This window comes from Typopeltis vanoorti, chromosome 2, assembly GCF_054136105.1.
Source record: "Typopeltis vanoorti isolate ZY-2024b chromosome 2, IOZ_Tvanoo_1.0, whole genome shotgun sequence".
Taxonomy (NCBI): Eukaryota; Metazoa; Arthropoda; class Arachnida; order Uropygi; family Thelyphonidae; genus Typopeltis; species Typopeltis vanoorti.
Window position 1 is genome coordinate 122,304,511 of NC_143550.1, and position 72,089 is coordinate 122,376,599.

General features: G+C 36.3%; 1 protein-coding gene across 1 annotated transcript; it reads right to left on the reverse strand.

Annotated features, from left to right (window-relative positions):
• Nucleotides 1–2,896: 2,896 nt before the first annotated feature.
• LOC150109398 (uncharacterized) lies at nucleotides 2,897–31,018 on the reverse strand. Its single transcript, XM_090402306.1, has 4 exons — nucleotides 30,907–31,018; nucleotides 13,335–13,512; nucleotides 8,078–8,232; nucleotides 2,897–3,700 (listed from the first exon to the last, which is right to left on the reverse strand). Exons 1-4 carry the CDS (start codon nucleotides 31,016–31,018, stop codon nucleotides 3,228–3,230), a joined length of 918 nt encoding a protein of 305 aa, XP_090258432.1. The 3' UTR covers nucleotides 2,897–3,227.
• Between the last annotated feature and the right edge of the window lie 41,071 nt (nucleotides 31,019–72,089).

The window sequence follows — 72,089 nt, forward strand, 5'->3', positions numbered from 1 at the left end:
GCCACAATCGAGATCCGAAAAGAAATCGAATCTTTTCTCTCTTCCGATTGCAAGCAGATATTGTTACTCCATTGATGGTATATAGATAACACCATCTTTTATAGATCGCAGTCCATGCAATTAAGCTTATGTGTCGCGGCTGATTACTCTGACATAAGTACACAATCTCTCTCTCTCTCTCTCTCTCCCCGCCTCAAGCCACTTTGATGTATGTCAGGTTGCGTTAATAAACTGAATACAGTAACTGTTAACTTGACAAGTTCTTTGTTTTAGAAGCGGTCTGATTTGGGGCATATACAGCACGCTTATCTTGGAACCATACTTAACAGAGGTTCACTCGAGATAATAAAAAAGGATTTAGCTTCATTTTCTGCACTTGACTGCCATGTGTTATCTTAAGTGGTGCTTCGAAAGAGGAAATTCTTACTTTATCTAGTACTTCACATCAGGCAAACAGCAAAATTGTCGCCCCCCCTCCCCTTTAGATGAATAGCGTGATTTAATTTATAAAAGAAACTTAAACAAAGAATTACGTAACTGGAACATAATCAATGCCATTAAGGAAAGTGGATTTCTCTATCAGAAGTAAGTATCGGATATAAAACACCAACAGTCCCTAGAGTAAATAAAAAGTACTCAGATATCAGAACCATTCACAGAATAAATATCACCAAAACACAATGGTGACGTCAGAGAATACAAATTATTTTTGTAGAGGCTTTAAAAGACGCTCCACAATTATGCTCCACGATAGTTTGTCACACACAGGAGGCGAGCAGCTGATTGCTTCATTTTTATTCTTCATAATGGCTCTCGACTTCCGATACAGGGATATTTGTAATGACAGTAAAGGGTGGAAAATAATAGTCACTTTTATTGATTTCTAGACTGGTCACACGTCAAAATAAATTACTTTTGGCACAGACATGGTTCGAAGATAACGAAAACAATAGAAGGAGGAGAATTTCTGAAGGAGCACAAAGGAGCTTGAAAGATGTTAATGCGTGGGCTTGAAACATTAGTTTTCTATCTTTACGCTGGTCCCAATTTCATGTTTAATAATGATCTCTCTCTCTGCCTTCCTGCATTATCATATATCACGTGATAAATATCATATGACAATTTCGAATGATAACTTCATAAAATGAAAATTTAGTGACAGTTCTCGTGGTTCCATTTTCCAGAACTGCTGCGACAAATTGTTTCGTTGTGTTAAACAATATTCGAAAATATGGTGTGTTCTCGGATTATCTCTTACATTTCGAATTTTTATTATATCAGGATAGTATTTAATTTTAACATTCATGTAAGTTTGTATTACCAAAACATTATTATATTACGTAATAATTTCTAAAATCAGAGATAAATGATTATGGATCACAAATGTATTTTATTAATTATTGAAGTTATTTAGAGATAGCTCTAGTGAAATTCTCATTGCCATTATTCAAAAAATATTTTAAATAAATACACAGTAAAGTTCGTTTTCCTTCTGCATGAAAAATTCTTCATTAAAGCGCTTATTATTAAAAGTGTAATATCGTCTGCAATAAGTTTTAAAATCGTTTGCCAGAGTAGCTCTTGTATGCTTCACGTTTATCAGTAATTAACTCATCGCGCATGTCCGGAAATAATAAAGATTTTAATGTTATTTGGCTTATCAATTGACAATTAAAAAAAATAGCTTTTTGTTCTCGTTAATCTTTTGGTAAAACTCAATGAATCAAAAAAAAACAAAACACGTAAATAAAAATAATGATAATACTTGTTTCCTGTAAATTTTCGAAACAACTACATATTAAATCTGCTTAATTGATATTCGTATTTTAAATACGTTTGGTGACAATGTCATTTATATTATACACCCTCTGTCCAAAAAGAAACCGACTTTTCGAAAATAGAAGAAACTAGTAGCGCCGCCTGTTGTATCTTTTTGTTGTCGAAAGCGGCAACCTTTATTAGTGTTGTGTCAACTGTTTATGACATTTCTTTGATTAGAAGCCGAATTATAGTGCTAAGAGTGACAATGCGTTTTGACGAAGGGTCGGAAAATGAGTTTCAAACAGAGAGCTGCGATTGACTTTTGTGTTAAACTTGGTAAAAGTTTTACCGAAACTCATCAAATGCTTCGAAAAACATACGGTGATGAATGCTTATCCCGTGCTCAAGTTTACGAGTAGTTTAAGCGATTTCAAAGTGGGCGTGAGACGCTTGAGGACGACGAAAAGCCGGCACTCCAAAAACTAGACTGAGCGAAGTTAACATCCAAAAAGTGCCTGATTTCATCAAAGAAAACCCGAAATCGTCGGAGGGATTGCTTGAAGATGAATTGGGGATTCCAAAATCAACTTTGCACAACATTTTGACCGAGAGTTTGGGCCTTCGTAAATTGAATTCGCGATTTGTTCCCCACAAGTTGACAGACGACCAAAAAATGTATCGAACTGAAAGTGCAAGGACCTCATTAAAACCGCTCGTAAGGACTCAAACTTCCTTGAAACGATCGTTACTGGTGACGAAACGTAGTGTTTTGAGTATGAGCCCGAAACAAAGCGCCAGAGTGCTGAGTGGAGAACACCAGAAGAGGGACATCCGAAAAAAGTCGCTTGGAGAAGTCAAAAGCAAAGACAACGTCGATTTGTTTCTACGATTCCAAGGGCATTATCCACAAAGGATTCGTTCCTCCTGGCCAAACGGTCAATGGTGAGTTTTATCTCGAAGTTTTGAAGCGAGAATTCGTCGCTTACGGCATGAATATCGTGACGACCGACCGTTCGTCAAAACACACTGTCATTATAACTCGGCTTCTAATGAAACAAATGTCATAAACAGTTGACACAACACTAATGAAGGTTACCGCTTTCGACAACAAAAAGATACAACAAGTGTCGCCACTAGTTTCTTCTATTTTCGAAAAGTTCGGTTTCTTTTTGGACAGAGGGTGTAGAATTGATTACGTGAATCGTTTTCGATAATGACATTAGGAATGAAGACATCTTATCAAAAATTGCAGAAATGCTTTAAATAAGATATCATAGCTAATTGGCTGTCCTGGTGATGATGCAGTGAAAAAAACACTTATTTTATTTATTTGATTTTACAGTCCCTATCACATTCTTGTCTTCTGAATTCACCCTCACGAAATGTTAAATCATTTAGCTCATTCGGGTGTTGACCGATTCGTCCAGTCATCGCTTTATAGACCATGCTAGTAACTGAGATCTCCACTAGAGGGCAGTAGACTGTAAATTATGGTCGCTTATCTGCACTACCAGTGATTTGATGTCCTCTGCACTCTTCACCTTTCTCGGCATTCCCATTTCAGACAGGTAGGACGTACTGTACGGACTCCCCACGAACACTGAATTTTGTCGAGGTCGCATCCGTTGCATATTATACGGCGGAAGGGCATTAAAGTTCAGCCGCTGAAGTTCTCGATCGAGCAACGTTGCAGCTAAGGGTTCGCTAACCGAGATTTTGGACGTTTTTGGCAAGACGGAATTAAAAGTCTGGCTGCGATACTGAGGCTGGTAGGGCTCCAACATCCGTATTTTACCCCATTTGTTGAAGAATAGCAGGATGACGGCAACCCACACAGCTAAAACAATAACCACGATCACCACCTCTTCTTCTCGGACGGTAATGGAGGGTCTTTCCTCTTCCAGCAGTGTGGGAACAGCCTGCCGGGAACTGTCATTGTCTGGAAATTAAAAAAAAAAATTTAATGGATTAGATTTTCTTAACATTGAGAAGTACAGCTAACTTGTGAAATACGAGATGTTTCAAAGAGAATGACCCGATTTCAAATAATTATATTTAATAATGAAAATGTGGTACAGTTACAAAATAAATTACCAAGTACGAAGTAAGGCCTGAACTTTAACTCACTTGTATGAAACTCTGGGCCAAGGCCGTTCACATGGTACAAGTCGCATTCATTTGTGGTTTGTGGTTGCAGAGATGTACAATTTTCAAATCGGGACATTCTGTTTGAAACACCCTGTACTGTTCGACATACCTTTTCCTCGAAGACAAACGATTACAAACAGTTCAACATTTATTTTAAATTCTTTGCAGTCACCGTAATTTGAAAATGCAATTTTATCCAAATAAAAGCCATCTTGAAAAGGGTTCGACGGTAGTGTTAGCAACAAGAGAGCGACAATGTCGTTTTCGAGAAAAGAAGAAAAACGTAGGTGATGCAAATATTATTATAATGGTGATATTAGTGATAATGACGTACAATAAGAAGTCGTAGAATCCAGAGCGATGACCGTAAGATAATCCACCAAAAATGAAAGCAATTTAAAAACAAGCTGAAAAAATGTGACTGAAGAATAAGAATATAAAATGAAAACAATGGTTACTTCGATCTGTTAAATGTAAACACACTCCTCAAATATCCATGAGTTTATCGAGTGTGTTCTAACTGCAATTTTCCATACTACGGGCAGACTGAGAAATCTATTGAACAGCGCATCAAAGAGCATGCTAGAGACATAGAGCACCATAGAGAAATAAGGCCGCAGCTCTATCATGCACATATTTTCTCGAAACGTGCTAAACGAGGTCAAACACGGTACTGCGGTACTGAATTAGAAACTTTTATTTACCGAGTTGAACTCCCTTAGCCATAATGACAACACATATGGGGCATAAGTTTGGCATAAGTTCCACAAGATGTTGGATTGCATCTACGTCTACAACATACCAGGAGTTCACCAGACAGTTCTTTAACTAGCTAAGATTAGACGGAAGAGGACTTTGCCCTCTGATCTGTTTTTCTAACGTGTACCATACGTTCTCAAGAGGATTCAGATTCAGGCTTTGTGGTGCCAGGGAAGACAGTGGAAGTCGCTGTCATGCTAGGTGAACCACTGCTCAACAATTCTTGCTGGATGAACAGTAGCATTGTCGTCCATGAAACAACCGTCACCTGCTGGATAACAGTCTTCCAGTGTCCAGTCACGATGTTCCTGACACCACTGTAAACGAACTTTCCGGTTCTTCGTAGAAAGCAGTGGCTTCCGTATAGGCATGCGACTGCCATTACTGATCCTCTTCAATTCTCTGCGCATAGTTTGGAGAGATATGGGTCGGGACCAGCCTTCATTAAATGCTTCGGTCAACTGCTGCACAGAGGAAGTTCTTTTTGTCCGTACAAGCCTTCTCGAGACGACGGTGGCTCCAGCCGGACAGACACCCACAACAAGCTCTTTATCGAACTCTGAAAAAAATCCTTTGTTTTCCCTATAGTGATCAACACTATTGACGATTAATGACCAGCAGCATTAAATAGTTGCCTAGAATAGGTGGTGACGCAAGTGACTAAATATTTTGCATATACGCTGCGTAAGTGATGTTTACGTATATCTGCATAAAGGTTTCTAATTCACTGGACTGTATTATGAGCTAATTCGCATTATCGATGAAAGGACATCGGGTTCTATGGAATGATTCCAAGATCTTAAACCTCGGTTATGAAAAGATACAAAGAACAATCTGGAAATCTTTAGAGGTGTTATTGAACCAAATACACTTGTATAGAAATGCTGGCGTTTATCTAATTGAATGTTTCCAACGTGCGCAAGAATGCACCTGCTCAGAAATAATTTTAATTACTAGAATCTTACATAATATTCCATATTTGTTATTGCCGTGCTATTTTTTTTTTTTTTGAGTTTGAAAGTTTGCTTGATATTTTTTACACCTCAAGAAATTCTATGAAAATGAAACTAGCAATATTCTTAAAAAAAATTGTCAAAACTCTTATATCAAAGTGTCACGAAGTTACCGTTGCCACCCTCTCCATATAAGGTATGGCGATAAAAAAAAATACTGAACTTTACTCCATAACATATATCGCTATCAAAAGGCAACGTTTACATTCTATATTGTATATGGACAAAGATAGGGAGGAGGAGGAGGAGAACAACGATAACTTCCTAACACTTGATGTAAGAGTTTTGACAATATTTTTTTAAGAATATTGCTAGTTTCATTTTCATAGAATTTCTTGAGGTGTAAAAAATATCAAGCAAACTTACAAACTCAAAAAAAAAAAAATAAGGTTCTTATCCACCATTGGTGATTTTCTTGTAGCGTTATTTGTAGGAGCATGGCAAGATCAATGCTCCAATTTGCATCTTGCAACTGAAACTGAGAATTGAAACGACCATCATCAGCAAAACGATGATGGAATTGGAACTTTTTTTTTCACCTGCCGTTCTCTGCTGGCTGTTTTAATGGATGGCTTTCTGTCTTCTCCGTGTTAATTCAGAAGAGAATTAAAGCGTTCTTAAGTATTTCTGAATTAACACGGAAGAGATAGAAAAATAAGAAGAGATAAAAAAGAGAGAAGCAAAAAAAAAATGTCCACCCAATCATAAAAGGCAAAAGCAGGACCAAAGACAGGAGTTTGCTAAAAAAATAAAAATAATAAAAAAATCGTAAACCCATATCGAATTAAACTGGAAATGCGAAAAGCGATAGCTTCGGTTTATGTAAAGAGTTTTGGCAGATATCGAGAGGTGGGCGACGTGGGAAAGAAGAACGTTTTACATGGAGGAGGACTTCCGCTTCCGAATTTTTAAGGAGGCCACAACAGTTGTCCGCTGTATACAAAACCTTAACAGGAACCAAGGACTAATCTTTCCCGTGATCTAAAAGCCCTTATCAGATCCTTCAACTCGCCAAAACTGAATTATAGTGCCAACTATAGAACGTTCCTAAATAACAACAAGTGAGATTATCCACGCTCTATGCATGTATTGTACCGCTCTGTTCTTTGTTTAATATAATTGGAATCGGTTGATTATAGTTTGTAACAGTTTTTTACTTTTTAGTGCCTTACATCAGTTATGTACCCTGCAGATGCCAACAGCCTTAGTTGGTATATAATAAACAACTATGTTATACCAACTAGTTTAACAACATAGTTGTTTATTATATGCATTTGATCAATATAATCCCATTAAAAGTCTTTCCAAAGTTTGAAATTTGTTTCAATAAATATATAAACAGCAATCATTCAGTTTTAGCAGTCATCAGTTACCTTACTAGTTGTAGTCAATCTGTTAATTACATGTTAATACTATTGTATTTGCTTTAATTTAAATTAATTCATTTCTATATTGATTTCAATGATTTTTGAGTATCTTATTTGAGTGCTGCCATCTATCGATCAATCGTAAGAAAAAAAGTATAAATTTAGTTGACTTGCAAGAAGTTGTAATCCTATTGCTGCACTGTAGTGACATCCTGTCCGGGCACGGATGATAAATAACAGGTAAAAACTTCAACAACTTTTCTCACTTTCTTGCTGTCAGAGAAGCTAAGATTGTAAATCAAAGACGACAGAGATCTTCTAAAAAAATCTTCTAAAAAATCTTCTAAAAAAAAAAGACTTTCGCTCTCCCGAGGGCAGTTCGGCTCTCGAGAAGTTGCCGTTCGCCAGTGTTGAAGTTTCGGATAGCATTCCGAAGAAAAGGAAAACATAGTCTGTTGACTGATAGAAGAGCTAGAATAGATCTAAATTACAAGAGCAAGCATCAGGACGTCAGCGTGGTTCTATTGCTTTTCTATTTCTTTTTTTTTTTTTTTTGTGGACCTTATCTTATTCCCTAGAGTCATGTTTTCGTGTGCATTTTCTACAGACTTTGATTAATATTTGACGTCCATTTCACTTTTCATGCCTTAAAAGAAAATTCAAATTGTTCGAAATAAAACTACAGAAAACTTTCTGTTTTCTGAACCGCCCTCCAACGTCAAAATTCACATAATAATATTGCAAACAAATATGGAAAATGATATTTTTATGAAACCGACACATTTTCGTTCGAAATAACAAGAATTAAGTGCTGGACATCACCATGGTAACCAATGCAATGGTTACTATGGTGATATCCACTAGTAATGTAATAAATTTTATTTGCATTACCATTGTTGAATGGCGCTGATAAAAAATTTTACTTAATATTTTTCTGAAACATAACACATTTTTAAGTATCATGTATACTAAACGATTCTTGTGCAGCCAACAGTGCAAGAAATAGAGCTGTTTCTTTTAAATACTTACGGACATCTGGCGATACAAAATAGATCGTTCTGCTAGTGTTGCCCAGCCCGTCGTCAGAAACTGCCACTAAGTGGAGTCTGTATTCGGTGCTAGGTAGTAAATGGTCCACTCTTACAGAACGCGCCTCCGGGGGAATGTCATGGACTATGCGGTATCTTAAATGGAGAGTGGAAAAAAATGAATAAAAATGTGTTTGTTTTATTAAGGAAAAAAGATAATGCAGTTAATAAAAAATAAAGAAATAATAATACAAAACAAAGTCGTTTTTATTTTGTATTGATGCAGAAAAAAATCCTTATCTACAGAGGAAATGTTTCTTTTCATTTCTGTATATACGTATCGTTTTTTTTTTTAATTAATCTCGTTATTCTTCTCTGCCTGACTCCATTAATTAAGTAAATGTGAGGGTTTTTGTTTTCTCAGAGTTTTAAAGAACAAAGCAAAGCTCTCTCTTACAATCATAATTTGATATAACCACTTTAAAAAGTTTCGCCATTCACCCTTTTTGCAAATTAATTAATTATTGCTTCGTCTCTTTATCTCTGTTTTCCACTAGTTCTATTTTAAACTCGCCCCTTCTCATTCCTTTTACATATTTAGCTGACTTTTCCTTTCTTTTTGGATTTTTTTATTATTTATACTCTCTCTCTCTCTCTCTCTCTCTCTCTCTCTCTCTCTCTCTCTCTCTCTCTCTCTCTCTCTCTCTCTCTCTGTCTGTCTGTCTTTTACTTCGCATTATTTCCTTTTCTTTCTTATCTTTCTCCATCCTCTTTTATTTTTCTTTTAAAGCATGAGCAGTTCAATCCGAGAAATGCTTGCCCTCTCAAAGCTGTCTGTATTGCTGTATTGTACGTTTTATACGGATATTGACTCACCACTCGTAATTTCTCATTCTTCAGCTTTGCTTCAGCCACTAAACGACTTGGTTGGCGCTGTCTGATGAAATTTACTTCCTTTGACGAGATGCTGGCTGTTACGAGAGATCCTTTATGCAGAAAGGGGAAAAAGAAAACCTTTTCAGAAGGGCAATGTCAAAGCACTCAGAAAAGAGATAGCCCAATGATGGGAAAAGTCAGACAAGAGCAGCAAATTTAATTTAGTGATATATGATACTGAAATTGAGTATCATATACAGGATACAGGGTTTATTTGCCGTGCAAAGGAGATAAACCAGCCGGCGGATACGCAGTTAACACCGACAGCACCTTAACTTTCAGCAAAGTATATTTTATGTAAAACTGCGTCTTGTTCGCTGCCTCGTTAATAATAATTAATAATAATAATAATAATTATTATTATTATTATTAATTATTATTAACGAGGCATAATTAATAATAATAATAATTATTATTATTATTATTATTAATTATTATTAACGAGGCAGCGAACAAGACGCAGTTTTACATAAAATATACTTTGCTGAAAGTTAAGGTGCTGTCGGTGTTAACTGCGTATCCGCCGGCTGGTTTATCTCCTTTGCACGGCAAATAAACCCTGTATCCTGTATATGATACTCAATTTCAGTTGGAAAAAGTCTTTAAAATGGTTTTCGATCAAAGATTGAATTGGAACTGAAGGACGCCTTCGTTCGTGTAACTGGGCTACGAAGAAATATTCGGTTTCGCTTGGTTGAGAGCGCAAAATATCTTTCATATCTGCATGTGTGTGTTATCTGGCTGGTTTATCCTATTTTAGGAGAGAAAAAAAAACAAGTTTTCCTTGAGGGGGAAGAAACACTAGTAGCACTTGTGCATGATACCAGCTAACTCATCTTCAAAACTTTCTTTGCATTTCAAGACGGGATTTGAACCCACGCTTATTTAAACGTATTGTTCCGTCAACTGCGCTCACAGCTGACTCACAACTCTCTCTCTCTCTGTTCTGTATATAACTGTTCAAATATCTTCGATAATAAAACTTTGCCATTACCAATATATGTTTAATTGTGCAAATAGTAACAAATTCGCGTCAATCAGCGAGATAAGGGAAATATCTCACTGATTATCCAAAAAGGAAGAATCTTCCCACTCATCATCATCATCATCATATCTCTCCAGAACATTACATCGCCTTTTTCTTCGGCATATTCATTAAACAGGCGTATTAACGATGAAATAATAACTGCTCTGGATCTAAATACCCAGGCCCACCCAAAGTAAAAGCACGCATTTACTTCACTTTTAAGCCTCTTTTTACTACAACATGCTTGCTTAGCGACTTCTTAAAAGCTTCGTAGATTCTTTGTTGTATTTTTTTTCCTGAAGAAACACAAGAGGATTCTTAATTCTTTAAGACTTTACACAGCCCAAGTTTTGTTTATTGTTTCGAGCCTTTTGCGTCGGTATCAATAATAAATGACGCCGCTTTCGCTTCGAGTAAAGTGGCTTGATAAAACTGCAAGCGAAGGAGGAGACCAATTTAGATGTTTTTTCCGCGCTCTCTTTACAGTTTCCAACTTATAAGCCAGGTCGCTTTAAGAATCAAACCTCTTTCTCTTCGTTCATTAACCAACCCATCGTCTGAAACAGCCGTCAAGGTAGCGGACATTAAAATTCTTAAGTGGTTCTCATGAGCACAGGAGAACCTTTCGCAAAATTATCAAAACTTTTCGACTCTTTGCAACCCACGCATGAATGTTTTCAGAGACTGCACGTATCGAAATCAGCGAACTCATTTTTTTGGGGGGGGGGGAATGCGTTAACAAATGACTTATCACATCTCCGTAAGGATCCCGTCATTTAGGCGAATGTTCCATGTGAAGACTTGTATTTACTGTAGAGTGAGCAGTTTATTTCCTCCTCCTGGCATCGGTCCAGATGTCATGTGAGTTATGGTTAGTTCTCCCCCCTCCCCCCCCCTCCCCGAGTCAGTTTGGTGGTTGGCGAGCTGCCAGAATCCTACCTCAATGCGTGCATTCGGTCGAAATGTTGCTTTAAAAGAGTCGATATCAGCACCTCTTCATTGGGGCACCAGAGGTGCACTTTTTCTTTTGAACCAACCCGTGTTCGCACAATAGAGAGTGAATATTTTTTTCTTCACACGATACCATATCTCTTTTGGTTTTTTATACACGAGGTAGGCAACAAAAGACTATAGATGCATTACGTGCACCATTATTACGAAACTGTAGTTAATCTTTGCCAAAATATTGTCCCATTTATTTATTCTTTTGTTTATAATGTCAAGTGAAGTATTATTACTATTGTATCCTGTATATGACACCCAATTTCAGTTGGAAAAAGTCCTTAAAATGGTTTTCGATCAAAGATTGATTTCCTACCTACTATTGAAAAAGTCGAATTTATGTAACCACAGTGGACCAAATTTAAATAGAAAGATTTGGCCAAATGCCAAATACTGTTTCTTCCTTTGTCGTATTTGCATAATCTTCTTTGATGATTCATTTCTTCATATATAGGTTTGATTTTATGGCTGATACTGGAACGAGACTTCTCTTTGATAATTAGCTGAACAAGCAACTAAACTTGTATGACTTTATGGGTAAAGCTGAAAACAGATATGGAAAATATGGATTAATTCTGTTTACGATTAAATATTTATTCATAATATTCTCGAAACTTTTCTTTATTATTAAAATTAATATAGCTGAACTTGTGATGGTAAAAATCATGTTCACACGTCATTATCAACCACAAACTTTAGCCATACAATTAGCTAAATCACAAATTCTAGATAAAGCAATCTGAACAGCTTCAGACTTTTATTTAAGGGGAAAAACAAACTAAATGCCATACAAGAATAAAATTTCCACTATTCGACTTTCAGTAACATCAAAGAACCACGAAAAAACTCAAACCCACAGCCTGTTGAGTGGATATCAGGTACACTACCTACTTGTCCAATCAGGCGAATATAACACCAAAATAAGAATAGCATTACAAGACAGGGCTCGCTAAAAGGCCAATGCAATCATCACAAGTGAATGTTTAGGAAAGCTGTGACCTCTTCTTTGGGATAGTGAAACCGGATAGCGCTTACTTCTAATAGGATGTGGGCTAGCATCAGAAGTCAGCGAGAAACATACTCTTCAGACTATCCCTAATATATTCAGTCGTGTACGGATTTTTAATTTCTCAATACTTAAACATTAGGTGAAGTGGAAGGTTTCCCCAGTACTAAAACAAATTTTAGACAAACTGGCTTCCTCTGCACCAAAGACAGTCCATTATGTCACAGCACATTCATCGCATAACACTTTGTCATTCAGCGTAAATTCTGCAACTTTTAAAGAGATGGGGATATGACAAGTGGACAGAAAGCAGTGTCAAACACCACTGTCTCTATCTTGTATAACCAGCTTGAACTTTTTCGTTAGATGCAGCCAATACCACTGTTTCTGGGGGGAAGTCCTTAAGAACTCTCCATGTGTGAATTCAGTAGTTTTCATGCAAAACTTCCTCTGGAAATCCTGCTGAATTGTAGTTAGATTCTGTGAACATGAACTCGAATACACCAACCCCTTCCAAGGCTGTGTCAAGATTTGTCTCTAGTGATCATTATTAGACTTCCATCTCACTTCCACACATGCCACAAAAATATTTTTGAATTTCTGCTTAAAAAAAATTGCTGCTCGAAATTGCAAAGATTTTTTACTACGTATTCCCCTTAATATATATAAAAAATCTTCCACATAAATCTCTTTTCAAAATTTGGCTTAGGTTACTGCAGTATTTTCTTGTGATTTCTTAAGCTTAGATCTTGACTATGCGTAGATTACATCGCAAATTCACAAAGTGAGACGAATCTAATTTGACCTCATCCTTACTTTCTTCTTGTGTCTATAACGATATACTGAGTTCATTTCAAAAGTCAGAAATATTTTTGAGAGAATAGTCATTAACTAATAATACGAAAACCTGGTAAGAGGGTTCATATTAGGGTGTAAGTTATACCTAAACCGTAAGCGTCTTCTGATTTTTCACAGGAATCATCTCAAGTGAGGTTTACGTCTGTAGTGATGTCTTCATGGTTTCATTAAGCTTTTTAATACGTCCAGTAAGGTCTGTGTTCTTGTTGTTTTCTATATTTGTGTGGATTTTATTATTTTTTATGCGAATCCAATCCAGGAAATAAACCTACAGCGCATTATTACCGCGAGTGGCTACGTATCTATGTTATGATACAAAGATCCTACCTTAGAAATGAAACAACTCTTAATTGATCAGAACATAATATTCTATAGTAGTGACATCTGTAGGATGATTTTTTTTTAAAAAAAAATAGAGGAAGAATTTACCTTGCATTAACAGGACGGTAGGTAAGCTCGAAGCGTCTGAGGACGGTTGTGACGTTCCCACCACAGAAAGGCAAATCAAATCTCCAGGCTACTCGGACGGCTGGTGGCGACCAGGAAATGAGGACGATTGAAATGTTATAAGGAGAAGGAAGCGGTTGGCAAGTGGCTAGAACTGTACCTAAGGACAAAATAAGGTGATTATTATAATAATAATAAAAAAACCGACAAACGATTATCAATCTGTGAACAACAATTGCATGAGAATTTAGGCTTAAATGCCATCTGCTCATATTCCACATGACATTGAGAATGGAAGCAGACGCCTGCTCGAAACAGCATCATATGATAGCATCAGAAGCCTGTCGAAATTTAATTAGAATCTTGTCCTCTCTGACAGCCAGTTACTCCAAGTAATTAATTTTGTTGAACGACGGCTGATCTTGACAGGATTAACTGACAGCGAGTGTGTCTTGTTCGCAGTGGTTGTTGAGTGACAAATGCAGGAATGACACACACACGCGCGCGCGCGCGAAAATCTGATGATAGCCAAACGCTCAATGTCTGTTCTCGCTGAGTGACATCAAATAATCAAAGTCTCCATCTCAAGCCAATATCTTCCATCGACCTTGAAACTCTTCAACTGGAACAAAAACCTATCACTGTATGTGTCCACATAAGACTCGTCACCGCAAATTACACCATTTTGAACACAACGAAGATGAAACTTTGTTTGTTTGCTTGGTTTCAATAATTTTAGAAGCGTCTCAAATCTTTCTTTGCTCATTGTATTCCGAAACAGGTACATACTTGGTCCGCGCGGTTAGCCTAGTGGCTTTGCGCTTCGCAACCATATGCCTGAAGAAGGAGTGTCCTAGGTTCGATTCCCGTCGACGCGTGAGGAGTTTAAGGATCTTCCTCAGTCATAACCAAGTTAGCCGGTCTTGGGCGTGGGCTTTTTCCGTCAGTTTATCAGCGGTTTGTCATCCCCCAAGCAGGCAAACCGGCCCCGTGAGCGCACAGGATACAGCCATAGGATTTAGTACGGCAAGGAAGGCAACGGGAAACCACCATGCTCATAATCATCTCCCTAGTATGGTAGCATATAGCTTCCCCCCCCCCGGCCGTATGGCAGAAGGGAATAGATAGATAGTACATACTTTCGGATCCCATAATAAGTAACGTGGTATGCCATAACTAGAACAGAAATACGTATTACAAGTATGCTATAACCACATCATTGAGCTGTTCGGTCTGTTTCCTTCACTGAAGAACCGAAAAGAGAATTAAATACTCCAGATTCAGAAATATGCCGTTTCAATTCATGTGTGAAAGATGAAATACAATTACATTCGGATTCTCTTTATAGCAAGACATTGCAACAGTTAAGTACTACGCTTTGTTTATATGATTATGAGGTTTGAAGAATTACGAATACAGTGGTTAATTAGTATGACAAGTATATGTAAAGGACCATCGTCTTCTTCTTGCTTTAAGCTTCAACTTGTTGATGACACTGTTAAAGTGAGTAGGAATATAACGGCATTTCAAAGAAAACCTAAAAAATATTTACTAAAGTAAAGAGCCAAAAGGCTTCAGTTCTGCGATGCAAAAATTATAAAATTCAAGTGGATATTAGATCCAGCATTATTTCAAAGCCGAATGTAGAAACTACGAAAGTTTCGTAAAAATAAGTCGACCAGAGAGCTTACGGGAATACACCCGCCGGCATATATGAGTCTCCCTTGCGCGGATCACCTTAGAAAACATGAACGCCAAGACATACTGTATATTCGCTTTCTAATTTGGTCCATTTTTGATAAGGTTTCGCTGGCCTGACAGCTATTTCGAACTGGTTGGTTCTCTTCGGAGATCAGGTAGAAACCTGAATAGAGCACTTGATTTTTATAATTTTTGCATTGCCGAACTGAAGCCATTTGATTCTTTACTTCATTAAATGCTTTCACGCACCGACCGAGAGTTCGATTACGAAAAATACACCTTTCCGACGTTTCAAGTCCCTTAGCATTGAAAGAGGATTTTTTTTTCTCTCTTAAGGTTTCTGCCTGGTCTCTGAAGAGAACCAACCAGTTCGAAATAGCTGTCAGGCCAGCGAAACCTTATCAAAAATGGACCAAATTAGAAAGCGAATATATGTCTTGGCGTTCATGTTTTCTAAGGTGATCCGCGCAAGGGAGACTCATATATGCCGGCGGGTGTATTCCCGTAAGCTCTCTGGTCGACTTATTTTTACGAAACTTTCGTAGTTTCTACATTCGGCTTTGAAATAATGCTCGATCTATTATCCACTTGATTTTTATAACGTAAAAAATATTTCACTCGCCTCAGTAGCGTAGGGCCCTTCTTTGGCTATTATCACGTTTATCTTCCTTTTAGGCAAGCTGTCTACCAGCTTAATAATACGAGTCGGATATTTTGGACCATTCCTCGTTCAAACCTTACCTAACCAGTCCTCGTCAGATTGCCCAGTTGTATGTTTTTTGTACGCTTTAACTTTTTGATCAGACACGCCATCCGCCCAAAGTCTCATTTAATGTCTGCCCTTTTTTCCCCCAAGAACTTTACCTTCTTTTATTGTTTTTAGAAGTCTTATTCCATCCTTTCAATGTGTCCAAGGTATTTTAATTTTCTTTTGTCAATATCCTTAAGGAGCCTTAACGTTCTACTGATCATTTCTAGCACCCATCCATTTGTCTGCCTTTCAGTACATAATATCCTCAACAGCCTTCTGTAACACCACATCGCAAAAGCAGTTTCCTATCAGACTTCTTTAGGTTCCAAATCTCACAGCCATAAGTCGCTGGTGAAAAACAACTGCATCCAAAATCCTCAACTTTCTTTCCATGGAGACAGATTCATCTGTCCCGATTTTAGGCAAGTTTCTGAATATTGTTTTAGCCATTCCTAATCTTCCTCTGACGTCTTCTGAACAGGCAATTCTTCATACTAATAATGAATCCCATGTGCTTGAACTTTCTGAATTGTTCAATTCTTTCTCAATAAAGGTAAACTTGTTTCTCAGGAGCTTCTCTGTCTCTGTTTCCTTTGAGAACCATAATCTTTGTTTGCTAGGATTGAGCTGAAGTTCTCTGTTCCTACTGATTTCATTAACTTTTCAAGACTTTGTCCTAGTTCTTTCTTGTCATATAAAGGAGCACTGTATTATCGGCATGCCTCAGATTACTGATCAATCTGCCACCTATCCTAATTCCTGTCTTATGCTCATCCAATGCATGATGTCTTCAGAATAGATACTAAACTAGTGAGGAGAAAGTATCCTTGCCTAACTCCCTTTCTAACCTGAATCCAATCAGTTAATTCCACACCTGTTCTCACTACGACTTCTTGCTCCCTGAACAAGGTAGCTATCAGCCTGATAGTGTGTTGAGTGTTGAAGAAAACCTACTCTCTTCATTACTTTCCACAATTTCACATTCTGAATACAGTCAAAAGCTTTGAAGTAGTCTAAATTTTTTATACTTTTCTATGATCTGTCTAAGACAAAGGATCTGATCTCCGGTACACCTTAACTTTCCTAAACCTGCTTGTTCCTCAGGCATCTCTTCCTGAACTTTAGTTTTAATCCTATTTAGAATAGTTCTATAGTTCTTGCAATCCTTCACACCTCCCTTCTTATGGGATGAAAACCAATTTCTTCCAATCTCTAGGCCATTTCAATCTATGGAACACTCTTATTCCTCCATCCCCTGTGGCCTTAATTAACTCTGCTGGGATTCCATCTGCACCAGGGGCCTTATTGCTGTTAAGCTGCTTAACTGCTCTTTCAACCTCATGCCTAAGTGAGGAGGTTCCGATTTTCCTGGTGAGAAAGCTCCTCCGATCTCTTATCCTCTCAGCTGTACAGTTCCTCACAGTATTCTTGCCATCTGTTTTTGATTTCCAGTTTTCTACTAGTACCGCTCCATTCCTATCTTTGACTATATTCAATTTGAGCTTAAACTTGTGCTTTAGGTCACACGTATGCACATATTTGTGCATACATGGTAGCATAAGGTGTTCTCCAACTATTAACATGCCCATTCGATTAGAACTTTGAACTTTTGGGAAAAACACGGTTCATTTTAGTGTTTGTTTTTTCTTCTCAATTTATTTAAACTTTATTTTTAGCAATAGTTGTCATCGGAAGCAAAGTCAGACATACAGCGTGGGTGATTCAGCATATCTAAGTCGAACTTTTGTTCACTGAATTTTGAATAGAGAATAATGAATCTGGTCAGCTTTTATAAAACGTTTTATGAAACTCCTATGATGTATGCCTTCATTATACTTGCTTAGTCTACCGAATGCATAGCATCTCCACTCTCAGGAGACACTATACACTCGGTATAGCGTCAGAGATGTTTGGAATTGTCTTTAGTGGTAACCGATTTTCATTATCTGCGGGATTACCATCCTGCTTATTGCAGAGTTTGAAATAGTTCCACGTTTGTTCTCTAGAGGCAGGGTTCCAGGATTACTAAACTTCTAGACTACCTATTGTACTTAATACAGTACATATATAAAAACTTCCAGTGGGTGGAATTCACATAAAAAATTCTGTTACTTATGTCTTCGTAACTCTACTAAATCTGCCGTAACTTTTTAAAACTGCAACGACTGGCATCGCTCTGTAGTATTGCTCTACAATACTACAGAGCACCTCCTTGATATTATGGAGGAGTTCTCAAATACTACAACTCTAACGAAGACAAGATAAAATCTCTTAATTAGAGAATGAAGAAAAAGGAGGATCTAAAGGTGGTGTACAACATTCTATAAATGTTCGATTTTTGAGAGCTTTTCTATCAGATTAGAAGGATCATTAATGACAGTGTAAGTATGACATGGTGATTCCTCTGCAATTTAGCTAAACATTAAGAGAACTGGTAAAGATTCATGACATTTGTTTGCTCCTGGATTATGAAACTCCTAATCTACCACTATAGTAACGCACTGTATGTTTAAAAACCTTCCTCTAGTGGGTGGAATTCACAGACAATCTTCTGTTGAGTATTTATTCGTGACTATTAAATCTGCCGCTTTGGGAAAGTGATGTTGATAAGGGATATGCATTAAGTCAACAAGTCGGAATTTTAGTTCATTTGAATGCTATATTATTATTTACAAATATGCAAGGTCATTTCTCGCATGGAATAATTGTTTCACCTCACACATAGACCTTTTAAATACACTTCCTGAATTCAATCCTGTTTCAAAACGCATTAGTCAAACTTCTCTTAAGATTTTCTTATTTGCAATATCGATTGGATGATCTAAACACTTTATTGAGATTTCATAATGATCCCTCATCACAAAAATTAAATTCACTATCAAAAAACGAAAGGAGTAATACGCTACTTGATGTATAAATGGTCTCGGGGGAGGCAGCACATCACTTGATGTTAACATACTTCCTTCTCATGCAGGTCAATATCTTCGTGCTAGCTCGTTCCCCATCAGCGACAAAATTCGACATTATTATCACGCTAAAAATAGGGGCTGTTTGTATTTTAGGAAAAGATAAAGATAAAAAGGAGTTTGACTGCAACTAGTTCATTCTTAGCAGATACTCAAACAGAGCTATTTATAGGTGACCATATACCTGCTAGGCGCATCGCGGATTGAAGATACAAGAACTCTACTTCTTAACCATACTGAGGTGTGCTTTTAAAACGCGTACAACACAAAACGTGGACACGACTCTCTTGTAAATTCAGAAACTTCAAAGTATTTTAGATCTCATAAAGACAGCATTCCTTCAAGAAATAACTAAGCGCTTATAAAAGATATTATTTTGTGGCTTATAGTCTAATAGCTTATATAGGTTAGAACGAGGAAAGCTACTCCCCCCCCTATGGTCCATCAATAAGAATTAGAATAAAACTATTCGGACTTACTGTTCGATATTCTCATTGTGGATGAACAAGCGTTTCCTTTGATTTTCCTAAACGAAGCAATTTTATTACGAACGCATTTGAACAAATGAGTTTAATGAATTACATCAAATATTCATTAAATTCTTGGTTAACGCATTTAATGCGATGGCGTGTGATAATTCTTTGCAATCTCTGCAATTCATTTTCAAAATTTCGCACGCGATATATTTCTTCATTTCTTAAGAACAACGGATATCGCAAACTAATAGAAATTGCAGAAACCTCATTAAAGGTCTATTCAACTACTTCATCTTAATATTGATTCTAATTGAAAGAATGTTTCCCTTGTAGGCACATTAATAAAACAGATGCTGATGTGCGTATTGTGTGCAACAGAGAAATGTCGAACTTCTTTTCCATTTTGCAGGGGCTGTTTCAGTATCTTTCACAATCATCTTGTAGTGCAAGAATTTACTTTGAGAAAAGTGGGTCATTAATTAACATAGAAACTGAGGTTGGCAGGAAGCCAACTAATGGATTAATCCTATATTGAACTAAACAATGTACAACCTCTCTCTATCACATACACGTGAGTGAGCATGGCATTTCAAACATGAGTGTTGTATGGTAATTGTTAATCCAGACGTTCAATTGTTTGCTTAGAAAACGTTTTTTTTTTTCTTTTTTTGCAAAATATAAATTTAAGCCTTTGGAATACGATAAGAAGAAATTACAATAAGAAGACTAAGAAAAATGACACGAATTTTCAGTGTGTGTGTGGGTACACTGTAGCAATCCATTTTTCGATATTTTACTTTTCTTACGAGAGGCAAACTTCTTAAGTAAAATAAATGTACCGTCGATAATCCGTCAGTTTTGGCATTGACAACATTAAAGAAATCCATACAAATGGGTAGAAAGAATTGGATTCTCGCCAAACTGACTACTCACGCCACGCCAACTTATTGGTACTTTTACTCAGGCAATTTCATATAGGCATACCTGGCAAACGCTAATCTTGATTTATGTCTCTTGCTTTCCTTCCGTTATTCTTTGAGTTATTTTTTTATCTTATTTTTTTACTGGCACGTCCTTTGCAAGTTCTTATACACTCTTGAAATAAATGATAGTTTAATATAGGGCAAGCGTTTTCATGCTAAAAACAAGAGAATTTGGAGATAAAATAAACAAACAGTATCTGAAGACCCCTTTACAATAAGCCAAGAATTTTTGAAGAGTCAAGTTTTTAACTTACTGTATCATGTTAAGTGACCATCTTGAAAAACGTGAATTTAAAATTTTATGGAGAAAACAATAAAGAATTTACCAAAAGTTTCTTGGACTAATTCTGAAGAACTTCATATTATTTATGTCTTTCGGAAGAATTATGAACGAAGGTAAAATGAAAATCAACTTCAATAATTCAGCGAGGAGAAGGTCAGTAAACACTCACTGCATCCATCTTCAGATAAGTAAATATTTACGGAGGTGAGAAACGTTTTAAGATAAATTTCAGGCATTCCCTTCTCGCTGGTTATATTCTGCGTGTTTGTGAGTAATAAATAACAAGGGCCAGCAGGAAATATGCAAATATTATACGATATTCTCGTCCTCTGCGAGGAAGAACTCTTTAAAACTTTTAGATGAAGAATGGTTCTCTAAGACTTGAAAATTATTTAAAGCTCACAAAGATGTTGGAGTCCGTGGAGGTGGGCACGTACCGGAAGAAAAAGGAGCCAATTTATTTGCAACATTCCATTTCTTCTGATTTTTATTATCTTTTCCTTTCCAGCTATTTTATCTTCGGTGGTAAAACGATGTATTTTCATTTTTAGATATCTTTAGGAACCTTCAGTCATTTCTTTATCATGGCTCAGTCTTCTATGATATTTAAATTCAATGCGGGTTTTGTATTTTACCCTTTTGGATAAAAGCGACGGTTTCCATTGATCCCTTCTCCTCTTTGTAGATGGTTATGTATTGTGTAAGAGGTGGAAATGTTATGTATGACACACACACACACACACACACACACACACACACACACTAGAAGAGCAAAATCCTCTTCTGGGTTGCGTTCGCAGTGGCGGATTTTTACGGTGTGACAAGGAGATCTCCGAGGCGATCCTATTTCCATGGTGTAGCAGCAAACGTTATTGGTTTTCGTAGAGTGTTTTTTGCTGTCAGAACAAGGTTCGCTGGTATTTTCCGGAGATCACAAATATTTTCCTAAAACTATACTCTGGCACGTTTTATTAAAGTCAGGTGAATTGGAACAGTTTCTATCGTACGGTTAGCAAACAAATAGCCGAGTTGGGAGATTAAACATGTAATTGTATCCTGTAGGGAAATTTAAAATGTTGTTGGAAGGTCGCAAAGGACTCCTGTGAAGGTTTTTCATCCCAATGGTCGTTTGGTAATGAAGTTAAATGGGCGATAGTATTGCGTTTCTCAAGACCTTTGTGAATTGCTTCCTTCTCATCAGCAAAGTCGATTAATGAGGTTACTTTCTGTCGCTCTCTGGGTTTGTTTACAGGAAGCCTCATCGACTGTGTGCATACCTAATTAGGGTTTTTTGTCTTTTGTTTTTCCGGTAACAATATTTAATTTTCGTTCTGTGGCTTTCTTGCATCATCCCATTTTCTTTTTTTTTCTTGTGTGAATATAAAGTTTTTTTTTTCTCTTTGTTTACCACTAAAAGTTGACCTTACTTGGTATTGGGATGCTTCAGTAGCTTACTTTGAGAAAGACAGACAGCGAGAGAGAAAGAGAGAGAGATTGTCTTCCTGTTTTTTAACCGCCGTGCGATGAACTCGCTTTGATCTCCGTCACTGCACGTTCTTTCTAACCACTACACTCGGCTGCTTACATCCCAGGCTTCTTCATCACTCAGCGATAAGGAAACACATCGGTGCATGTTTCCTGTTTTTCCATTTCTTTCATGCGTTTGATGCTCAAATTCCTCCAAGCATCGAACATGTTTTTTTTTATTTCATTTTTAGAGGCTTCACGAAGATCGGCATGTCGGTAATTGAATTGATCGCTTGTCTTCGTCGATTTGAATAGTCTTTCCGCAGTGACTTCGAACTAAAGACTCTGTGCATTCATCTTACACCTGATTTTTTTTTTTTTATCTCCGCTTAGTTGGTTATACTTAAGTAGCACTTTATGCTATTCAAAGCGCTAAACAAGGTCAAATAATTCTGTGGACAATAAATCAAGTTGGACAATCGCCGACTGAAAGTACAAATTGTGATTTTCGGGGACACATTAATTAAACTATAACATGCACTTCTTTTCTGTCCATTGTCAAGCAACTCATTGGTTGTTTTTTTTTCTGTTTCACTTATCTATTGCCCAAACCATTAGGTTATCCACTGAATATTTATAAATCGCATTAGATCTCGAGAACAGTTAGGAGCTGAATCTGAAACGTAACTCAATTTATTCTTTTCTCATATGTTGAATATTTTAATTCTTATCGCAGGATTTCGATCCTTGTTTCTGTCTTGAAATACAAATTTCCTAAAATCTTCTGTTTATATTTACACTCTTGTACCGATCACGAAGGTGACATTGAGAAATTTAATGCGTGCCTGTGAACGCAGTCTAGAACACACACGCACGCTCGCATACATGTCCACTCTTTCTCTCGTGTTGTTCCAGCTGTTCTTCTTAGTACATACAAGAAATACAAGCAACCGGCGGCTGCACTATCTTACATTAGTGCGACCTTGACTTGTACGAATGTTGGCAAGCAAAACAAGTGATGATGGTGCTGTCGTGCTTGTTTGTTTCTCTAGATGAAATATAAGTCTTTTCCTTCTTCTTAATAGTTTCAAAAACAAACAAAATATCCACAGTTTCATTCATCATAGACAGAATGCAAGTAAATTGTTTGGGTATTTCCACATTTAGGATTTTGGGCGATAAAAAGTGTCTCCAGTTGAGATATTAAATATGACAATGTTGTTAAGAGACGAACTTCGCGTTGCTATAAACAGTTACTACACACTATTTCAAGGGATGTCATTTTATATGACGCTGCGTTATTAACGGTTCTGTTAAATTGTTCTCTCTGCACAATACTGTACTTGAGTTTCTTGTTCATGATGAGAAATTTTATTACTAATTACTAATGGTGTGAAGCACAATTTCAGCAACAAGAAAATGATGTTTCGTAACGATGAGGGCTGAAATCAAGTTAAAATAATCGATTTGTATCTTCTCTTTTCACTTTGCATTTAATTCAATTAAGTCAATGGGCATAATTGGGTAGGAAATGCAACTCATGTCGAGAGTCAACGTCCCCTTCGTGTATGTATTGGCTGCTTTCACAAAAAGGGCTTTGAACTCTGAGTATTACCCCTACAAAACGTATACTAGTGGTCGAAAGTGCCTACTAGACCCACTGATAGATGACCTTCATCGTCCTGGGAAATACTACCACCTGGTTTGTTGGAAGTCTGAAGGAGTCAATGCCATGTTTGGTCTCAAGACCAGGCGTTCCGGTTTCTGTCGCTGGGCTCTTTTGCGTGCAGTATGAGTACCGTCAAGGACGTACCAAACACACTTAAATACAAAAAATTTCATCAATTTCGAGGGTAATCAGTATACTCAGTAGTGTTGCAGACACGCCTGCCAGATAGTGTACAGAATAAAGTCTGTAAGTAACGAGTCAGGAGGCTTCCGTTCAACTAGTCCATAATCCCGCAGCCACATACTCTGCCAGGTCATGCCTAGAGCGAGTCCGAGTAAGTAGTAGGAGGCGCCGTCGAAAGGACAGTGCCTCCTAAAGAACGAGAGGACAGCCTTGGAAGCTGAGAATGAAGGCCGCTAAGAAGGGTGTAAGGGCTAGATTTTTCTCTCAGAGGGTGGTGCGTGATTGGAATGGATTGCCATTCGATGTTGTGAGTGCAAGCAGTGTGAATGAATTCAGGAATAAGTATCATAGGTGGTGTGTGTGTGTGTGTGTGTGTGTGTGTGTGTGTGTGTGTGTGTGTGTGTGTGTGTGTGTGTGTGTGTGTGTGTGTGTGTGTGTGTGTGTGTGTGTGTGTGTGTGTGGTATGTGGCCTCTCTCGATGAGACTCTGACTTCCTGGAGGTCCCTCTTAGTAATAATAATAATAATAATAATAATAATGAAACATTCTGACTTCATAGAGGCAAACAGCAGAAACCTTGCCTATTGTGCAAACAGAAGCCGTGCCATCTGGTCCTTTCTAAGGACATTGGACGCAACTTCTGAGCATCTTATGTTTTGTGTGGTTTTTCGGACAAAAGACATCAGAAATATACAAAACAACTTGTCCCTAAAGAGTGCTCTGGTCCTGATGGCATCTCTCCAATTGTATTCAACACATTTTTTTGTTCCAGAGCTGACGCTGTGCTGTATCTTCTCTACAATCTTTTATACTAGGCCTGCACGTATCCTAACGCGTGGAAGCAATCATATATCCATTCTATTCCAAATATGGGCGATTAGAAGTTGACCGGCAAACTACCGACTAATCCACTCCAAAATAATGGAGAAACTCAAGTCAACTTTTCGGCTACGTAAAGGTTCACCGCTTAAGCAGCGACCAACAGTCAAGGATTCCGCTAGTCAAGGTTCGCGGCTGATTCCTTAGCCTATGTCATTAACTATGGAAAGATATTTTAATCGCGCGTGGCATCGAGACCTGCAACGCAAATTGTCATCCTTTGGTCTACCAGCCGCCTTCTGCCAATGGGTGTTTCTCTGGGCGTTCAAGGCGTGTAATGATGTAAGGTTTCGTCTCTCTTGGAGCTTCGCCCCCAATGTAGATGTGCCTCATTGGGCTCTGGTCTAACAACAATCTCTTTTGCCTATGAAGTGTTTTAAACGGTTCTGAAAATAGTACTGGAAGGCAAGCCGTACCACCTGTCGATCTTCCAACATTCTAGTAATCTAAGATCCTGATACAAGTATCAATCGCCTTCCCTATTTATATGTTTATATTAAACATGGTATATTTTATTTATTTGATCTAATTTCTCAAGAACATCACGTGGTTCCGGAAGTTCGTTATGAGCAAACGATCCAAACATAGCATGTTGAAACATTCCACGAAGCTGGACATTGTCTTTTTTTTTTTGCTACATTATTTCGTATTATTTGAGTTGCACGTTAGCAGTTAGAATTGAAGGACGTACAGGAAGGTGATGTAATGTTAAATCTGGTGTCAGACAAGGATGTACATTATCCCCTCTGTTATTCATTATCTATATGGATCACATTATGAAGGGAAGTGGTATTAAACCTGATATCAAAATTGGAGATGTTAATCTCAGCTCTTTGCTTCATGCGGATGATGTTATACTTCTAAATAAATCCACTACAAGTCTGCAAGATTCCCTGACTAAAGTGAATAACTGTTGTAATAGATATGGTATGAAGGTCAGTATTAAAAAGACAAAGACAATGAAAATAGACAGAATCATTGAAAATGTCAACTGTGCTGTGAATGGAGAAACTGTGGAACAAGTAAAACATTTCAGCTACTTAGGCACGATTTTTAGTGAAGATGGTAAATTAAATATAGAAATAGACAACAGAATCAGCAAAGCTGGTATGGTGGGAAGTCAACTGAATAAATTCATATGGAATAAGAGAGAAATTAAGCCAAAACACTAAATTAGCTGTATACAAGACAGTATTCAAGTCAATTTTAACTTATGGATCTGAGAGCTGGATCAGAAGTAAAACACTTGGCCAAAGACTAGAGACTGCAGATATGAGATTCCTGATAAAAATCAGGGGCATGAACAGATAGCATCAATGCCAATAACTGGACATTGTCAGCATCCAGGAATGCGTCAGCAGGGCTAATCTTAGGTGGTACGGTCACTTAAGCAGAAGGGGAGAGGAAAGATTAGCAAAACAAGTGTTCTCTGCCAGGTTGGCAGGAAAAAGATCCAGAGGAAGACCAAGATATAGGTGGATTGATACATTACAAAGTGCCTTAGACGATAGAAATATAAGATCTGATAATGTTGGAGTCTTGACAGGTGAGAGAATGATTTGGAAGAAAATTGTTGATGGGAAGTTAGTAATGATGCAATTGCTCATGTAGTACTATTATAGCCTGTACACCCCTTGAGGGTATATATAAGGAATTTGATGATGATGATGATGACGATGATGACAAAATATGCTTTTCATATTGCTTTATCATGAAACTTTTCAAAAGAAGGTCAGTTCATAGTCTCCAATAAAACATGTATCACATAATTTGAGCGTAAATGTCGCATGAAAAGCATGGGCGCTTGTAGAATCACATTTGTTTGATTCTCCGAGCACATTTTTTGATTCTACGAAAGGTGATAAACCTACAATATATAAGTACCATTGGTGGGCTAAGGATTTTTTGTACTTTTATACATTTATGTATTTTTGTATTTTAATTTACTTTTACATAATCCGGAAACCCTGTTCCATTACCAAACGTGAGATTAGCCACTTCAGACCTCCAAACATCCATGCAAACCGCGGAATTCGAACCCCCTGCTTGTTATGCCGACTAGGCCTTAAAAGAACATTGAAGTTTTAGTAGAAAGGGGGATGGTAAATCCCTTTATGTTTTTATAGCTGGGTACGAAACTCGGATCGAAATCCATAGAGTTTCATGCCGAAAAAACTATCGCCGAGCCCAAGTGTAAATGATCACTTGGGTAGTACAACACTAGGGAAACCCCATGCAAAGGTGGAGCAAGATCCGTCACTAACTTTAATATTCTCTCATAATGTAAAACCCAGCTCCTAATAGATGTATATATTGTTTTTATTGTTTTTACATTATGAGAAGAGGTCACTACCCAGACCGGTTTCAACCTTTTTTGAGGTCTCATCAGTGAGTAGGTAGACCTGGAAGATAACAAGGTTTAAGTGAAAAAGAACTTACATACCTCTGCTATCGAATTGCCGAAGTGGTGTACTCCTATATTTATTGTTAATTACTAATTTAATAAGCCGAAAGGCTATTTTACCGGCGAATATGTTAATAGAAAGGGGGATGGTAAATCCCTTTATGTTTTTAGAGCCGGGTACGAAACTCGGATCGAAATCCATCGAAATCCATAGAGTTTCATGCCAAAAAAAACTATCGGCGAGCCCAAGTGTAAATGATCACTTGGGTAGTACATCAACCAGTGGTGTTGTACTACCCAAGTTTTAAGTTTAATGTAAGCAAATTGTGAAAAAATATTATCCTGGGGATATAATGAAATCAAATTACTTGTGTAATAAAGAAAAATATATTTTATTAATATGAAATTACATCTTTCGACAATCCGTAAAAGTGTCTTTGTACCAAAACGTTAAAATATTTAAAAGAATAACTGCAACCCATGAAATCTTCTACAGAATAAAAGAAAAGCAAAGTGTCAAAAATACTTTGTTAACTGGGTGAGCACAAGCACCGATTCTGTGTACTTTAAATGGTCTTGGGAGGCTCGGTTCTCTTCTGCTGAATTTAAACTTACCTCCATACTCGATCCCCAAGTCAGTGTGCTATTTAAACGCATTCAAATTAGAATAAGCTAAGTCTGAAAGATCGGATTCCAAGAAAAAACAAGGAAGGAAGACGAAAAGAAAAAAAAATTGTTGTTTTCGCAAAAGACAATATACTTTGTCATTAAGTCCTACGTTTCTAAAAATATCAGAAGACAGAGAAATTTAAACATGACATGCTTTCGTCGACCATGCTCGCTACCAACAAGAAAACAGCTTGCGTGGCAAGCACTCCCAATTTGTGACATGTTTCTAAGGAAGTACTCAGCGATTTCTTTCTCGAAATATCTTTTAACGCAACTAATAAAACTGTCTCTGGCCTCACTTCTTTCAAACCCATTCTAAATGAGAATTGAGTGAAATTCGGGGTTCAAAGACAGCCAATGAAAATTGTTCCGTAAAAATGAAAAACCAAATTGCCATGGAACTGCATCGTGATAGGAACTTGTCGCCTAGGATATTTAGAACGACGCGATTATTACAGTCTACAAAAATGTTTAGTATTGCACCAGAAGATACATCCTAAAACTAACAACTTTCCACTTCACATAAGGTCAAGTGCATTGCGTGCATTTGTAAAATCCAAAATTGGGAGATTTAAAAAAAAAAGTAAAAAAGTGACTGTAAATAAGAAATTGATGAACTACTGGTGAAATATTCCATGCTATCGAAAATTTCCCAACAGAATACTTCAGTTCGGAATTCAAGCATTCAAATACTTCGTCAATTCTGAATGGATCTCCCATGCCACTAATAGACATTCTTATTCTACAAGATGCTTTTTCTTTCCTCTCAAGTCTGGGGGAGGACACAGCACTACGGTAACTGTTACTGGACATTAAGATTTGTGGTAACAGATTCGTCAACTCACCGGATTTCATCTCATTCATGAAATCCGGTGAGTTGACCTACGTGGACTACAGATCGAGAACATTCCATCTTCATGGACGATATCCTGACCTTACTCTTCTAAACAGCATTTGTGCTGTTCTTGATTTCCCACTGGTAGGACTTTTTGGCTTTAAAATATTTGATATCAAAGACCTGAAGCGGCTTGAAAATATTTCACGGTTCATCTTTTGAGCAGGGTTTTCGAACTAGAGAATGATAAAAAAAATATTTAACCCTCCGATGGTACTAATGTACTATAAAGATACATACATAATGACTCCAGACAACCAGAATATCTTTATGTTTGTTTCATTTTTGTTTACCTTTTTTCTCATCTATGATACTGTTTACATTTTCTTTATTCCATCACTTTGCTTTCTTACATTATTCTCTGTATTCTCTCAAGGTACATGCCTAGTTACTAGAAGTTTTGTTACACTTTTTTTAGGATTGCCTCTTTAGTTTCTTGAGTCCATAAGGAGGTTTTTCTTTACGCCAAACCATACACCATCTGCCTTTCTGGCTGGATCAATCAATGATTTTCTTCAGATTTTTCTTTGGTTCTTGTTTTCATATTCTTTCATTGTTTTTTCTCCAATTAAATTTGTTTATGTGAATATTTCATCTCTGAAAGCTGCTCGATTTTGATTCTTATCAAAACTTTCATATATATATATATATATATATATATATATATATATATATATCGTTTGGATAGAATCTTTTCATTTGTATTCTACTCAAAATTAAACGGTGATCATTTCCTATTCATATCACGTGTATACCCTTTTAACATCAACCTGTGTGAAGATATAGTTATCAACAAGAACGTAGTCGATAAGATTTATCTCGATGTAATTTTATGAACATATTTATGTACGAAAATGGTGTTAATAATAACCAATTCATGCTGCGAGTTTTGCTGGTTTCTGCAATGTTTACGAAGACATTTTGTAAGTGTCCTTATCCAATGATTTACAATTCTCCTCTTTCTCCTCATCTGATAGCCCTTTTATTTTTGGATCAACACACAAATGTCTCATCGTCCAATTTCTCATTTTTAATTTCCCACATATCGCTACTTGCAACTGTCTTTCAATAAGTTTATCTTCGTGTTTTGTGTTGAATGCGATATAATTATCAAATTCTATATATGTGTACAGTCTGCGTGATAAGCTTATGAAGTGACCGTATATTTCTGGAAATGTTTTCTGAACACAGGCACTTTCCCGAGCAGTACATAAATCCAATCTAGATCTTCAGGTGTTCTGATACTTTTTTTGAAACAGTATATGCTAAGTTTTATATTGGGAAAATTTCTTTGAAATATCACAAAGTAAACAAGGATGATTCTGAACAAATTTTGATTACACGTCCTTGATCGAATATAGGATTTTGATGAGTGGAGAGAAAGTCTAATGGAGACAGTAAAATCAAGAAACATGCATTGATTCGACCAAGTCAGAGTGAAAGGTATAACTCTTTGAAATGAAGAGTGCGTCCTACTCACAGTAAACCACAAAATATCATCGGAAGTGCACTGGTGAAACGCTAAAAGCATTCTAAGATCAGATTTTTTTCTCTCTTTTCATTCTTACTATAATGCAAGTTTTATAGAATCGAAAAAGCGAAGTATGGTACCGAGACTGCAGATGTACGGTTAGTTGAAACCTATTGATGTTCGCTGACAAGCGATCTCACTTGAAAGAATATAACGGAAAGGCTTATGTCAGAACTGTAATTTTTCGAAGGGAAAAAAGAATTTGAACCTACTGACAAAATTGATTTTGCGAGATATTCGTTGAACAGTTTTAAACGCACCCCACCTTTGTTTGTTCATCTTTGGATATTTACGCTAAAAAATCAAGCAAAAGAAGTGTTCCTATTTAAAGCAAGTTTTGTGGAGGTTATCAATCATTCGATGCAGTTACGTTTCTATGGTTACCAAGACATCACAACCAGTGCGGCTGAACTCCGTCTTCTTTCCAGATGCACTCTTGCACAAATAAAGATTACCCCCGAGATATTTCATCGCATTGTGAAACTTGGATTTGATTCTCAATCCTTGATCTTTAGGTGTGTGATCAACTACATTGTCTGGTGTGAGACCATTGCCATGCAAAAATAAATAAAATTACAATTTTATTATAATTTTAAATTAAAAAATAATATATATATATATAAGTTTGGTGTTCTCTGATATGACTATAGAAAATGCGGCTGCAACATCTGCAGAGAAAAATAAACACGTGACTTACTAGTATCTGTAAAGATCTTAAACACTAAAGAAACATAAAACCCATCACACGTTTCAGTATTCAACACAGCATCCAAACGCGTAACAAATAAACCAAGCTGAAAATATGTCATTTTAAAGTTTCGAAGTCAGAAAGAAATACATCGCATTTCCTATTTAAGTACCAAAGTGAAAAACAATGTCTGCACATACTTAAGGATTTACAGTTTTATCTGTTTCTAGGAACCAGAAAGATCGATCTGCCACGTGGTTCATTTTGTACTCTACAAAAGCATAGCGAAAATCCTCCGCCAATCTTTAAGAAGTGTTCCTATTTAAGCAAGTTTTGTGGAAGTTATCAATCATTCGATGCAGTTACGTTTCTATGGTTACCAAGACATCACAACCAGTGCGGCTGAACTCCGTCTTCTTTTCAGTTTTTTTTTTTTTTTTTTTTTTCTTTCTTGCACATTATTTGTGCGTACATCTGTCAGGGTGTTTCCAAGGTAACGTACCGTCACCGATCATGTTTGTCTGTAGCTCTGATTGTCCCAGCTGTTAGATACTGATCGCGGTAGCCGAAGTTGTTAGCGATAGGGATGTTGGGGACGGAACGGTCGATAGACGTGGAGGCTAGATAATCGGATCAAGCGCTGGAAGGTCATCGAGTAGTTCATTTTTGACAGCAGAAATGTTTGGTTTGCGGTCATCTGCAGCTAGTCCGTCTGTAATAATCACACAAACTGTGCTTCTTAATAGTTCGGGTTCATTGTCATAATTTTATATCCTTCATTCGTTTCCATTCAAGTTGAAGAATACTGCCAACAAAAAATATTCTGTATCCTTGGCCCGAAAAATATTCGGGTCAAGGTTAATTAAACTAGGATTTTAAACGACCAGTTATGTTCCTAAAAGGTTTATAAGGATCTGACGCAATGAATGGCATATAGAGTGATAAATGAATTCAGTGAAATTTCGTATTCAGATTTTTATAGGGAATGGTTGGTGAGAGAGGGGGAAGAAGGATTGCATTAAATTGCTGAAAATGTTACTTTTGTAAAATGCTCGAGTTTGAATTTTTTTTTTTTTTTACATTGCGAGCTGCGATAGTTTTTTACAATTAGTTTTTGGACTTAAAACTAACTAGTTGCTATTGAGCAATCGGAGCTTTTTTTCTGATGTGTATTTTTATCCTAATTGTTGGCATACGAGAAAATAAGCAAATAAGCGCTACGCCAAAAATATTAATATGCTTTTTTTTTTGCATAAGAACAAAGCTCGAGATTAGAATAAACTTTAGACTTCCCTCTTCTTCATCCTTGTGAACGCAAGTTGGCCTAATAAACAAATTATTTCGCACTAAACTTATATCTTCATATTCTAACTTTGCGTTCTTAATGACATCAGATTTGTAGACAGGTCATCCATCCATTCATGCGCTTTCCCTTCGTGCAGTTTTGTACTAACAATTTTAACCTGTTTTTGTCCTCCTTACACTCAGTTCATATATTAGCTCGCACAAGACTCTATTTTCCTCACTAAAGAAATCAAAATCCTTCCTCAAGTTTTTTGTAGTCTATTACGAAAATTAAAATTCGCGACTGCTTTTAGAGTTGCTAAATGAAAGGCGCAAAACTTACTTATTTAGCAAAATGAAAATCTTAATTATTTTTTAATTATCAAAAGTATAGGAGGGAAACCCACGTAAGTCTGTAAATTAAACAGGATTAAGTTACATCAAACCCCATGATAAATAACTATTATATACACTTTAAAATATTGTCTGTTAACTAAAAAGATAACGTCGTTTCTTGCCACGCTTTTTTTCGATTGCAATATTAATTAGTTCTTCGATGTTTGGATTAGATATATTTATGACAACGTTCACATCACAAAGAAATTAATTTCTTTTTCTTTTTCTTCGGGACTCGGAAGAGTGAAATATGATGTATGGAATTGTTTGATTAATTTATTTTCCCATATTCTGAGAGAGTCCTTACACGACTATTCATGAACATCCGACCATCATGGATCTTTGTAATGTAGTAAGATTTCCATTCTGAGTTTCTGGTTAAATGACTGTAATGTGTAATATAACCATATGCCGGTTTTAGTACGTTTTTCTTGATGTGTCTCAAAAAAGTAATCATGTCACGTGTATAAACTACCAAAACTGAATATGCTTTACAAGGATTGTTTGAATTGCTTTGGAATTCTGGCCCTCGGCAACTGCGTGTATTCTTATGGTCGATTTGTCTGTTTCACAGCAAGAAAAATGGATTACAAGGATGTGTGATGTCTCTCTCTCTCTCTCTCTCGTTTTCTCTCTTTCTCTTTCTCTCTCTCTCCTCTAAATTCATTAACAGAATTTTCATTACGTGAGGATCTTTATTGTAATGTCATGTGGGACATGTTTATGTGCCAATAACACTGCTGCTTGCTAGAATAGATTCACACACACACGCGCGCGCGCGTAACAGTAATTTGAACTATTAAGCCTGTGATGAGAATGAAATGATAATGATGAAATAATGAAGATAACCTTTCATAACATAAATTGAAAGCCAAACGGCTATTTTTCTGGCATCCTTCATAATAATTAAGGGGGATACAAATCCCTTGTTGTTCAACTGCCAGTAAGCAAAACTCTAAGATTAAGATAAAACCTCAAAAAAGGTTGAAACCGGTCTGGGTAGTGACCTCTCCTCATAATGTAATTACAGTATTACATCCCCTAGTGGCTGTGTTTTTACCTTATGAGAAAATATCAAGGATAGTGAGGGAGCTTGCTCTACCTTTGCTTCGAGTTGCCTTGGTGTTGTACTACCAAGTGGTCATTTACACTTGGATTCGCCGATAGTTTTTCGGTATATATGAAACTCATAGATTCGTAGTTCTCGACCTTAGAGTTTTGCTTACTGGCAGTTGAACAACAAGGGATTTATATTATCTTAATTATGAAGAGAACCTTTTGTCATCCCTAGTCAGTGTGGAATTAGAAAAGGCGCGTTTCTAAAATTCCTGATGTTCTTAGAAATACTGCAGAAAGTCAAACTATGATATGTTTCCAGAGGATATACTCAAACCCATGGGAATAATCTTAAAATTCTAAACCGTTTTTAATAATGTGTTTGATAATTAGGCTCGCTTCTACGAAAACTTCGTCGAAATATTTCCCACAGAATGGTTCCTTTAATTGAAAGAACAGGTCGAAGTCAGAAAGGCTCATGTGAGGATTGCACGCGGGATGAAGAAGCACAGGAAACACACTGGCGGCGATATTGCGAGATTTTCTGATTTCTCATCAATTTTGAAGTCTTATTCACAAAATAAGAACATCAGAAACAGAAACAGAGTTTGGCTTACAACTGATGTGAAGGTGGAAAAACTGTTACATCATGCCACTTGTCGCTCATACGTGGTCTACGGAACTTTTGAAATAGTTTAGAACATAAATTGACAGTGGTTGCTGTAAGTGAAGAAACAACTGGGATGTTCACGATGAAAGTTCGTCTATAAATTACACTTTTCAATACTCAATTCCATATCTTGAATTTAACGAAACAAACAAATAACATTTTATATCGATCCATTGATTCCTATCCGTTTCACCAATTTTGGATGTGACCTATTTTATCTATGATTTTTTAGGATTCCTTTCTAAGCATGTCGACCTTCAACTTTCTAGGATGTGCTAGAATTTTAGCAATATAAATATATATTAAGGCATCTATTAATAAAGAAACTTTACTTTATCTAGGGGGGATTTCGGAAAGGAATGATGAAATCCTTTGGCTTATTTCTAGAATCGATTTCTCCATGTTCTTTACTGTCTCTGACAGCACTCAATAAATCATCGGGAGGAGTTTCTACCTCTTGCTTTCGCAAAAAATACTGAGAAGTGATAAAAAAATATAAGTGTAAAAAGTGTATGAAAAAAGTGAAAAGCCAAACTGAAAGTAAAACAAAAATAATAATATACGATTTTTAGGACTGAAACTTTTGTCAAATTTTGAAAATGTTTATCTCGCATCAAACTCAAACAATAACTTAAAACATGACTTATAAAGTCTATTATGGTTTCCATAGAATCCCCGTTCATCTCAAAGTAACATAAGTAGTGAATCTTTTTCTAAAATGCCACTACAATGTAGATGAAGATGAACTGGCATCGTATAATATCTTCATCCACAATGACAAAAGCAGTATGGCTTAACGTATAATATCGTTTATCTGTACAAAAGTTCTGTCTTCAATATGGCCATTATACTCGAGGCCAATCATCCTGTCAGTCTGCTGTATAAGCTTCAATTTCCATTTGCTTAACCAGAATGCGAACGTTGAAACAAAAGCTAAATGTAATTATTTCTATTTTATAAGGGGGGGGGTGGTTTTCAGTCTTGATTTTCTTTAAGACTTCGAGCATTTCATTATAGGTGTTTGCCATACATTTTCCCAGTTAAGGAAATCTTTTTTTCAAGTGTAGTTCAAGGACCGCGATCTATTTTTTCTCCCTTTGAACTGAAGCTTCTGAAATTAGCAATGGTGAGATGTTAATTTCTCCCTATTTTCATTTCCGTTGCCTGTTGGTCAATGAATTTCACCGCTCGGTGAGATATAGATATGTTTTTTATTGTAAACATAATCTTATGTACAGGATTAACCGGTTTTTGGTTCTCTGCAGTCAGGCAGAGAGGTTACATTCTCATACTCTTGTTGAGGTATGCTACATCCATCGAAATATCAGTTATAAGGTGAATGACATTTTAAAAAAAAATTAAAGCCGTTAACAGTTATTTAACATGATACTGTATAAGAATATAAAATCTGACGTGTATGTGGAAGAATATAACAGTTACTATAGGACAATTTTATCTATCTACGTGAAAGTGACAGTTGATTAATATTCGCACTGTTAAGCACAAAAAAACTTTCTTCCCCCTTTCTTTGGGGGGGGGATGAGGTCAGTTCTATGTTGAAAAGTGGACTACGATGCAATTGCCCTGCTCAGCCAGGAGTTGATTCCGTGGATTCCAGTCTTGGTGGAAACGATCTAAGGTGTTGTTTTGCCTGTGGTGATGATGCTCGTGTAGGATCCGACTTCTCACCTTTTGTTTAAAGGCTGCAAGGAGTTAGTCAGCTGCCTCTCTCTCTCTGTGAAGTTGCTGAACTGTCTGGTCTTGTATGTCTGAGGTAGAAGCTGTATATTACCGCTTTCTCAGTGATGAAGAGGTAATTGCAGAATGAATGATTATATGACTCTGCATGGACGAGATTGAAATACTCCTCTTCTGTATGAAGACTACCACAGATGAGAACTGCCATTTCCCGAGACAAACTGATTAATTGGGTGTTGACTGGGCATTCCAAGTAGATATGCCGGACTGTTCCTGATCGGTAGCAGAACAGGCAGTTATCTGAGTTAAATTTGCGTAATATAGTTGGGGTGGGTAATACATTGTGCCACATTCTCCACTGAATATCTGCGTCAGGTTTGATGGCTCTTGTGCAATACGGTAGGTCCCACTGAAATAGTATTTGGTGGGATGATGATGCAGGATTTTCCAATAAAGTGCTTTGGTTCGACTGTTGCGTTAGAGTGCTGTATATATTGTTGGTGTTTCTAGGTGTAAGTTTCTCCCACGAATTATTTGTTTTTATCAGAAAGATAGGTACCGGATCTTCTGAGTTAGGAGGGCTAAGCCCCTCTTCCGTTATGCTATCAGGCATAGCGTCTTGAAAAGAAGCCTTTACAATGTGTATCTGCTCAGCCTGATTCCAGGTTTTCGAGCGATTTTGGAAAGCGCCAGGTGAGGCTCGGAGAAAGAATGTCACCCAAAATCCCCGGGGTGCTTAAGGGTCAAAGCTGTATAACTGAGAAGAGACCCCCACATAGCCTTTAAAGGAATGCGGAGAACATACCAGGGCCTTCTGACCTAATGGCCATTCCTGACCTTCTCGTGGTGCACCCTGTTGGGTATCTACCTGGATACTGAACGAACGACGATGGGCTGGCAATTTGGGATTTAGCCGACCAAATTGTATTCTTATTGGCTTAAAACCAAAATATAAAATGATGGTACAACATGGCAAAATTTCATGCCGGCTGGGGCATCGCCCGGTTAAACAAGTCCCCCGTTGTATTCGCCAGGGAACCAGGGCGAACAACGAAAAGTCAGCTACTGGAACAAATCTGAAAACACACCCCAACTCAACATCAACAGAGTTAAAGATTGGTACTATCAACATAAGAAGCCTGAGTGACAAAGAAATGGATCTCGCTGAGGAAGTAGATAAGTACCAGATCGGCATAATAGGGGTGACTGAAACAAAAAGGATAAAAACTGGTGAGATCTTTCTGAGCAATAAATACAAAATGTTATATTCAGGCAATGACAATCAAGGAAAAGAATGAGTAGCCATAGTATTCGACACTAAATACGAGGCTTGAATGGCAGGCAGTCTCAAGTAGAGTGATGTGGGCAAATATCAGAATAGGGAACAGGACAATGACTTATTTGTGCTTGTGGTACCATCAGTGGCGTATTTAGGTATAAGCCATATAGGCCCGGGCCTAGAGCTGCAAATTTTGAGGGGCGGCGGAAATTTCCAGGCTCTTATTTTTCAGTTATAATTCCTTATATGCTGCATCTACTCGCAAATAGAGAAACAATTTTCTTTTCCTCATTGTAAGCTTAGTCTGCAAGCATATTGGAATGTAATTAGATTCTGCATAACTATATAGACCGAGATACGTGCACGGAAAGCTACTGTATTATTGTCGGTAACTTGACACAAAGGTACTAGGGATTAGTGAATTTGATCCCTTTCTTGCTGAGCACATGGCCAAACTCGGGGAAAAAAGGAAAAAAGTTTCGTTTCCTATCTTTCCTTTGCCACGCATGAGGAATTTATTAAAATAAGGGGCGAGAAAGTAATCAAATTTATTGTGGAAGAACTTAAATTCGATAAGTGTTGGCTCAACAATAGACTTGTCTCATGTTGATCAGCTGTCCTTCATTGTACGATATGTGAAAGAACATGGAACTCCTGTGGAGCGTTTCTTGCGTTTCATTCCTAACGTAAGTCTCAAATCTGAAGAGTTACAAGAGACTGTTTTGACTTCACTAAACGAGTTTGGAATTGATGTATCAAATTGCAGAGGACAGAGTCGAAGTCTTCGTGAGGGATGGACGGAAATAATTTCCACTTTGTTCGAAACTGAAAATGACACCAACCAGAAGAAAGTTACGTGATGTGAAGCAAGTGGGATTCTACGGCAACTTCAGTCACTGGAGGTTAGGATCATGACCTGCCTATGGGCAGGTCATGAGGGGCGGCACTTTCTGCTGGCCTAGGGGAGGAAAATACCTAAATACGCCACTGGTCCACAGAAGGTTCGACTAAGGTAGACTGGAGGCATTTTTGAGGCTTTAGAAAAAGCAACTGACACAATGAAAAAGGAAAAGTTGGTCCTTGTTGGGGATCTAAATAGCAGAGTAGGAAATGATTGTGAGACATACAAAAATATTTTGGGAAAATTTGGAGAAAAGAGCAAAGCTAATAATAATGACAAATACCTGTTGGATTTCTGCTCAGGACATGGACTGCTTATTACTAACACCATGTTCCAACATAAAAATGTGCACAAATTCACATGAAGAGAAGAGGCAAGGAATAAGAAAAGTCTCATTGACTATGTTATTGTTGATAGTGATGTTTTCTCCCTGGTGCAGGACACCAGAGTGTACAGAGGATTTGAAATTGGAAGTGATCACTATTTAGTCTTGAGGAGGATAAAATTGAATTTCATATTGAAAAGAATAACATGTAAGAAAGTTTTAAAGCGAATAAAAGTTGAGCAGCTCTCAGATGTGAACTGTAGACTAAAATACACAAAGGTTATTGAAGAAAAAATGAAAATGTTTGAGAATAGGAATCAAACCTTGGAGATTCAGTGGCAAACATTGAAGAAAACCCTGATTGATTCAGCTAGAAGGCATGTGGGGAAGTTGTCTGCAAGGATAGAAAAATTAGAACTCCATGGTGGACACAGGCGGTTAAAGAGGCAGTGAAGGAAAAGAAGAAAGCATATCGAAAGTACCTGACAAATAAGTCAGCTTGTGCTCTTAGAGAATACAGAGACAAATGCAAGAATGCTAAACACTATGTAAAACTAGCTAAACAAAACTCATGGGAGGACTTTGGCAAGAATATAGAAAATAAATATCAAGAAGGTGGGAAAATATTCTGGAGGTTGTTGAAGAAGCTTAGGAATGGAGGAAAGAGTGATGTAAAAGGAGTTAGAAATGATAAAGGAGACATGAAAACTGGAGAAAAAGATATCCTTGAAGTATGGAGTAATTACTTCGAAAAATTGCTAAATGAAAGAAGCAGTGATAGCACAGTGGTAAAAAACACTCAACAGGCATACAGTCAGGAATACATATCCATACTTGAAATAGAAAAAGCCATCAAAGGCTTGAAATGTGGAAAGGCAGAAGAAGTAGATGATATTCGACTACATATGCCGAAGAAATGCGCTTCGCAACCATATGCCTGGGGAAGTAGTCTCCTGGGATCGATTCCCGTCACCGGCATGAGGAGCTTAAGGATCTTCCTCAAGCATAGCCAAGTTAGCCGTTCTTGGGCGTGGACAGCAGGGTTTTTTCTCACAGTTTATCTGGGGTTTTTCATCCCGCAAGCAGGCAAACCGGTCCCGTGAACATACACTGATAGTCATGAATATCGTCCTTAGTGGATGCAGCAGAGGAGTTGCGAACCGGCTGCATTAATTCGCCAGTAGCCCCTCATTAGGAGGGGACTCAACCCGTCCTAGGACGGACGAGAGGGATAGATGGATAATGCTGAAGTATGGTGGTATAAGTCTTACACTGACTGCACTGCATAGTTCAGAATGCCTGGACAGGGGACGGATTCCCGATGATTGGAGTAGAGCTCTCATAGTACCCATATATAAAAAGGGAAATAAAACTGATTGTGAGAATTACAGAAGTATTTCCCTACTGAGTGTTCCCGGTAAGATTTATGCCAGTATACTTGAGAAACGGTTGAGAAGAATTATGGAAGAAAATAACTTTGTGAAGAATAAGCTGGATATAGGCCAAGTAGAGGGTGTCAGGATCAGATCTTCACTTTACGACAAATAGTCGAGAAAGCATGGGAATATAACAAAGATCGGTATTTGAGTTTTATCGATCTGTAAAACGCATATGACAAGGTTCCAATAGAGAGAAAGAAAGAAGCTATTCAATACGCTACAGTTATATGGGGTCAATGAGGCATTATATCAAGTAATACTTAGTCTTTATTTGAGTTGTAAGTCAGCAGTTAGAATTGAAGGAAGTACAGGAAGATGGTTTAATGTTAAATCTAGTGTGAGACAAGGATGTACATTATCCCCTCTGTTATTCATTATTTATATGGATCACATTATGAAGGAAAGTGGTATTAAACATGATATCAAAATTGGAGATGTTAATGTCAACTCTTTGCTTATGATGGACGATGTTATACTTCTAAATAAATCCGTTACAAGTGTCTGCAAGATTCTCTGACTAAATTGAATAACTGTTGTAATAAATTTGGTATGAAGGTCAGCAATAACGAGACGATGACAATGAAAATAGGCAGAATAGTTGAAAATGTTAACTGCATTGTGAATTGAGAACCTGTGGAACAAGTAAAACATTTCAGCTACTTAGGCACGATTTTTAGTGAAGATGGTAAAATAAATATGGAAGTAGACAGCAGAATCAACAAAGCTGGTATGGTAGGAAGTCAATTAAATAAATCCATATGGAATAAGAGAGAAATTAATCAGAACACTAAATTACCTGTATACAAGACATTGTTCAAACCTGTTTTAACTTATGGATCTGAGAGCTGGGTCAGAAGTAAAACACTTGACCAAAGACTAGAGACGTGAACAGATGGCATCAATGGCAATATCATATTAAAAATGAGGATATTAGGAAAGAACTTAACATTGTCAGCATCCAGTAGTGCGTTAACAGAGCTAATCTCAGATGGTATGGTCACTTAAATAGAATGGGAGAGGAAAGATTAGCAAAACAAGTGTTCTCTGCCAGGTTGGCAGGAAAACGACCCAGAGGAAGACCAGGATATAGGTGGATTGATACGGTACAAAGTGCCTTAGACGATAGAAATATAAGATCTGATAATGTTGGAGTCTTGACAAGTAACAGACTGATTTGGAGGAAAATTGTAGATAGAAAGTTAGTAATGATGTAAATTTTTCATTTAGTACTATCATATCCTGTACACCCCTTGAGGGCAGATGGCAAGAATTTGATGTTGATGATGATGATCCTCACGCCTCGCCAGCTCCATGGAAGAAAGAAAATCTCTTTCTGAGTAATTCGGTTTCTTGCCATCGTGTTGTGGAAGATGGGTTCCACGAGGATTTCAGGAAGGGATACTGTATTCATTGTGTGCTGGAGGTTTAACTTCTTCCATCTTCGAAGGGCATCTTTGTAGAAATTTGTTAGATGCACTGGTGTTGTCATTCTTAATGTTGTGGAGAGAAAGAAAGAGAGAGAGAGAGAGACCTCTAGTGGCAGCGGTGAAAATATATTTATATATTCAGTGGTGCATTTGTGTGCTATTTCTTGTTGTAGGGTATTAAGGAGAAATCGAGTGCGGAACGTTGTTATTCTGTTGTCAATGGAGGTCAAGTTTTGTCCTCCATCTTTGAGAGAAGTACATAGCTTGGAGTAGATAAGCCAGTTTGTTTTGTTCCATATGAATCGATAGATGGTTGACTTTATTTGTTTGATGAATTGCACTGGTGGCGTGAGAATCTTTAGCGTATGCCAAAGGACACTGGTGGCTATTTGGTTAACAATTATTGTTCTCCCTCTTTTGGCGGCAGAGGCTCGTATTACTGCCCACTTTCCTTATACGTGCTGGAAAAGTTTATTTAGTGTTTCCTAGTCCTTATCCACAAAGCAGGGGGTGTTTCCTAGGTAAATCCCTAAGTATTTGTTGCCGTGTGAGGACCAGTGACCAGACATTTGGGAATCACTAGATTTGAGAAATGATAAGCACGACTACGCCTGTGCAGAAAAAATCTATTACTGCTAGAAATTTTCAAATGGGTTCAGTCGAGTTGAAAAAGTCCTTCATGAGCATAAATTCTCTTTAATGCGGTGCCAAAAATTCTAGTCATAACGTAGCGGATGCATAATTTCCTGACATGTTTTGCGTGATAAAGGCTTATTAATTCTTCTGAATTGCCAACACATTTCCTAAATGTTAATTCATGATTTTAATCCTCAGGATGGGTAAATGTGTTTTGCCACGTTTTTAATTAGGCTAAAAATTAGGATGCAGTGTTTACCTCCCATCACGACAGAGTTGTCGTGCAGCGGAACTATATTGATAAGAGTTTTAGTCACGAAACTTACCAACAGCACAATGGACGTTCTACAAGGATCATAACTTTCTCTCCCAAGGAAACAAAACACGCAGAGAATCGATTTAGGCTTGCTTGAATTAAATTATTATATTTCGTGAAACACCATTTTCATAAAAAAAATTATAACTTAATCGCACGTGGTAATTTTTTGCTTGCACTTCAGTTGCTGTTTACTGGGCGAACATCTTGAAAATCATTTACTCACTTCAAAATATCAACTGGTCTTTTAGTAAAGAGAAAAACAGAGGCGGGCTGATTCCTCTGCCATAGATGCATTCCAATAACAAAAAGTGCTTTAGTTTAGTTATTAAGTTATTTCAGTTATTTACCATTGAGTTATTTAATTACTTTGTTATTTATCTAAATTATGTAGTTATTTAGCCTAGTTATTCAGATATTTAGCTCTCGTTTAGTGAAAGTGTTTAGATATTTAGAGAAGTTCTTTAGAATGTAGTTAATTAAAGGTATTTAGCACTCAGTTAAATGTATTTAGCTGAGTTTTATTTAGCTAATTTATTCATAATTAAGCCATTTAAGTTATTTAAGATTTCGATATTTAGTTACGTTGTTATTTAATTTATTTAAATATTTAGATAAATTATTTAGCTAACTTATTTAGTTAAGTTATTTAGCATTTAATTAATAGCTGTTTTCAGCTGTTATTTACTGTTTACTTATTTAGTGAGGCTGCAAAAAGCAAACCTTAGTTTTCGGCTGTAACTCCAAAAACAAAAATAATAAAATAAAATAAATTGCAGCAGAATATAACAGCAACATGACGATTTATCCAAATTGATAAAAGAAACATTTAAATATATAGAAAAAGCCCCGATATTACCACTTTCTTTAGAATAAAGCAAAATTATTATTGCATTCGAACCCTGGAATTGTATTATCCAATAAAAAGAGATGGTCCTTTTCCTTTTATTGGAGACAAAGGTACGTAAGGAAAAACAGCTGATTTTGGTCCTTTAGAATGAACGAATAGAAAATCTATTTTGGCACCGGCAACGTAAGATTAAGGTGTTTTACTTTGAACCAACAGAGTTTTGAAGTTGATATGGAAATAATCGATCGCAAAGACTACGAAAAAAGTGCATTTATCGTCTAAATGGATCTTCGCACGTACGTTACGAACTCCTAAAACCATTCAATAGCATTTGGAACTTTTCTGAAGGGAATTATTAAAATGATCATTGTCGCAAGAAAAATAAAACAAGCGATTGTAATATCCGCTTCTTTTGAAGATTTTTCGACAAAAATGGATGTTAGAATAATAAAGTTCGATATAGTTTAAATTTTGTAAGGTGCGTTTATTTTGCATGTAAACAAAACAGCAGTCACAAATAAAGGCACTTATGACTTCCACAAATATCATTTGCGGAAGCCATATCAAATAGCTTTTTTATGTAAATCTCATCCAAGAATGATTGGAAAGTAATTATACATTAATAAAACGGATGGGCCATGGATTAGATAGTCTAGAAATTCTGCCCCGTAGACAAAGCATAGAATAATTTTTCAAGTCACTGTAGATCTCTAATAAATAGGGTTTCACCAGAGGACGATAATCATCTACCATCGATAGACTTACAAACGGCTAGACGACGCTGATGCCAGTGCAGTCATAAAGCCCACAGCCTGTTGGTCAGAGAGCGGAGAGATCTCCACTATAAGCCAAAAGGATGCAGCCAAAATGGACTACGTCTAATGTCTGAAAGTGAATGCAGTGGATAAATTAAGAATCAATTAAGTTGTGTTACGATGAATAAATATAACTCGGTACACAGTAACGGATGTACATTACAAGACCTGAATGCGGTTTCCATGCTAACCTTTCATGTTTACTTTTCCCAATTAGTCGCTCTTTAATTATTTCCAGTGCCAATTTATGAATACATTCACTCTACTCTAATATCTCGATGTCCGAGAATCTCTCTCTCTCTCTCTCTCTCTCTCTCTCTCTGAAAGCAGCAAAGTTGTACGATTCGACTGAACATCTTCCAAACCCCCAATCTTAATCCAATCAATGTTTGAGATAAGCTGGAGAAGCGCTTGGTAAATGACCACATTAAGAGATGTTTCTGTGAGGTAAATGGTGGAGTAGCTTTAGCTGACAGGCGTAACATTTTGGTGAAAATTGTTCCGGGACAAATATGAGGTTACATACTGTAGTATGAAGGATGAAAAATAATCATGAACTATTTATTTGAATTTCTCTTTTTGTGTCTCAGTACGTTTGGAAATATCGTGTATATATAATGTAGTCTTACAGTTAACACTTCATAGTCTTACAACAAAAATGGTGAACGAGATTCCATAAAGTGTTGAGTAGAATGTTTTCAAGTGGTGTAAGAATTAATTCCAATCATGCCCCCCCCTTATCCTTAACAAATTTTAAATTATGTGACATATTTCGTTCTTTCATTCTATTTCTTTAAGAGAAGAAATCAAAAGTGCCTGTTTAATTGCATGTATTCTTCTTGCCGGTTGGTTTGTTCTGGGAGAGAAAGAAAAGAGAGTATCCAAAGGAAAAAAACTCTTGAAATTTCGTATGAGATTCACAAACTCACCTTCACTTGAAAAGTCTAAAGATTCTTTGCATCTTAAATGGGATTCGAACCAAGGGCTTCTTCAATATCGACTGAGATAGCAAACCTCAAGTAACGACACCATGCATAGTTTATCATTAGAGTTAGGGTTAATAAAGTGAATTTTTCAGAAACAATATATCAGTCTATGTAGATTTTTGTAGATGTTCGTTTTGAAACATATGATATATATTAATTTTTTTTTCTGTTTATTGTTCAGTTTCATCATCATCATCATCTTCCTTATACCCTCTTTTACCTTGCGGTGTCGAGGGTCCATTGATCATCGGACCTCACTCCGTTTACAGGATAAGGTGGTCAGCCTTATGCCCCGGTGTATCCTATGGCCTGTAGTGTTGAGTTCTCAAAGCCAGTTTGCCTGCTTTGCGGGATGAAAAACCCCAGAATAAACTAGGGAAAAAACCCTGCTGTCCACGCCCAAGACTGGCTAACTTGGCCGAGGAAGATCCTTCAGCTCTTCATGTCACCGACGGGAATCGAACCTAGGACACTCCTTCCCCAGGCATATGGTTGCGAAGCGCATAGCCACTAGGCTAACCGCGCGGACTTATTGTTCAGTTTTATTTTCTATTTTCATTTATTTACAGATGATTCGACGTGTGTTTGTTGGTCACAAAAGGAGAAAAAAACAACTGGAAATGGAAACAAAGCATTCAGTTGTTTCCGTTGTTGATTGTCGCTGCGGGGAAATAGCGTACAATAAAATATGCTTTCGAAATAATTTTCCTTCCACAACTCCCTTGCGTGTTCCTTAATTTATTTTTATGAGAAAACCACTAGAAAGCGTCTCTGCTTAAATCACCCTCAACGGTACAAAAACATTCCGTGCTAGTGGCAGCAAGAAGAAGAACATTTAAGAATTACACGTCAGCAAGATTAAGACAACTGCTTAATGTTAAGTTTTCTTTTCTAAAATCTTGCTTTGAACCACACATTTGTTAAACGTGGTGTGAGATTATTATTTTTTTTTTATCTTTCATAATGTCAGCATCTCTCTCGAACGCGGTAGGGAGAAAACTGGCCTACTTTTAGCCTTGATGGATGACGTATACATCTGGAGCACGTGGGAGTAGACGATGTCAGCATGTTTCGAATATCCCCGAAACTCCTGCTCCATCATCCTTATAATTGGAGTCATCGGTCACACACCGATTCTAAATAGGGTTAGACGTCGTCGTAGGTGCGAGTTGGAAATTCGTATGACTTGCAAAGACTGTCCTTTGAGGCCGGAATTTTCATTGCACGCGACAGGAAATGACCATGCCAACCACGGATTTTAATAGATATCAAAGAATAACATTATAGTCGCGGTTCACTGTGACCTCCTTAATAACACACTTTCATATATTTCAATCAGCCTTAGTTTAATTTGCTGAAATAAGTTTGTTTCTTTTTTTTAAATGCTTTAATTTATAAAGCAACATGAGCCCAAAATATTCTAAGTCTTTATTTCAATATTTCTTCTTTATTTTATGAATTTCTTGTTTCAATATATCGTAGCATTGCCATTTAATTTTCATGTAATATCCTAAAGCAGGCCAAAACCATCTCGCGTGCGCTATATTTGATAGCTGCAATATGAAGTGATTGTGGGTGTGGTTGTTTATGCCGGAAAGTACGAGTATATTACGCTTGTAGAACGAACTCGAAGGTTGTGCTATAAGCTACAGTTACTCAAGTTTTGTTGTCTTTAATATAGATCCCTTAATCATCCGGTTATTCTACTAATACACTAGTCAATTACTATTTTTTGTTTTGATTTCAGACCGAACCGGATGCTGCTCTTACTACTCATAACATTCTGAACGATAGGGCGGACTACTTATAGGATAGAAATTTCGATTTATTATCAGTGAATTGTTACACAGAAGGTACAACGCCATTATTAATTAATGCTATGTAATCTCTAAATTGAGCAGAGAACATAACTTTCTATTTGAATGTTGCAATTGTGAAACGACAGGTCATTTCTACAGCTGTATATGGATGGATATTAAGCTGGTGAGATTACTCTCTAAAACTGCAGCGACTGGCAGTACCAAGAGATCAAATATAAGTCAAACGTTGCCATCCTAACAAACAATCAGTCTGCAAACTAAGATATGTTTTTCAAAATACATAATTTGAGCTCCGATCTGAGATTTCTCCAACATTGTCTTGTGGAGATGCATGCAAGCGGATAGAACGCAACTTTTGCTAGTGCTTGGTTGCTTAGCAACTTGTACGTTATCTTGGGAAACTTCAGAACTGTTGTGTAAGATAATCAATTTATTTCATTTTCTTATATCGCAACTGAAATGACATATTTCGCATTACTTGCTGATAGTTGATTGGCAATAGAATAAATATCCGATATTAGGATAGAAAGAAACCGTTTGAATTTAGAACCACTCCTACACGAAACCTTGATGTGCTGAAAAGTATTCTTATTATTCAGTGGTATTCCTCTCTTTGGCCGAGGTCTTATGTGAGAATGGGGAAGGCAAACCACATTGGATATATATTTTTTTCTTTGATTGTTCTATGATACTCTTGAACTTCAAGAGCGAAAAAAGGATCAGGTCAATTTTACTGCTTATATCATTATGTGTGTGTGCTAGATTAGGATTCCCCTTGTAAAATATTTTCTTGAGGCATCTGAGTGAGTGGACGTTGTTTGCTTTCAAATCTGATACAGAAGATTTTATGGACATGTTCTGCCTGTCCGATGAAATTTCGTATTAAAATTCTTACTAAAATTTAGCTCTCAAATTTAATTTGTTGAATAATCTGATTTGCTTGTTGAATAATCAAATTGAATAATCTGATTTGCCCCTTTATGTGGATGCAGTCCATTTTATGATACGGGACTCTTATTATTGTTGGTCTCGCGCCATTTTGCTGGCTTTATGCCAATAGCGAAATAAACCACAAGGTGGAGCTTTTGCTTTTTTTTAGGTTAACGACTAACAAACGCGTATAATCAACAACTGAATATCCTTGTGTAGAATATCCATCTGTGGCAACACGAGCAGATTTTTAATTGAATCGCCAATGAACAGGGTCAGGTCTGTTACACTGTTGTGTAAAATAAAATTAGTATGTCAGATAAATATATATATTGATGGAAATATGTACATGAACAGAGAAAGAGAAGGAGGCAGAAACTTTCCAAAGTGTATCAATAAATTGAAGGTTATGCACGGTTCCAATTTCTTTCGAAATCCGATAAAAAAAAAAGGACGGCAACGTACGAATGACTTGTAAGTAGAACGTTGTCAGATGGTCGCCTATTGATTACTTCCGTAGAGAGGCAGATGTTTGCTCTGCAGGACGGCTTCGAATCACAAAAGACTTCAGTTCTATTGCATCTCATTTGTCCGTTAATGGAACTTTCGGCAGACTTGTAAAACTTCGGAACAGAAAATAAAAGACAAATTTATGCAACCATGTGCGTGTCCAGTAAATGTTCTCCGGTTCGCTGCGTAGAGTCAGGGTCGTTCCGAACAGAGGGTCAACGTCAGATACGAGAAAACTACAGCGAATGAAATAAAAATTAAAAAAAACGCAAAAGAAACGCAACGTTAGAAGCGATGCCAAGCTCATCTCATCACTGTATGGGCTCATACAGTCATTTCGAGACCATCGTATTGGTTATAAAGTAATAAGAACAAAATATATTTGTATCATTTAAAAAGATGTCGTGTTTCCTTCAAAAGAGTCGTCATGGAAAGCTATACACAAGTCCAACGATGCTGTTAGTGTTCACATTTTTAAGCCCTTCGAGTGAAATGCCTTCAAGTTCAAGTCTGGAGTTTAAGAATATATAGGCAGGATCAGGGTTGCTTTGTGTGTGAATCCACACGTAATAGAGCCACACGAATTAAAACTCTTTTATATTTTAACATTTAAAATGTCTTACATACACCAGTTGAGAGAAAAAAATTATTTTTATTTTTATTTACAAAACACATGGATGAAAAGCGCATCCACTCTCTTTCACTTTTGCTGTTACGTCCTCTTAATGCCTTGAATATTAGCTTAGTGAGTTAGAGTCACTTCATATCTGGAAGGTGAAACATGTCAGGACATATCTCAGTACTCAACTGGCCGCATATAAGAATTCAAGCGGTTTCATGACCTCATTGCCACATTTCTCATTTATTGTATGGATCTGCGAAAAATTCACTATAATAAAAGAACACCGAATACCAATTTTAGATAATGCTCATTATTAAAAGCATTTATTAAAACATTTGCTGACAAAAAACATTACTAAATAATGACGTATCCGAAGGCAGGGCCCTAGTCTACATCAACGTATATACTCTTGTTGATTCATTTCCTTACATGTGATTGTCCACACATGTTTTTGATTGCACTCTGTTCTTCAAAAACAGTAAAAAAGAAACAAGATACGTTTTCTCATCACACTCATGCATCCAATAAATTCTAATCTAACGTCATAGCTGTTTCCCAGTGATAGTACCATTCTTTTTTCTTTATCTAATTGTCCTAACTGACATAATTTATTCTCAGTCATAGTTTTCTTCCTAAAAAGCTTTTATGCGTATTTCTTTCATTAGCTGATACCGTAGTTTAACTTTTTCCACGTGTTTCTACAATGGTACTTATAAATGCGATCCCTCACATTTATAAGTAGCGTTGTAGCTTCATTTTCTTTTTTTTCTCTTGTCATATAAACTAAATTGATATTACTTTTCGCAAACAAACTTTGTTAACAGACGAAAAATGGTCTTTAGCAAATTCGATCAAAGCGCTTTGTAAAATGATTAGCACCCTTTGATGTCTTTGTAAGAAATGTCATCAGATGATATTTCTTGTAAGTAATCCTAATCAGAGTCTGCAGGGTTTGTTTTTGTGTCGTTAGGAGGAGGAGGAATCTTAATAAAAGAGTCCATTAACGCATTTCCAATTACCAACCCTCTTCAACTGCATCATTACTGTTCAAAAAAAGTCATCGAAAAGAATCTTATAATTCTACTTTCATCCCTTCTAATGAAAGTCTGCTTTAAATACGAGAAATAAATGCCTTTTTTTAACTACAAGCAATTCTAAAGATGCCTGGTGGCATTTAGAAACGTAATGTGTTTTTTGCATAAATTCACCAGTATAATGTGATTTCTGATGATGGAAACATTTATCGTCATCATGCGTAAAAAATAAAAAAAAAATAACTACGAAGCCGATGGATTGCCACACTAAAATTTCATTACTGCTAGGAGTAATTCAGTTCTTGATGAGTCATTAAGAAGTCCCGCAAATGTGGGACGTTTGAGTATTTGAGAAGCTTTATTTGCTGATGACTGAGGTATGAATCTGTCGTATTAAAATATATCAAAATTATATTATTACCCAGTCTACTTGTTAATAAGGAAACACATTTTTATGATCATTCCATTCATAAGAGTTTGTTCAACCCATTAGCATCCTGGATGGTCCGAAAGATGAGAAGAAGGAAATTGTCGACATTGAATCGAATGTCTACGTGAATAATAAGAAATACCGAAGAAAATTAATGAAAAGGAGGAAAAAAATGTGAACTGAATTGTGAAAGAAAAGACTGCAGATGTGGATTATTGATGTGGATTCTGATAATATAAGATAAATGATAGGTTATGATTATAACACTATTTCTTTGTAAAATATAACTTCCACTCACTGTTTGTCTAGCAAATATTGGATCAACACTCTGGATATTAAAATAGATGAGAAAGGGAAGATGGGATAATACGTTTAATGTGGACACCGACTATTTCCACCTAAGAAGAAAAATGTCTCCTGTTAACTGGATCATTTCACTTGAAATATGTTCATAACATATCAAGAAAATATTGTTACTTTATCTTTCTTCTTATCTTTCCTTGTGCACCTTTTATCTCTCTTTCTGTCCATCTACCTCTTTCATGTTGTCTCCCTTTCTTAATAGATCGCCATCGCTATTGTTTGCCTTGCATTAACCTCTCCTTCCAGTCGATCAGGCGGAGATATCATTTCCGAGTGTAGCATTGTCTAAAGACACGCCTATCCGATAACAGACATGATAGATGATTCTAGGCAGATAGGACTTAATCGATTGACTATCTGGGTCATCCACCTAATATCAGAAATGCGCAACGCTACTCTAGAGTCATACATTCACCTCATCTAGAATTTGGGTTTTATACTGTGCTCAAACAGAGACAAATTTGTCTTCTTCAATATCAGTTCTTGTTAACTGGTAACGTAAAGATGACTCATAGATAATGAGTAAAAAAACAAAGAAATAAAAGAGAAAGATTTGCATGAAAGAGTTTCAGAGATTCAATACAATGTCGTAGATTTAATCCACATAGTAGAAACAGCTTCGAGTTGCATTCAGTTACAACCAAATTCAAATACTTCCACCAGATGATATTCACTTAGCGTTTGTGAAATGTCGTGACATCGTTCATTACGAATGTCCCTATAGTAGCAGCACGTTCCTTTCCTGTGATAAGTTCGACATATAAAGACTGTTGCTTACTCTTACAAGACATCCTGCCGCGAGAGCGATGGACTCCTCACAGTTTATTTTACGGCGATAACATCGAAGTCACTTTTATGAGCAGAAACGCCTTTTTGATAGAAATAATGCAAAGAATGGAAGTAATGGGGAATTTAAATGTTTCTCAAATACCACCTAAGCTTTAATGGTATTGAAGGCAATAATCTCAATGGGAAACCGCGAAAAAGTCATAGTTTTATGAACATTTTTTTCGTAGTCGAGCAACTGTATGTTGTTGGTAACTTGAACGATGTGGAAATGACCTGAGACAATCATAAAGAATTTAGTGGTGACTTTCAAAATATAGTAAGGTCTTCCACTGTGATAGCAATGGCTTGGTTTCAGTGGAACTAAGGCAACTATGCGTGTTAACAGCGAGTGTTCTGAAGAAACACCCACAGTTTTTATTCCTACTTTCAAGGAAAAAAAAACCACCACCGCATGAGACCAATTAACTCAGAATCATCCACGAATGAGTAAGGAGTTGAGCGTTGGTAATAATTCACCCAAAAGAAAAGATTTTTTTTGGCTGATATACGTAAAGCACGTCAACTATTTATTGCCAATCATATAACTTAATCTTGTAGAGTTTCGAATCAATCTACTTAATTTTGCAATTAAATAGTCCGATGCGAACCAAAATTGAGATTACGTGAAAAAATCCAGAAAAAGTTCTGAATACCACTAAATTTGAATACAATCTGACCAATCAAAGCGAAATTGTTATTTGCCTACGTACAACCCGAAAAAGAAAGTTTAATTGGTAAGACGCATTTATCGAAATTCGCTTAGGTTCATTTTTGGTTCCACAGGAGCGGTTTTATTACTCATCAAATACAACATTTTTCAGTCCACTTAAAATTTTAAGTTGCGCATTTTAATCAAATTAAAGCTATTAAACAAACATTACACACACACACACAGGACAGTTAAAGAAGATCTTTCGGAGTAGGAAATGAGTTGAACACCGCTAATGATGTGCTATACTGAGCTCTACAAAGAAATTAGAAGTAGATAATGGCTTGGAATTCTTGCCGAATCACTAAGGCTACAAGGCCAATGTATTATGTCTAATGATTGCGTATGTTCTTCTTGCCACTTTATCTGTTTTGCAGGTTGAAAAATCTGAGTTTCGTAGAGCAAAAAACTCTTCTATCTCCTTATAAGACAATTTATTCTCTCTTTAAACTGAAAAGTCTTATAAAGATTTTCGCATCCTAGACGAGCTTCGAACGTGGATCTTTTCAACCGTAGGACATCGTCGATAAGAAAAGTGTTCAAATTAGCTATCCATGCACGTTCTATAAGCGAAGGATAAACGCATCAAATGATAATTTAAAGCGACCTCAACCGAAAACCTAAATAATTGCCGTCTGTTTGGTCGAGTGAATAGTCGCTTCGCTCCTAACCATCAGGTTGCGAGTTCCAATCCTGCCTTTGGCACGGATGCTTGTGAACGTCTTTAGGTTGTAAATGAATGTCATCTTTTCATTCTTTTTTCTATTTTTATGACAATTTCACCCACTAAGGTGTTTCCATATCATATCTCACTGGATAGACTTTTCATATGAAAGTGAGTTAGCTGGTCTCATACGGGGGTGAAACCGCTTTGCCTACAGAAAACTCTGGGAGGGTTTCAACAGTTTAAAAGTTAAAACTGCCAGAAGATTCCACCGGCCAGACATGGTATTCTGGCTTCTTGGCAAAATCTGTTTCTGCCGTTACGTTCAAACAAAAATAACAAAGCCATCCAAGAAAGGTTGAATATCTACGGCACATTAATACTGAGGTTGGGATAAAGGTTATTAAATTCAGGAGCCTTGCTTTAAAGAACAAACACACCTTTTTCAGGCCACTTCATACCTCCAGTAATCAAAGCGCCTGTCCAAGAAAATAATTTACTACTCGAAAACTAATTTATACTTCATAACAGATTAACAATAAGTACTCAGAACATAATTTCATTGAGTAAAGTGAATTTTGGCCAATTTTCGAATAAATAATCTCCGTTTATAATATCACTGATATGAGTTAAGTGACACATGATCACTCTCAGTTGATTATAGCATACGTCGAGGGATACCCACACTTAATTAAAGATAATCATTGAATAAATATGCGATCCATTAATTGATTAAATTCAGTGAAAAATTAGCATCTTTAGATGACAAGAGATCTCTGTATTTTCTACGTGGTTACATTTCAGAAACTCCCCTTTTCAACGCCCCACGAAAATGTCACGAGCACTTGCATTAACATATTACGAGATTGCAAACCACGAGAGAGAGAATTAAAGGAGTGCTGCAGTAGTGGCGCGCATCCTTCCATCTGAATTCACACAGGGATGCTAGCTGTACTGACAGTGCGTAACTTAATCCGCATGAGAGTTCTCCATCTGCATCTGTTCCGTTTCCAGTGATTAATGATCACGAGAAATGGAAGGAACATCGCAGATATTAGCAAGTCCTTTTAAAAGCTTTAAAGAGATTTATTTCAAAAATGTCAATTTTAAAGGTCACATCGAACACACACAAAAAGTGTGATCCTTAATATACAATTCTTCGACCACTGTATTTTAACATGTTCATTGCCAATCACGCGATATCGCGCGATGCGAGTCCTCACCGAACGGCCGATCACGCGTTATCGCGTGGACGTCGCTAACTAAATGAAAAAATAAAAAAAAATTTGGCCACCACACGAAATTCCAATTTTCAGCTTGGCAATGAAAGTGTTAAAGATAAAACAACTATATCAAATATGTTATTTTCTAAATAATGAGTTATAAAAATAAAGCTGCTGGGAACGACATCTAACAATAACATCGTCAATTGCAAACTCTATCTGACTCTTAACTCTTAATAACTTTCGCGTCATTGTTGATATAAATCCAAAAGATAAGACATTTCAGTTATTGTCATAAAATAGCAGACGATGCCCAAGTCTATAATAGTGCCAGTATTTATATAATATAAACAGCAGGTATGAATTAACACATTTTGCGTGAAAAAAATGTTTGTACTAAACATAAAATATGATTTGTTATTTGCATATATTGTACATACTTTGTTTGATCATATTTTGTCAAACTTTGGGGAAAAATGCAATCGTATTTCCTTGTGTAACTGTGAACTACAATAGTAAATCATTATTGTAATATTATTATTATTACTACTAATAATACATGAATTATTCTGTTATATTAGTAGCACATTATGCAAATTATAATGGTATTAATTAAAATCTGTTCTTGAATTACATGAAAAAATGAAGTATTATTGCTAAAATTATTTTACAATATATTGTCTTGTCTGTAATTTATTTGGGACATAATAAAGCGGAAAAAATTATTATTAATAATAATAATAATAATAATAATAATAATAATAATAATAATAATAATAATAATAATAATAATAATATAGCATCTCTAAGGAAGGAATGCTGTCTTGGATGCGAAGAACACTTCCAAGATCTTTTAAACTAAAAGTGAGTTAACCGGTCTCGTACAGAATTGGAAGGGTTTTCTTCATCGTGAAAAACTTTGATTTTCACTCGCAAGAACAGAACTTTACACTTCACACAGTTAAGAGGCAAAATACACTCTGACCTCACTACTTTACTTGTTTTGGCCGTAATTTCAAGCAACAACAATCGCAAAGTGATCCCAATACTCATTTCACGAGGTCGCTCTATGCGCTGCGGGAAATCGTATTTCATATTATTATATGAAATAGTGTGAGTTCTACGGTCGATTTTCTCGAGTTGTGGGGTTAAAAACTTTAGTTCATGGAGGAAAGAATCTTACTTGCTTATTATAAACATCGACTAACTCGGGATCCGGAAGGAAAGAGTGCATAAAAAGTTGCTCCCGGATAGAATTTGATAACCCTCTTTTGTCCGGAAGTCTAGTGCTGTGGAATCAAGTGTCATTTCCACAGGGCTACACAGGCACCCACATAATAAACAAAAATAGTAAAAATAACTCAGTACAGTACTGATCTTTTTTTACGCAAGACTAAAATTATTTTTATAGTAATAAAGTTTGGGCCTGAGGTATGCTTTGAAGCAACTGAGTCTTTTTAAGGGAAATATCTACTACGCATTTGGAGAGGTGGAAAATTTTAGTTTAGTTTTATTTATTTTGTTATTGACTATTATTGAAGTCTGTTTTTTGGCCTTTACTATTCGAGTTATATTAATTACTTAAATATTTTCTTCGGTCATTTTGAATTACTTTTCAGTGGGTCCAGAAAGGAAACTATTTGCGAACCTCTGAACTGTAGAAGTGCACATTAAGTAAGGAAAAACTAAGTAAGGAAACTACAAATTGCACAAAATTCAAGCTAGAGGGAAATGATGAGGAAATACTTTCCATGGAAACCAACATGTTTTCCATTCGAAGAAATTGAACTCGGGATGGTCTAGCTCTAGAAAACTACGCTGACTTCGTTTGATTATTTTATTTCTATTTGCTTGGCTTCAGAGGACAGCTGGAGGAAATGGCACACTGACTTGGACCGACGCTTATCGATAGATATTGGAACACACCGAATGCATTTTCCTTTACGGACGGCATGTAAAATTCTTCGAAGATTTTTTCAAATGTTCAATAACGAAAATCTATTGTACTTGGCTAAAGTAACAGACATTCAAATCAAGCAAGTAGTTTTCCTCGAAGCCCCAACAAAGTAAAGATTTCTTTACTACTATTTTTTGTTTATGCATCTCTCTCTCTCTCTCTCTCTCTCTGGATATGACGAAGAGAAATAGCAATAATCTTCAATATCGAGTTAGTTGGTATCGGAAAGGGACTTGAGACTATTTTTTTTGGAAACTTCGGTGCAAGCAAACTGGGCACCTGCAACAAATGATAATCACTCGCTGTCTTTCATCTTCTTTTACCCCCATCTGAATTCAGTGCGCTTTTCACAGTAACTGTCTAAATGTACACTGCATTAGCAAACTTACCAGCACATCAATCGAAATATAAAGAGCAAGATCCAAATTTTGTAGCAAATACTGTAATATCCTTTTTTGAAAATCAGTAATAAATGGAATGAAAATACCTCCATATCGCTACTAAGAACCATTTTAAGTTTAGACATCTCAGTAGGCTCCTCGCATAATTCAGTTCATTCCAAAGGTGTTCATATTGGGATATTGCACGTCACTGCCACTGTTTTCAACGTTATTGGTGGATTGCCACACACACACACACACACACACACACACACTTCTTTCTTATGTCCATGATCTGTTTTCTGTTTTCTAATGAACTATTGAGTGCATGTGCAGTATTTTCTGTTCTGTTTATTGGGAAAACAAAAATACGTACTTGTTTAAGTTAAGGGATATTACATCCCATATCGTTTCTTAGCTGAATAAGAAACTCAAAGAGTTTCATGCCGAATATAGAAACTATATAAAGTTCGGCGATTCCAAGCGTAAGCAAATGCCTGGATGCTGCAGCAACTGACTCTTAAGGTAGTGCAAGCTGAGGCAACTCATGTCTAAGGTGGAGCAAGCTCCGATCACTATTCTTGATTACCCATAATGTGAACTTAGCTCCTAGCAGCTGTATTACTGTTCTACTTTATGAGAGAAGGTCAGTACCCAGACCAGTTTCAACCTTTATTGAGGTCTTATCAGTGAGTAGGTAGACCTAGTAGGTAGACCTCACTGATGAGACCTCAATAAAGATTGAAACCGGTCTGGGTTTCTCTCATAATGTAGAACAGTAATACAGCTCCTAGGAGCTGGGTTTCACATTATGGGTAAATACCAAGAATAGTGATCGGATCTTGCTCCACCTTAGACATGAGTTGCCTCAGCTTGCACTACCTTTAGGGTCAGTTGCTGCAGTATCCAGGTATTTTCTTACGCTTGGAATCGCCGAACTTTATTTATATAGTTTCTACTATATTCGGCATGAAACTCTTTGAGTTTCTTATTCGGCTAAGAAACGATATGGGATGTAATATCCCTTAACTTAAACAAGTCATATGTCGCCGAATTGAAGCCTTTGGCTCTTCATATATCTAACAAAAATACGTACTTTATTTGTCATGTTCGGTGGTCTGATGAGGTCAACAATCTCATGAGAAGTATGTAATGTGCCAACTGGCTTGAAGTTAAAGGCTTAACCTTTTTGACATCGCTTTTAAGATGTTTATTAGGTAATTGTTCTCCTTAATGTCATTTTCTTGTTTTACTGTCTGATGGACCGTCTGGAGCACAAGTACATTGGATATAAATGCCGTTTAAAGTATTAAACGAAATTCCAGTAAGCGAAATTATAATGGGATTAACAATTCAAATAGCGTACTACGACAATAGATAATACTATAGTGGGAAAATGGAATTATAGGCTCAAAGCTCTGTCTCTCTCTCCACACACACACACACGCACGCACGCACGCACGCACACACACACACACACACACACACACACACACACACACACACACACACACACACACACACACACACACACACACACACACACACACACACACACACACACACACACACACACACACACACACTGCGTGAATTATTGAATTATTTCTGCCAATTTTACTATAAATGGATCACGAGGTATAAACAATTTTTACAGTACACAACCTATAGTTTTGTTGATTTCATAAAAAAAGAAGAAAGGCCACATCTCTTACGTTCTTTTTACCTTTGATATTTACAGATGAAGTTTGCAGCATACGGGTTAGTATGGGTGGCTCTACATCCCGCATAAAAGTCAGCAGCGCAAATTTGATCAGCGCTTTTTTTTTCATATTATCGCTACCACTGTTTCCTTATTGGCTATCACGAGCAGACCGATAACCCCATCTGTCAAAGTGTGTAATTATGTGATGACACGAAGAGAGGGAAAGCAGAACGCATCCCAAAGAGCAGCTGTCTATTTTTAATGAATCTACTAAGTCTCTAATAAATCTCGGCTTCGCCAATCCTCATCTTTATTCTCCGCAGTCTCGCGTAAATCCACGAAAGGTCATTTTGACAAACACCCAGGTGCCAGGAAGTGATTATTTCACTTTCCCTGATTGCATCGTCTAACAAGACACTGGCAACGATGACAAAACAGCTGGCATACGCTAGTCTCGCAATTTTACGACCATGCCATATATTGCAAAAAAATGGATACGATTTGGGGGATGGGGAACACATTTCGGATAGATTAACCTCGTAAGGACATTTACAAAATCATATCTAACTTTAGTAAAATCTTAAAACTTTAACTTGCGATAGTTAACACAATAGTTTAATTATTTTCTTTTTACGATAATCTAATTTTTCTATTAATCATTCAAACAAAAATACCGACGGTTGCCCAGAGAAGGAAGATGGAGAGAGATTTACGCCTGAATTGCATTTGTTAGAGACATTCCAATAATAAGACGACTTTAAATCAACAAAGATTGTAATATCTGGGGAACAAATAACAGCAACGTTCAGTAAGAAGTTCTAGTTTAGATTGAAATTCCTGAGGAAAACTGAGTTGAATGCAGTCATTGCTGCAGAAAACTTGTACACGCTACATTACAGATTTCATCGTTCGCTGCACTTTTATTTGAAAGATATTTTCAAAGACCTTTTACAGAAACATGCAATTAATAATCACAATAATAGATCTACGTGGGAATACGCTAAGACGGAGAATGCTCGATGCGGATCGATTAAACTTTATAAGTTAGGAGGGAAGATGCATACCACGATCAGTGGATATCAAAGTAGGTGAAGTGAAAGTTTTAATCTAAGAAAAGATGAATTACAACTGCAAAGATGAAAGCCTGTTTTTAGTGATCAATAGTCAGCCAATTAGTGTAGGTTTTTTTTTTTCATATTTGATTTTACAAGAGGAGGGCAAATGATCTGATAATGAAAGGTTGCTTTGTAATGTTTCTGTATTCCAAAACTAAAAATTGACTACATCCCTATGACAGTGGTCCTTATAACAATTATAGAGCTTTTCTCCCCTTCAAAATATTTGTGCAATGTCAACTATCCCTTTGTTATTGACGTCCTGTTTAGAAATACTCATTTCTAAGTTCTGAATCAATCTGAAACCATGCACGTAATGAAACTCGAAAGATCAGCCAATGCTGGATAGAATGTTAGAGATAGAATGATACAAAAAAGGCAGTTTCCAGTAATTGAAAACTGGTCTAAGTAAAATTATTTTCTGCTGTGTCTAAAAGGAACCAAAATCACAACTCCAAAACAAAATCCTGCTGTTAAGAGATGGTTAATCGAAGCAAGATAGAAAAGGAAAGGCAGAGGAAACTCGTATGAGGAAAACTTAAAAATCGTGCTGCTCAATAACTATCGGCAGTAATTCTACGAGTGAGCTCCGCGAGCACAACAATATGAGGGATTATTGAAGATGAAAATCGTAATGCATTCAACTAAATATGTGCAATTGGATTTGTCACTGGACAAAATCCAAGTTACAAGATAGCGTGACAAATCTGTGGTTTTCTTACTTAAAATATCCTAATTATTGTTTGTTTCTAGTTTTATAAAACTGGAAACAGAGAAACGTTCTTCAGATTTTCACTTTGATGCTGCTGGCAAATTCGGATTATTCTCATTCTTAAAGAGTGGTGTGAAACTCGCAGAATACGAATACAAGGAAGAGCTACCACTGTTCTGCTTTATTCAGTATTATCGAAAAAATTGTACAGATTGTGGAAAAAGTTGTTACAACTTTTCGTTATTCATATACTAACAGATTAAGCTCTGATTGTAGTCATTTGCCATTCGGATAGTTATTTCTTATAAGACAGTAATTAAAACTTGCATCTGCAGAGAGAAGTTCTAAATGTCCGTCAGGGAACAGTCCTCGTGTCAGGTTTGTGCTGAAAACATATTTTACAGAATTACTTCATTTTAATAAAGAGATAAAAGTGAGTTTCCACAGTATGGATATTTGTGTATCTGTCATGCAATGTAAAGAGCAGAGTGAAACACAACTGGTTATTATGTGAGTTGTTTACGGCAAAGGAACGAACAAGAACACCAGACTAATCACAATTAGCAATTCGCATTATTCTCACGTTGGTTGATCTTGCTAGATTGTTGGATGGTCGCGACGCCAATCAAAAATGTAGATTAATTTATTCCATTTACAGGCATGAGACTTCTCGTGGGCTTTACCGCACGCTTTCTCTTTAATCTCGTATATTAGACTGCTAAAATAGGTAAAAATCTAAACAATAGCCTTTCGATGCGTAGACTTTGAAGCTGTCGATAAATGCAATTAAAAATTTTTAAAACAGTTAATCCTATTGTTATGTTAATCCTACTTAAGAAAGGCCATTAGAGTACAGCACTTTAGTGCTGCTAGCGGGCTGAGCCAGATAATCTGACAATTCTATTTTATTCTAAACACCAAACATTGAACGTTTTCAGGAGACTTCAGTGTAAACCATGGAGGGCTTAAGATTCTGTCTCTGCGACGGCTAAGATTACGTCTATCTAGATTACAGAAATTTTTTCTCTCTCCACTTCGGAATTATGTCTTCGTGCCTCTAGGACTTCATGTATTCGGGATGATTATCGACGTACCTCTGGATAGGTGCTTGATGGAAGAACACCGATCACGACTACCTCGGCTGAACAAAGGAGATGGGCTTTAACGTTGCGCCCTTCTGTCGATGGAGCTGCATTACAAGAATCTAAGCACGTTTCCTCTCGGCATCAATGGATCAAGGATGGAACTCGCTTCCTGCCTAGTTTTGAATATACTTGAGTGTAAAACTCGGAGAATCAGTGATGACAAGAACTGCAGTCTGAATATAAAAAATTTAGCTCATATTACTCAATGTTGTTATCGCGTACATGTCAGAAGACACAATGCAATAGTGAAGGTTATAGAAAATAGATTGAAGAACAAACGTTGGATAACAGCAATAGAACCTCACTATAGGATTAACATTGGATTAAGGAAGCCTGACCTTGTAGTAAACAGACTAGATGAGTTAGTCGTTATTGACGTACAAAGTCTAGGTGCTGTACAACCACTCACTATCCTCCATCATGAGAAAGGTGTCTACTGGACTGAAAACCAAGACGTGGTACGGATAATTCAGAAAGAACACCATATCGTACCAAAGTGTGCCTCCGCAACTGCATCTTTTAGAGATGTATGATGTCAGCCCAATTATATGGACTTACTAAGCTTTAGTCTCTGTCGGGATAATTTCAAGATCTTCGCATGCCTTGCAGGACACTGGAATCCCAAGGTCTGGAGTTTGATAGCACAGATCAAATAATAACACAGATAATAAGTTACTGTTAGCACAGGATACTGTTGGGAGGTTTAGGCCTCTTCAGGTCCTACACGTGGGACCACAGTTTGCAGCAGTATTTTCGGTGCGAAGTCTTCTTCTTCTCTTCAAGGATTAGGCATTTGCCTGTTCCGTCTTCATTGATCTTTCCATCTTATCGCTGGTCTTCCTGTTTCTCTCTCTCTCTCTCTCTTTTCCTTTGGTCTATATCTATCCACCTCTTTCGGTTGCCGATATTTTTCCATCCCAAGTTCTTTCCATTTCTCTCTGTATTCCTTGATCTTTTCATTCGTGTTATGATTATCTAGTTCTTTTATGATGTCTTATATGGTCCAATTTTGTGCCTCCTTTAATTGTCCTTAAAAATCTCAGAGTGGGAGTGGCCATTACTTTGTAAAATTTTAGTCGAGTTACTTGTCTTGTTTTTTTAGTCAGTGTTCTTTTAATTGTTCCAGAGATTTTCTGAAATGTCTCTATTTTTCCCTCTATATCTTTATCTTTTAGATATGTTATTATACAAACTAAATAATTAAACTGTGTCATCTGTTCTATTATTTTATTTTCTATAACTATTTTTGATCTAATATGGTCCCGACCTTTAAATTCCACGACTTTGTGTTTTCTTTTGTGAAATTGTAAATCGTATATTGGTGGCTTATTTTGTTTAATTCGTAAACTGATTTTTGAAGATCATCTTCATTGTCTTGTAATATAATCTGATCATTCATTGGAAGTTAAGAAATAAAAATCACTAATAAGCAGCATTGTAATCTTGCACTTGGCATGAAATTCATCTCCCACCTAAAGACAAGGACAATAAAAGAACATCCCTGTCCACACACTGAGATTTGAACCTACAGCGTGTTGACTGGACAGCAGGAACACAAACCATTCGGCTCATTTTTCCATTTCTGTCCTCGTGTTTATCATGAAATCAATGAAAATAACGTCCACAAACAAATCAAAACGTTTTTGTAAATAAAAATGTAGATGATATCAACGTACAGATGCTTAATTCAAAGGATTAGGATTTTTGCTAATTCTTACGCTTTTCAGAGGTTTGAAATATTTATCATGAATAAATTACTAATGGCACAATAATAAGCTTTAATTTAGTGCAATTTAGATGACAATTTGTAGTTAGTTTAACTCTCAAGACATGTAGCATTACTTTAAAAATGAATGGAGGCATTGTTCGCACATGCCTGAACGCGTCTCAACCAGTCTTCCATGTGCCAATGATTTGGGAAGACAACTAAAATGTCATGTAATAGATTGTTACAGTACTTCAGTTTAATTGGAGCTTGGCGTATGAGTTTTTATGAAGAACGAACATTTGATGTTGTTCACAAACCGAGAATCTGACCCACTCTTAGTGTTTACATTTTACAGAGCCTTTTGGAGTGGTTACAAACATCGTTATCAAACGAAAGCGTGTATGAAATTATTAACAAACCTAATCTGAAACGATCTTGTTACATATACCGTTAGGTCGGTTCAAAAATGAACTCCCTTTCCACTACCTAACCGCAAAGTTTCCATAAATTTCCGAAGCCAAATTGAATGAAGATATATTTGTTAGAAATTAGAGAAGTATTAAGAGGAAGTCACTGAGAATTCTCTTCTTTCATTCTCGCTCCGCTTCTTTCCTGAAAAGTTTAGTATAGTGATCCAAGTGGAGGAGAAACAGAATGAAAGAATGCGTCGGGACATCAAGGTCATGGAGCGAAGACCTCAGGGAAAATGAAATGGAATGCTAGGGTGATGGGAGACCTCTCACAGCAAGCCATGCGGAGGTGCTTTAAAACAGACACTGAAGAACTTAAAAATCACGTTTAAATATCTTTGTTTTTAAAATTTTCTTAAATAAGTAAGAAATTGTTTTATTTTTTTCCTTGCTTTGTCGTCGGATATCATAAAATAACGAAAAATATCACAGGACATTAAACTGTAGGACAATAGCACTTATACACATGCATAAAAATACTGCTAACAAGAATGAGAACTGAAAATCAATCCAAACATAAATACCCATTAATGGTGACCAACAAAAGGGCTGTTTCAGCAAAAGAACCAAAATCCTACATCTTTATAGGATTGTGGGATCGTTATCCTGCGACTAGCTAATAATGATAGAACGAGTCACCAGAATGAATAATGCTAGGTGTGGTGTATGCATAGTTCAGTGACTTTCGAAAGGATTTGGGCCAAATATATCATGAAACACTAATCAATATATTAAAATAAATTGAGCTGGACGCTGAGACTGTACGATAATAACTGAACATTATTGCAATTAAGAGATAATGATATATGTTGATGAAAAAGTAGACCTCTGCGAACATGCAAAACAAAGCCTCATCATCTCAAAAATATCACTCCACATGTATGGGGAATACTTGATGAGATGAGTATGACAGTAAGAAAATAGGAGTAAATATAATTGGCTATTCACATCAATTTCTACGGGTTTTGTTATCCATAATAACGAATTCTGTATACTCACATTATATGAAAAATTACTTATTTATTCAACTAATTTCTTACATTATAGAAATTACAGCTTACTTCATCGAGAATTAAAAATAGTTTTATTTTTAATAGATGAAAGCAAAATGATTTTTAATACGTAAACTAGTGTTAATGGAGCCATTGTCAACCTGATGGTAGAAATTGTGCTGTGACGTCATACGCGTACTTCATTGCCGTATAACTTTTGCCATAATATTTGCGTAACCTTTAAATCTTTTTTTATTTATGCTGACCGCAGATTTAGAATAAGGCCTCGGTTTTTATTGCATCGTGGGATTTTGGAAGGTTCTTTAAATTTGCAAATATAGCTATTAAATTCAGTATACGATATTATTAGTTTCCGAATTACCTGATGCTTTTCCTTAGTAGTATGATAAGCCAGGATTGATTTGATTTGTGTGCTCCTGACACACAATTATATTGGCTATTATATTACATTGGCTATTATATCAACAATATCTACCAAGTCTAAAATAACATTCTGAAAAAATAAATTCATACAACTTATGGAAATCTGGCAACCAAAAGGAAGCTAATTAAAACGTATGCAAATAACTGGGGGCAAAAATTAAAAATTCAACTAAACAACTGGAAATTATCTGAAATATGTTGCTACAGTAGAATATCTGAGTTAAAGATGGACAGAAATGACCTAAGGGGGGTTGGCAACCGGCCGATCTTGGGCCGTATGCGGCTTACATTTTTGGCGATCAGTCGCATGCGGCTTACTTTTTTGGCGGCCCATGAAAAGTTGACCATACTTACATGGCATGTGGCCCGTACATTGAATTATTCAAATAATACATTTTATAATATGAATACTAAATTAAAAATGATTTTATACCTATGCTTTGTGATATCACCTGTGCAACTTGGAAATACAAACAAAAGGAAACTTTTGTTGATATTATTGAAGATTTACAAACGGAAGTTTCAACAAGATTTGTTGATTTTCATGAAAATAGCATCGAAATGCGATTATTTTTGAACACTTTTAATGTCGACATTGATGACGTACCAAACCAACTACAGATGGAAGTTTTGGAAGTACAGCACAATGAAACATTAAAGAACCCATTTTCGTTAGAAAATATCCAAATATTTTATCGATGTTTACCAAAAAATTGTGAAGTATTAATCAGTTTCGCAAAGAAGATGATAGTCGCATTTGGAAGCACATACATTTGCGAATAAGCATTTTCTGCCATGAATTTTGGAAAAAATAAATTTTCTTCTCGACCTGACTGATGAACTTTGCATGCTTCGATTCGAATTTGCATCTCACGTTATAAAGTGGATCTAGATAATTTGGTTAAGGGAAAACAATCACAAAAGTCACATTTAAGCTGGGAGACACACATATCATGATGCATGAACTATATTACTTTGTTTTTATATGATAATTTTTCATTGAGTTTCATTTTCATGCTTGTTTCATATCTGGTACTTGAAATATTTCTGTGTTTTTTAAAATTGATATAATAAAAATTGATAACGTAAGTATTTTTTCACTCACTATTTTCTCTTAAACGCGAAATAATTAAAGGAACAAGACCAAGGATAACATGTTGAAAAGTTCATGTTATTCAATGGTCAAATGGTTCTGACTGTGGAATAGACAAAGAATGGCAAAAACATATGTTTTGTGTAGAAGGGAGTGGAATTTAAATGAAAATCTCCAAATTAAAGACGGCGTAAAAGAAGACAATTATTGCTAGCCAACTCCACTTCAGTAGTAGTGTTCTGTCAGGAAAGGATCAATTAAGAAAACTAAAGGAACCGGTATAATAAAATGGTTTGAAAGTTATGATACAACTTTCCATGAGTTCGGTTTGCTAACACATATTACAATTTAATAAAAGATGTTTCACACTTAAAATGTCTTAACCTTTGTTGTTGGTTTTCACGGTGAAAAATGATTAACTTCTTGGGCATTTAGTTTTAACCAGTAGAGAGGGCTGCTAGTCCTATCCACTGGACAAAACGTAATTTTATGACAAAAGTAAGGAAATGTCGTGTTTTTCTTCTTTTTGTTTTCAAGCTGTAATTCCATTCGCCGATTACAGTGGTGGTTAATGAGATGCCGCCATATATTCTGAGAGAGAGAAAGAGAGAGAGAGAGAGAGAGAGAGAGAGAGAGAGAGAGTAAAAACCCAGAATCGAAACACGGCTGTGTATTTAGAACAATTATAATGCTGACTGCATCCGACAGATGTAGATTGATTCCTTTCAGGGTTGCATGTCGATTGAATTCTAAGTTCCTGAAACCATGCGTGCTTCAAGTACTTAGAATCGACGACGATTCTTTTCTAAGAACCTGAAACATATTAGATGCCAAGTGAGTTGTTTTCTTAAGTGCCCTGCAACGTATCTGGAATGCGTTTGTTATTTTGCATTCTTTCTCCAGTAAATTGCTCAAGCTCAGAGCAAGCTCACACCGACACGTTGTCATTGTTACTGTTAGCATCGCAGAAATTCTTTGGAGTCACACAGCTGCTTGTGGCAGTTCACAAATCCCACGGCTATAGACGATCCTCGCCGCTTTTAATGCTTCGAAAATTTTTCACAAATATGACACATGGCATTTATTGTCGTAAGAACCACATACCAGCCTGGAACATCGTCTTGCGAAACAACACGAAAACAAATTATTTGAAGTATAATGAAACAAAAAATTCTTTGGAAAAAGGGTAATTCTCGATTATGTAACACGAAATGCAACAAAGAAAACAAAGCGCTTCAAGTTTTGTTAAATTATTCAACACAAAGGTCAAAGATATTGCACTCTTTAAATGTCATTCACTGTTAATACAACGCTTTTGTAAATGCACAGCATTAGCTGAGCATTTACAATAGCGTTGTATTAACAGTGAATCATATTAAACGTGTTTACAGATTTCTTTGTAAACGAAAGACAGTTCTTTTTAAAGTGCTGTCAAATAAACTCTTTTAATTAATCAATGAAACAAGAAATTGTAGCATTTTTATGCCTTTTCCAACTACACAAACGCTTCACAATTTTGATGTAGTAGGAGTGATATTAAATTGATAAAATAGTTTCATATTTCAAAATCACTACAGTGTCCAATTAAAGCTGGAAGGTTAGAATTAAAAACTAAAAAACTGAGGGTTTAAAACTAACGTAATAAGTCTGTAATTTGCGCATCTTCTCCGGCCGATTTGCTTGTCAGCAACTGGAAGGAAAACCTCTGCAATCTTCATATCAGACCGGAGATAGTAGAGTTTGTTTCTTCGCGTCCTAGATGGGATTTGAATCTAGGTCTTTCCTGTTGATGAAGGGCAAATGTTGCCATTTTCATGTGACTTCGCTACGGAGGCGAATTCAATTAGAGTAAAGTATATATAAACCTACAATAGTAAGTCTTTATTCTGTATTTATTATTTTATCTTTTTTTTTCAGTGATGGATTCAACACTTAATCAACAAAGCCGATTGTGAGTAAAATATTTTTATTAATAGCATTAATTCCAGTATATAAAATATACTGTGCGATATCAGCTATCGGATTACCAGTCAGACAAGTTAAGCTAATTATTCACATAAATATGCTCTTTTATAACATGGGTCATTTCATAAAACTCTTACTTTATTTAAAGCTGCAAACCTGGCATTTCCCAATTTAGAACAAATCCGATCTTTAGTAGTGATTTAAAAAGTTTTTCTATATTAAAATTCATCAATCAAGTTAAGATATGAAGAACATTTAAGATGGCGAACAGACACAGTGCAGCTGTTGTAATTAGCTTCTATTGTAAAGATCATATCGTATATTTCTTTTACGTTTTGATCCCAGTAATCTTTTACAACCAAACGACGTGCCCTTCGTAAATACAAAGCAGGATTTCAGGTTATAATTTAATGATAGGGCAGTTAGTCCTGTCTTCAGAGTCAGTTAATCCTATAATTGGCAATAAATTCTATGTGTGGTTTACATGTAACACAGGATAAAGTCTCTTTCGTTTTCGGAGGAAGGACAGAACAACATTCGCATTCGATCCGTTAACTTACATTTAGTTGAAAAGCAGCTACAAGTGTTCTCTGGTCGTATCCAGGATTCGAACCCCAGTCTTTACAACCACAGATCGTCGCAATCAATTGTGTTACAATGCTAGTGGTGAAGATAAACATAAAAATACAATCAAATCACAGACACGGATGTGCAGTAGTAACGAATACGAAACTGATTACGGCATTTTAATTTTATTTTTTCACAATCCATATAAAATAGTCGAACACGTTCACGTCTGAATTCCATTCTTTAATCATATAGGTAGTCGAAGAGGATTGCCATGCGAACCTGTTCAACTATGAATAGACCGCAGATCAAGTCCATACAAAATGTTTATTTTTGCCCGTTCTTGTGTGTGTGTGTGTGTGTGTGTGTGTGTGTGTGTGTGTGTGCGATGTTTGAACCCATAGTACTCAGCACCTCTCTCTCTCTCTCTCTCTTCAGTTGAGAAAGGATAGCATGAGAGTAAAACTGTTTCAATTGGATGATAATATTTTTTTGTCATTTTCAAAATGCTATTCTAAAAGCACGCTGAATAATTTTTCGTAACAACTGAAAATTTAGGAAAAGAATACTTTGAATTTACTAAGTATTTTAGTGTCAAAGCTGTTAATTAACCAATATACACTATGTTGAAATACGTAATGGGATGGATTGCATTACATATCAAAAGAAACCTAAATTGCTCACTCAAACTCCTTTGGCCATGATCACACCATCGATCCTTCTAGAGATAAAGTTTCATCAGTTTATGATATGAGTCAGCAATTTTAGATTATTCTTTCTTTCAACCCAAAGATCTACTGATCTAAAGATCTACTTATATACTGTTGTTTGGTCAAATTGTAATCACGCTTGAGGTGTGATATATTGGGTGAGACTTGGAAATAAGAAATAAGTCCAAATGTATTGCATATATATATATATATATATATATATATATATATATATATATATATATATATATATATATATATATATATATATATATATATATCAGCCTGGTTAGTGCCTACACCGATATAACGGTCTGTAAGTTCCCCAGATGTATATCTGTTTGCGGTATATACCAATATTGACCATGTATGCGTAGGCTTTAGAATGAAACAAGTCCTAATACTTAATTCAATTCGGTGGTGTCGCATTTTATGCGAAGATTACGTTCATGAAGACTTCACATAATTTAAAACTTGCGTAGTTTTCTTATAAGACTGAATGTAAATTTAAGGGGCCGCGTTCTAAAAGCTCATAAATTTCTAACTAATGCTGCGTATTTTTGCTTTTAACGATGAAAATTTTATTAATTTTTCAATTTACAAATTGCACATAATAATTAATTAATATATTAATAACTGGAATAAGTATTAATGCAATTATAGTTAACTATATTACATTAATCAATATAATTATAATAGCGATAATTAATTCATTATTATATGAATAATTTGTAATCAAAAATGCTTCGTGCTTTAATGTAGGCAGTATGGCTTCGAGACGTTGGATGTCGCCAAAATTTGTTTCAGTTTTTCCCATTTATCGATGTTCGGTCATACGACAATTTTTTAGAGCTTAAAGGTGTGCCTCTTTTAATGGTGTTCATTTTCTCGGCGTTATCTCTGATATTTCACAGGGTTCTCTCTTGTAAATTAACAGTATTCCGTACATGGCTGTTGTTTGGAGTCCTTCATAGCCTTTTTATCATATCTAACTTTTGCTCCTGAGTTACGGATTCTCTGGTGCATTTTTCATCTAGCATAAATTGACTATTCTTACCGTATTTTCGGGGACAGTTCCCGAAATGAGACACGTCCTGGCATATTCTTCCCGTTTTTGTATTTAATTTCGCATTCCGAAGGTGAATACTTTGCTTTCTATAAACATAACATGTCTACAGAAGAAATCTGTGTTCAATTTTTTCCTTTGCAATTACGATGAGCAAATTATTCTTTTCAAAAGTTTTTTTTTTTAATCTTAGATCTATTGGAGAACTAAGAAAAAATCTCAAATTATCATAAACACATGAAGTAATTACCTATGGTTATACGTTATTTTCACGGATACAGATATTTTCACGGATATTTATCAGAGAAACTCTGATAAATAATTTCGTTGAAATTATAGGAGAAACTGCCCGTATAATGTTTTCCAAACGAAACTATTATTCATAATGTCATTAGGAGGAGACTCAAAATATTGAGCAAGCGACGCGTTCTGCATTTGAAGAACTACTCATTAGCCAAACATAAAGGAATAATAACACGTGGTATGTTTCTATTACTGTGGCTATTGGACTTTGTGGATAGATTATCTATTCAAATATAAATTCCTTCAATCGATGGTTTTTGCAAAGTAAAACCTTACTTTTGCAATATTCTGCAAAAAGCTTAAACAAGTCTCTTACTTCGTATTCATATTTTGGAAATGGAATTCATCATGTAGATTGTTAGGAAAACAGAATAATGAATTGATATGCGTTTCTCGAGTCAATCACAGGAAAGATTGATTTAGCAGACAAAAAAACAGCTTTTGGAAGCCCAAATAAGGGTGAAAGGACATTATTAGCCTATACAATGCTTTGTTTATTTTATCAATCTGCTGTGAGTGACACATCACGTGAGTTGTGATAGTGCCGACATGTAGTTGGATGATTGAGTGGTTCGGTTTACTGTTGGGTTGTTTATAATAATGTAGAGACATCTAAGGCTCTGATCAGTGTGTGTGTGTGTGTGTGTGCTTGCGTGCGTGCGTGCATGCGTGCGCTCTGCTTGAATTGGTAAGTTATTATGACTACTGACACAGCAGTAAACAGATGGAAATTATGATGCATTACTTTCACTCACTTTGCGTCGAACTGCTGGAAATGTGTCGCCAATGTTCGGCATAATAGTTCTGAAAAATGTTAGTACCAACTTTCGTTATTTTTTCCCTGGCCTAATTGTTCATTAGCACCAAAAAAGAAACGAAAAAAACTAAATAAGAAATTATTTGTTATTTCGCTAACCATCTCAATTAGTACAATTGCACTTTTTTTTGCTGTCCTGGTGTAATGAGTGTCGATGTTTGTTTTTCCATTTTACAATTGCCGTTGAACAGGAAAAAATTCTCCTTAATCAATATCAGGTTTATTTTTTATTGAACTTTACGGACATAATCGATAGTTATTTTAATTATCTTGAAACTATCTAAATATCTATTTTAAATGAAAATTAACGCGTGCATCGTTAGCTATTATCAATGCAATTGTTATGTTCATCAACAAGCTACAGAAAAGACTGAAGAGGAATATAAAGAATATCAAGAAGAGAGTATAAAGACAAGACAAGATGGGTGGTAATTTTGGGATGCATTTCTGTTACAATTCTTAGTAACTAGACTAGTGAATCTTCTCTTTCTGCTAGGCGAAAAGGCTACTGTTACAGCAGTGCCATGATCATATGAGAGAGGCATATAGGTTTCAAAAATAATAATTTGTTTTTAAAATGTAAATGAAAGGAAGAGAATGCTCCATAAATATAATTAAGTTTTGTCAAATGCCTTCTTTTTTGTTCTTAGCACAAATCAGGTTTAATGTACCTACCTATTGAAATGTATTACAAAACTTTATTAGAGAAGATAAATATTATATTATTAAACCACTGTTCATTCACATGTTCATTAAATATATCACAATAAATTCCACGTGCATTAAGTTACACTGAGTGCAATCCATACCACATGGACTTCATTGTCGGTAC

What these genes read in the sequence shown, in the direction of transcription:
- LOC150109398 (XM_090402306.1), bottom strand. Translation starts at nt 31,018, where the DNA reads ATGACATATTTTCAGCTTGGTTTATTTGTTACGCGTTTGGATGCTGTG. An exon ending in TACCGTCCTGTTAATGCAAG is followed by an intron (nt 8,233 to 13,334) that starts GTAAATTCTTCC and finishes TCTCCATTTAAG; the next exon opens with ATACCGCATAGTCCATGACA. An exon ending in TTTTGTATCGCCAGATGTCC is followed by an intron (nt 3,701 to 8,077) that starts GTAAGTATTTAA and finishes TTTAATTTCCAG; the next exon opens with ACAATGACAGTTCCCGGCAG.